A 68,790-nucleotide genomic window follows, 5' to 3' on the forward strand; every position below is an offset into this window, starting at 1 on the left:
AATCTATTATTCATAATTGAACATAGAAGGAAAAAAAAATGCCGGCTCTTAAAAAGTATTCTCTGTGCATTGTAGTGAGTTGAGTGGCATCCATCCTGAATTGCTTCTTCAAAGTTGTTGGTACAATGACCGCACACCGCACACCGCCCACTTGGGGGAAGAGATGCAAGAGAGAAAGGAGGTTAGAGATGTTCATGAATACAAGATTCACGGACAATTAAAGGATCCTTAGAAAGAATCACTACATTTTTGTCCCAGTTCACAGTGTTGCAACAGCTAATTTTGATGCATTCTTGTTGACCAATTCATATGACATACTCTTTCTGGTGCATTTCTTAAAGTAAAAAATGGAATGAGCAAAGGAATATGCAGAAGAATTATCAAAGTAACTGGAACCCAGAAAAACCAAAGCCTGAAAATATTTGTTAAACATATGTAATTACATGAAGGCCTAACTAATTTTATATTCTTCATAATGAATTTATGAACCAATCTGTCATTTATTAATTTCTATTTATACTCAAATATATATACCTAAGTATTCGGTATTATAAGTAAGAACCCTCATATGCCCACTGCAATTATATTATCCATTGAAAACACATGCACTTAAATATATGCTTAGTTTAAGTTCTGACGCTTTTATGTTGCCAAAGCTGCTCGTACCATATGTGACTTAACATTAGTAGGTCTTTTGTGTGTGTGGATACGTGTTTGGATGATTTTTTGGGGATGATATGACACTATTTTATAATTGAGTGATTATATGTTACAATCTCCTTCAGAAATAAAAATTCTTATCTGCATCTAATAATTGTCTCCTTGGTGAAATGCACAACTTGAGTATGACATGTAGCTGCTGTAATTGTGGCGAAAAAAGGAGACATGGCGCACAAGGGAAATTTGGAAACGGATGCACAATTTTCGAATTAGGATTTTAGCCATTTCAAATGAACTTGATAAAAGGATTAATGTAATCCCCACCCTCTTATAAGTTTGGTGTGTTTTCGACGGCGTGACCTGTCAGGTTTGAATGACAAGTCATAACGGATAGTTATAGTAGAGAAGTATTTTTGTCCATTCAAAAAGTGAAAAGACAAAAATACCCTCCATTATAGTTAGTTTCATGCTCTTACTGTTACTGGAATCCCGGGCACAAGTCCCATAACATCTCTTATTGTAGGGAGTGAAGAAGAAAAGGCCCTATAGACATACTGCAATTTTATATTTTAACCACTATTCTCGTTAAATTTTTCACCTTAAATACAAAACCAGCGACATGTAGTGCAAACAAATTGATCAGATATGAGAAATCAAATTCTAGATTTTCAAATATAGAAAACATCAAACTGTTGACGGCAAGGTTAACTTTTCTAGATGATTTATAAAGGAAATGAGAAATAGATGAAAAAAATGAACTACTTTCTTCCCGTACACCAAAAAACAGAAGGATCTCAAATTTTAGTTCCCAAGTAAACGATACTTAAAATCCAACAAAAACAACCCTTTAATTTCATCCGCAGCCACAATAAGAGAGAGATTTCCTCACTCGTATATATGATAAAATGTTAACCGCTATATCTTCAAAGCCATGGTTTTCATCTATATTGAAACCACCTTGATATAGTACAACTGACTCGAAAACACAAACCGGGTGCTATGTGAAACTAACATTGAATCTACATAAATCAAATCTTTCCATCCTTCTCTATGGGGCTATAGTGATAGATATTTTCCAACAAAAACCCATAAGATTAATTTTCGAGATTGCACAAAGAAGATTTAAAGTCTATCCGCACAACGCAAGCTAATATTAATATTAATAAGAGCTCAATGTTAGCCAAGCCATCATATGACAAGATGATTTCAAAATTAATCTACACTATTGAAGATATTCTACAGACCCAAGAACACACAGTGATGTAGCATGTTTTACGCGACTTTCCTACCACTTGTGTGTCAACCAAGTGAAACAAATGTGGATAGTAACAATACACTAAAATGAAAAACCCAAATGCGCATCTAAACCACCACCTAAAACCATCTACAACATCATCACCATTACAATAATACACTACAAGCCTTCATATGCCACCGCCACAAAAATACATCATGGAGGGAACACCCTTTATACACCACAAATGGGTTACAAGGTTAATGTACACCATTGCAAATATTAACCATACACATCTCTTACAAACCGAGTAAGCAAAATCTACGTACCCATAAACATCAAAGGAGTACTTATTCATTGCAGCAATCACACCCTTTATAAACACAAAATACATGACCTAAAGAACAAAACTTCGTAGAGCTAATGACAATGACTATCAATGGTATGTAAATATTGAATAGCCACCCACGGTCTTATTATCTCCTTACTCTTATAAATGGCCAAGGCTAAGAATCAAAACAGCCAGTCATCTAGGCCACTACAGCAAATCCCCTGAGAATATTAATAAGAGAGAGCTGCCCAAGGCACTCTATCAACCCACCATAAACCAAAACATAGAGGAAAACTCAATCCAACATAAACCCAATTAAAAATAAATAAATCTTGAACCAACACCCTTGTTCCATCTGAGCTAGAGATCGTTGCCAATAATAGCACCAATAGAAGTATCCATGGCCGGAAATTGTTGTATTATACTGATCAACTCCATTAACTAATCAACTAAAAAACAGCTCCATTCGTTCATCCTAAAATATTTTCAGCAAGCCACTAAGGAAGGAAACCATAACAAAATCCAGAACATCACAAACATTAAATATAAATAGCGAATAGCCAACTTCCACATCACTATAAGCTTCAAATTTAATAGTGCAATACGAAATCTCATTAAGCAGTAACATAAATGCGGTTTTCAGACCTTTAATCCAAACATAAGAAAAAAAAACAAAATACGCTACGACTCTCTAATCAGTAAGCGATTAGACAACAAAACAACGACGATTTATTGATAGTAGAAGAACTACTTGGATCTCTGCCTCATCTTTCGGCGCTTCCTCTTCAACCTCCTCATACGCTTCTTCTTCCACTGAAAAGACCCAAAAACAAATCAAACACCAAAAGTAAAAGTTAATTTTAGGAACGAGCAGATAGTAAGGTTCGAGGAAGATGGCATTCAATAGAACGAGATTACCTTCGCACGCATGGTGATTCGGCTCCTTTGTTCTCCTCGCTACCTCGCTTCTGAAACCCTAATCTGCTCAAAAGGCAAGTGGGCTAGACGCTAAAATCGTCTAAGGGTTTGAGAGTATTTATAATGATTCGAGAAGAAACCCTAATGTATAGTCGGCTTCATTCGGGCCTATGGAGATTAGTGGGCTTTTTATCTTTCAGATGAGCAGGCCGAAACGATCGCTATACTTGGGCTTCGGAGTATTTGAGCTTGGACCTTTGGGCACAGTAGTTAAGGTTGTGTTTGGGTATTTCTCTTTCTTGAAGAAAAGAGCTTGGAAATATAGAAACATGTGTTTGGTGTTTTTTTTTTTTTTTTTTTTTAATTATTATTATTTTTTATTCTTCTTCTTCATTATTATTATTTTTTTCATAATTGATTGTGGTTGACATAAAATGTTTTATGTGGCTTTTTTTTTTTTTTTTTTTTTTTAAGTGGTTAATATTGAAAACACTTAAAGCAAGCGAAGTTAACCAGTGCGAAATGAGTGATAAATAAGCATGAAAAATAACAATACTCTTGATTGTGTATTTGACACCCATAATATATCCCAATCTTATATGAAAAAAAAAGCTATGTGCTAACTTAAGCAATTACTAGCTTGTTAGACATCAATATATTGTGTTAAATTTATGCGTTAAGGTCATAATGCCATATCCAAGCCTTCTTATATGATTGAAATTAAACAAAGATAAGATAAAGGTTGCCTCATAAGCTACCACCAACTCCACAATGTCATTAAAAATTTTTTGAGCAACAGTTTTCACTTGAAAATTTTACACAAACCATCAATTTAAAACAATTTTTTAATGTGTCGGTCTGTGTCCAACTCCAATTGAAATTTGATGTGTAAAGATTGGATCACGGGTTCTATAACAAGGCACATGTTACTAACATGTGCCGCAATGCTAACTAAAAATGGATACAAAGTTTACATTGACTAACAGTTTTCATTTGAAAAATTTATACAAATCATCAATTTAAAACGAGTTTTAATATGAGTTTGGTTATGATTTGTTAAGATTGAAATGCATGTTCTATAACAAGACACATATTATTATTAAAACATGTGCACCAATTCGAACTAAAACTAGATCCAAACCGAATCCTTTTTTGGTATGCAGCTTCCGACCCACTCCAAGCATCAAGTTTCGTCAGTGGCTTGTATTCAATAGTAAGAAGAAGTAGGCGAGAATAAATCCAAATAAATTGACTTGCCCTAGCCCCACAAAGAAACGAACCTACCCACATGCTTCAGAATCAGAAGCCCATCACTCCAACTTAGGTATATAATTACTCAACGGCCCACCAATTCTCACCTAATTTGAGTAGGGACTTAGGAACATAGCATGAATGCTGCGAACGGGTTGTCCTCCTGCGAGGCTGCAACGCACCATTAAAAGGTTTAAAATTTATGCTTTGATAGTATATTAAATTGTTATTTATTTAAATGTTAAAATATATATATATATTATTATTATTTAATTAACATTTAAAGTCTATGTTTGTATTGAATCCGACATCTACTTTTGCATGTGGATGTACAGGTATCATCCTCACCGGATTACGTACGTTTATTGATTTCGCAAAAGAACCAATTGTTTCCTCGTTTCTGACTCATAAGTCGCAAATGACAACCTCATAGGTTACATACTTACATTCTAAGGATATGTTTGGGGGCTTAAAAATATATTTAACACTAAAAAAATTAATTTGAAAGAAAAAAAAAAATGATAGTTGAAAGTGCTTTTAAGGGTCTAAGAGTATAGAAATAACCAAAAACACACTTTTGACAACAGCTTAAAAATAAAACTTTTACCAAAAAATACTTTTTGAATTAAAATTTTATTTCTCAAATATAATCTCAAACATACTTAAATATTGTAATACAAGTTCTCCGAAAGCCAGAAGTGTCTAATTCCAGTCTTGCTGATTTGATTTTCTTTGGCTGACTACGTAGGCTTAAGGGCACAACCTATCTATTTCCTGATGTTTGTCTTCCAAGGTCACTTGGCTCAGTTGGCTGATTGGATATTAAATGGGAAAACTGACAGATTCTTGACATGATAAAGAACTCTTTTGAGACCCACTTGTTCTAGTCTGCCCACTTGTTGTGAGCCCCATATAAAGGCCGGGAATCCGGATCCTGCTTGCCATAGTGGTAAAAAACTCACAAAAGTACAACATATTGCTCCGATGATGTCCTCCTGTAACATCAAGCCTACCCCTGCATCCTCAGCTTCATGTTCAGGGATAATCCCGAGTGGTCTTAAGAGATTCATTAAACTCATTATGCTGACGCCAATCCCAAAGGTCACACCAATTCAAAGTCGTTGATCAATTTCAATTGGCTTGCTATCTTCTTGTCTTTCTGAGCAATTGGCTTGCTTTTCAATGGGATAACCAATGCTCCCGCTTATAATAATCGGATGAGGACCGCTCTTCAACTAGCATTACTGCTGGTAGTAGTGAATATATTCTCTAGCCACAGCTTAAAAATCAAGACTTCATTTTCCAAGTCTTAGACCGATAGACAAAATTCTTTAGGGAAATTTATCAAACAGGTGGCACTCAAAGTGACATGACCCTGCCAATTAACCGTAAGCAGCATTTCTCCGGAATCAATTTAACTCAAAATTCACGACCCATTGAACAGACTGTAACACATTGTACTAACACATAAGCATGACTTAGATCTTTACCGTTCTTTATGTTGATATAGAGGCCACCACGACAAGCTTATGATGTCGGAGCCATGCAAGAATGCTAAGCCAGAGTAGAGAGCAGAACCAGTTCCGATTCGTGAAGATGAAAAAGAGAAGAAAAATAGATAGAATATGAATATGATACAGTGATCTCGCACGTCAAGCCTCCGGTGCCAGAGACTTGCAAGAAAGCCAAAAATGCCATAGAGACGGTGAAACCATCTTTGATGGCTAAGGTAGCGAGGGTGAATTGGAGAAAAGCAGAGTTGATAGAATGTGCATATGAACAAGCTATTAGTAAAAGAGCCAACACAAATTGGGTGAAGGAAGAAGTTAATAGTGCCAAATATAATTAACAATAGCACACTAATGCTTGACAAACCTTTAATTGGCTTAAAATATATAATTACACAAAACAATTAACCCACCAAGAGAGCTAGTTTTGGAGGTTCATTCCACAACAATCTGCGGAATGGCCAAGCCAACCGGAGTGTCAACCAGGACAGAGGCTCTACACAACGGGCAACTCGAGTGACCACTCAGCCACCTATCAACGCACTCGGAATGGTAATAATGCCGACACAGCGGCAAAACCTTGACCTTGTCCCCATCTTCGAACACGCCGAGGCATATACAACACTCCGCCTGTCCCCCCGAGTTCGGAGCTTCCGATGGCCGGTGTAAGGTTATGGGCAACCTCTTGATTGTCGAGGGGTCGAGCCCACGAGACCGATGCGGCGGCGGAGGCGACGGCTGCGCGTGGGAGAAGTAGTGTCGGTAGCGGCAGACCCAGCGCGCGTAAAGAAAAAGGAGGGTGAGGAGGAGGATGACGGAAAAGAGGACCACGACGAGGAAGAGCGTGCGGCCTTGGATCTCGAAGTTGTGGTCATCTAAAGCGGTGAAGTGCCATTCGAATGCCTGAGGGTACTGCGGAGACGATGACATTGCGAGCGAGCAAATGAGTATGTGGGTTAAGGTTATCGGCGGTGGTCAGGGGCTGGCGGAGGTGGAAGACCACGGCTGATCTAACGGCGGCAGCGGTGACTGTCGCATTGTTGAGGGCAGCAGGAACAATAATAGCTGGCTGCTTTTGAGGGATGTTAGATTTTTAGTTGAGTGACAGTTCAGAGATTAAACAGTTGTGGGTATAGTTGTATAGATGGATGTATTCAAGCCGACAGGAATGGTTGAACAGCCTACTCCCACAATCAGCGCGTGACTGGACTACCCTTTTCTAACAATAGAAATGATGTGCTTTTTTGTTTTTATAGATTATCTGTCTTCTTCTTCTTCTTTTTTTTTTTTTTTTTTTGAAAGTTAAAGATTATCCATCTTAAAAAGAAAAGGGAGGTTAAAGAAACAATACTATTCCCCGATTGAATAGATACTTTTTTGAATATATATATTTTTTCTATTTTAAATGAAATTAATATCTATTTTATAACGATGTACATCAACATCTCCCTTTCTCATTCTTCGGCTCAAATATTTTAAAATTTTTGTCAAAAATTATTTTAATTAGAGAATAGAAATCCAAAGAGTAATCCGAATTGGTCCAATGTGTGAGCCCAATTTGCAAGCAACACATGTTATATCTCTTCTTCTTTTTTCCTAGAGGAAAAAAGGGGAAGAAAATGAGAATCGTTCTCACTTTATACCTGTTTTGAGGTAAGAACAAAGTAACACGTTTTCACTTATATACACCATATGATATATCTAACATAATAAATGAAATCTAAATCTAACGTTTTTCTATCTTTCATTGTAAATCAAGGTAAAAACAAGATGATTTGTTAGAGTTCTTCACATTAATAACTCTCCATTTTTTTTCGACTCCTTCAACTATCACTCATTTACATATTATTCACACGAACTATCACATCACACTTCACCTCTTTCAATTACCAATTGTGGGCAAAAAAAATCCCTTCCATTAATTAAAATCGTTAAATATGACAGAAAAAAAAAAATGATATACATGGGTTCTTTTTATGTGAAATCCCGAAAAAGACTTTTAAACTCAACCTACTTCTAAAAAAATCACTTAAAATAGGAGTGCCCAATAACTTACATATCATGAAGTGGTTGAAGATTCAAACACTTTGAATGGACGGTTCATTGTTACGATTGCATTTAAACTATATATATTAATACTTCTGAACGTGTTATGGAAACATTAAAGTCTTAAATTGAAAATGTTTCAATAGTGACTAATTGATATAATGTAGCTAACCCATATCTATACGTTCAAAATTTTGAATTGATTGATGTCTCAAACATACTATAGATTACTCCCTTTAACATGTTGTATTACATTTAACAAGTTGTATTAGAGTTGATGGTTCGTGTGCATTATGCTGGACGATAATGGTTCCTTTTGCAATTTGAACGAGATCAGAACTTGTGGCACAAACAAAAGGACCCTAGAAAAGATTGAAAGTAATGAATTAAGTTTCTTATCGAAGGGAAATTTAGCAATGTAGTGACGTATACACTTCTAGTATTGAAATGTTAAGTCATGCATTAAAAATTTATCATAGAACGAGCTGTGATTAATTAATTCTATCTAAAATACTCCCTAAAAGTGTCAATATCTATATATTAATAAATAAAAAATGTCTCTCTAATAGCCTATATGATAAAAACTAGGCAACGGTCCAAATCATTCAACTCCCTATGACTAATTAATAGCAAATCAATTCAGCAAATCACAGTTTTGATACCTCCAGAAAGAAAAAAACCCTAAACTAATTACAAGTTACACAGTTTATACAGTCCAACAAACAATATTATAGGTAGTGGGACATGGATAATTGGGATGTACACTATCAATTTGAGCAACAAATGGCTACAATTGTGAGAGAGATCATACGGGATCAACCATCTATTTGAGCAAGTAGATTTCATATGAATTCTCTCACAATTCTAGCTAGCCAAATTGCTGAAGAACCCAATCGGTGGCCAGACATATATATCATAATCAGCAAAATGACAATCTTACTTCACCATAAACAAGAAAAAAGATGAGAGAGTTTCAAATATGCATGGAACCAGACAAATCTAAATCAACCTGATTTTGATTACTAAGAAAGTCAACAAATTCTTAGTTGAAATACAACACACATGCTTCTTCATGTTTTAAAACATGAATTGAGACTATTGAGTGATAATCTAATGCAATATTACATTCGGCTAAGTATTTGTCAGTTTAGGTGATGTAATTATATGTTCAAAAGAAACTACCAAATACAAAGGACTTGCCTCATGAAAAAATTTCATTTTGGGTTTTCCCCTTAAAAGCAATTTTTACAAGACAAGAACAAACTCTAAGAATGGCCATTCTGGCCACCATTTTATCTAAAGGAATTAGTTATCATACTGGGCTAGCGCTTAGATAGAAGTCGTGCAGAAGAGACTTCAAATGGAATGCAACACAAGATAACTGAGATAAATATACGATCAATCATCATTAAAAACATTTTTATTTTATCAATGATCCAAAACAATATGTATATGTCATTGACACGACAATATTTAGAATAGATGACAAACATTATGAAGTACAAGGAAGATTAATTATGAAAAAAAATAACAATCCAAGAACCTCAACGTATCAGACCCGCGCAACAAAGCAATGTGTTTATTGGAAATCATGTTGTTTTAAAAATCCAATTATAGATATTATTCGCCATCTCTTCTCTTTTCTGAAAACTGCTTCATAAATTCGAATCATGTAGTATAGTAGGGAAAGATGTTTATTCGAAATCATGTTGTTTCTGAGAGCCAAAGATGTTTCTCTTTTCCACCCTTTTGAAAAATCATGTAGTATAGTAGGGAAAAAAAAAAATTAAATAAAATCAATAGTACTTGCGACAACATATACAAGTGTACAACAACAAATTGGCATATTTTTATCAATCCATCCATAAAATCTAATCTTTATCATAAAAAAGCTCATTTCCAATTCAGGTGAAGCAGTTTGGAAATATGAAGAATCCATTAGAAAGCCATCACCAAAGAATAGTTAATTTTTTTTTTTATAAGACTTCGTTACAAACTAATAATCATTTGTAGAACTCGTCGCACGTAGATGTATATCGAATTCCACATCCCACACCGAGGCCTGGATTTTAATTTCTTAGAAGTTCTTAGAAATTATGAAATTAAGTTAAACCGTGCCCTACCATAGAACAGAAAGAACATTTTGTTTTCCTATTCCCTCTCAAAATAAATGGCAAAAAAGACATTGATTTTGGGTGGGCCGTAGAATTGATTAATGTTATTTCAAAGCAAGCAATCAGAACAAAGAGCAACTACAAATCAAAAACCCAAATGCAAGCCAAAAAAATAAGAAGAAAAAAAGGATTATATATATATATTTTTCTAATATTAGATTGACTATTAATAAAAATAGAATTTTCCTTCAAAATATGCTTTCTTTAAATGCCAAAGTACATGCGCATGCCGATCGAGTAGAGCCCTGCAGTAACCTTGATCGATGATATGAAGAATTCCTATCGGGAACTCCATAAATGAAATATATATATACCTATATATCTTCACTGATACAAGCAACCGTACCTTTAGATCTCTTCTATCCTTATAGAGAACGTTGCAAGCAAGAAACACCATTGAGATGATTAATCGGCCCCTCACCTGCGATCAAAAACTCCTCCAGAACTTGCATGCAAGCCTGTGTATAAATAAACCTTGAAAGAAATTGAGCAATCCGAGCCTTTGTTTTCCTATCGATACGACATGCAAGCCTCAATCGATCAGTACTTAAAATCAAACAAGAAAGGATCGCCATACTCAGGATCGCAATAGTCTAGAAGGCTCGGTGTATAATCCACGTCACTCGTCAACGGCCACATAGATGGAGATACAGGTCCGAGTACTGCCCCAACCGGATCCGGAACCACCGGTGCAGCCAGGGGCGATGTAGACAGAGACAAGCTCGAACCCACTGAGCCCACAAGCGAGCTTATATCGTTGCACAAGTAACCCTGATGGTGATTAGGGTTTGAGTACGAGGTTGTTGCGGTTCGGTCAACTCCATCAGCAACAGTAGTCCAATCACACGGCTGATGATGATACTGATACTGTTGGACCGTTTGTTGGGGATTTTGGACCATGTTGTTAGGACACAGTACGGATGGACTAACGGTAGGGTAAATCCCGTAAGGCACAATACCCGAAGAAGGCATGGTTGGAAGGGTGGAAGACGTGGAGGAGAAGGTAAAGCTGAAGCCAGAGGGGCGAGGGAGAAGAGGGCGTAGGGTTTGAGTTGAAGACGAGGAGGAGGTGCCACGTGTGGAGGAGGAGGAGTGGGGCGAGGAACCTCCAGAGGGCTGGAGATTGAGCTGAGCCCTTGAGCCGTAGAGGATGATGGCGGCGCGGTCATAGGCGCGAGCGGCGTCCTCGGCGGTGGTGAAAGTGCCGAGCCACTTGCGTGTACGCTTGCGTGGCTCTCGGATCTCGGCAACCCATTTCCCCCAACTCCGCTGTCGGACTCCACGGTACCTGAACTTGCTGTTGTCGGGGCCTCCTTTGCCCTTGCATTTTCTACTGCTTGAGCAGTTATCGGCGGTGGCGGTGGTGGCGGCCGCGTCGGTGTCTGTGATCTTGTCTGTGATGGAAGAGAAGGAAGGGATGGGTGGGTGGGTCTCTTGGGGAGGGTGATGACTGTCGTCCATAGGGTGAGGGAGCTTTAAAGATGGAAACCGCCTCGTTCAGTGTTCTTGACTAGTCGGAATAGAGGACTCTGGAGCTTTGTTTTGAATGTCATCTCTATAAATGGTGGATGAGGGCGGTGCTGTCTTTTGCGTATTTATATTTTTGACACAGAGAGAGAGAGAGACGATTGCAGAGCAGCGAAGGAACGAAAGGACTCGTGCATCTGGTTTTTGGGAATTTGGAATCATTATAACTGGTTTACTTTTCTATTTTTTCCTTCCATCTTCAATCAGATATTTAATGTTTCGTTTTTGGAAAAACCCTAGCTAGTTATTACTGAAATTTTTACTTTTAGAGACCTAGCTAGATTTCTCTCTCGCTTTTGAACATTGGCCAACCTTTTGTGTATATATCCTAGATTCCCACTTCACAAAATTGCAGTTTTAATTAATTGGATGCTTGTCGCGGGATAGATTTGTGACCGTATGATTATTACCATATATGTAGTGTGATGACAGAGTGGGCTTACAATAATTATTTATATGTACACCAAGTTATCTACTATTTTTACTTTTTTAAAGAATATAATATTTTTACTCACGAGTATCATTGAAACTTTTTACCAAAAAACAAGATCAATAAAGGTTACAAGATTTGGTACACAAATTTGACAACTTAAGCTTTGGAATATATAGGGATAGTAATGTTAGTGACTATCTTTTTATCTTCTTAAAGTTAATGTAGTTTTTAAAATCACCATTAAATTTTAGATGAACCATACTTAAATTTTGATTCAATGGTGATTTTGAAAACCGCATCAGCTTTAGGAAGATAAAAATGGGATAAAAAGATAGTCCATATCATTACTCAATAAGGATAAACAAGAAGGTTCCATTTTTTTTTTTCTTCAAATTAATGACTACGAGGATTTATAAATTAGAATAAAACCACTAAATAGTAATTGGTGACAAAAGTTTCTTATTAATACGACTAAGCTAACTCAATCGGATGATTCGGATGTAAAGAAGTATTGCTATAAATTACATTTTTGTCTTATAACTATCTTACAATGTTTACATGACAATATTAACCAATTTTAAAGGTTAGTTGGAACTATCAAGCTATTGTTGTGGGATAAAAATATAGTTTTTAACATTACTCGATATAGAAATATTGGACATGATAGTTTTGAAAAAAAATCAATGTCTACGATATTTATGTAAAAATCTTACCATGTTTTTTGTTGTACGTTTAATAGTAGTAGTTTATTCCATATTAACATTTAAGTAAAGTGTAAGGTGGTTAGGACCATATGATTCCTTGTTACTAAAGTACTGCTCAAATTTTATAAAATTCGGACAGTTTAAGAAAAGAGAGTTACGCTATTCGTTCCAAACAGCTTACAACATAAGATTCACCTATCTGAGATAGATGGACCCTGCAAATTCTTATTTTAAATTGCTCGAATTTCTGTAAAATTCCAATAGTCTAATAGTAAGAAATTCCAACCTAAAGTGGTCATGCCCATATCATTCTACAAAAGTGTAATAACTAAAATTAGGACGTTTATCAAATATAAGCAGACGAAAAGACTGGTTCCCATGCGAAAATAAGATACTACGGGAAGCCTATATGCTCTATGTTAGCTATCAGTGTAATCAAAATTATTAGTGTTAAAATTAATAAATTACTTAATATATAGTTCAAGTGGTGAGATTATTAATTTGTTAAAATTAATTTATATATACCATATGTTCCATCTCAATTCTCGTCCCATAAATTACTTAATAGTTTAAACAATTAGATTCACACATAAATTAATTACCTCATAAATTATGATAAATAACTATAATGAACTTTTTATTTGAATACAAGTGTTAATGTCACAAAATTAAGTTCATTTTAAAGCTGGCCTTTGCCTTCCAAAATGCCTAGGATAGAACACGTTGGATATATACTATATAGCACATGTTGCCAGCACGTTGAAGCAACTGCCTGCCAACTTCATCTGAATTAAGTAATATGTTAAGGAGGGGATATGGATGTTTGCCATATTAGTTTTATTGTATTTTAAATTTAATTACCACTCTTTTTTTATTGGGTTGGTGATCGTTTTTGCCTCCACAGCCAATACCAAGATGCGTATGCAGGTCTGTTTCCCTTGCTAGCTAGTCGAATGGATTATGCAGGCAGAGAAGGGCCCAGCAAACCAAAAAGAAGAAGAAAAGTCTTCCTTCTCTCAATTGCAGCCGAGTACTGTCCATATAATGGCATCTTTTTTTCTTTTTTTTTTTCTCTTTCTTTCTTTTTTTCATTCATGACCATGGACTTAAAAAAGACCTCATCTCAGAAAATTATATATTTATTGTGTGAAAACGAGAAGCAAATCTCCTCGAACGTGCATAAAAGGATCCTAGAATTTGCCTCCAAAGAAAAGGAGGAAACATGGGGCTAGATTTTCTCTTCATTGTTTCAAGAATGTAATTATGGACTCCAATAAGTATTCTTGTCATTTTTTTTGTGTGTGTAGAAGGGCATTGCTAATAAGCTGGACGCTAATGAGACATATTCTTGTGGTAACATTTATAGTTTTGGAGATATTATAAATATAGTGTTATAGTTTGAGGCTTCACAAAGCGTGATCGTCTTTCCAACACACTAGTTTTGGACATGGGTGGTTTTTTTTCATGAGTATCGGGAAAGTTATTCAACATGATCCATAATTGTTGAGTGTCATACAAAGAGAATCTAGCTAGGAGGGTTATTGCGAGTGGGGTGTATGGTTGTGGCATAATGGTGGTCCAACATTTTTTGCCTCAGGCCATATGCATGCGGGCGCATCTGTTGGAGGTGGTTTATTACATGTCAAATGACTCAAATCCCATCGGCCTCTTGAGACCCAATGGAGAAGTTCCTCTCCATTTCATTTATTAAGATAGTATAAAATGATGGGTAATATTGGCTTAAGTTCTTAACATTAAAGTTTGAAGACAAAATATACAATATTACCAATCATTTTACACTAATTGAATTCTCTCTATTTTAAATGAAATTGAGATGATCTTATTCTTGAGATTTTGGGCTTTTATAGGGACTCATATAAGCTCATGGGCACCATTCCCTTGCAAACTGATTTTTAAGGGTGAGTTATATCTAAATTTTGTAACATTTGGTATCAGAGCTAACCACAAAGTCGAGGGTTTCGAGTCACGGAGTGGGCGACTTATGAACTAGATTAAAATACTGATAAGTAAGTGGAGCCGCTAAAAGAGAAAGAGCTATCATCAGGTCAGTGTCAATAGAGTGGGCCACCGTAGACATAAATCATAGAAGTGTGGTGGTATGTTACGATCCTAGTGTCTCACATGGGTTAAGTTTAATCTTGACTATGCGTATATAAGCTCTTAAACTTTATTTTCTTGCAAGCCAATTTTCAAGGGTGAGTTATACCCAAAGTTTATAACAGTCGATGGCTTGAATTAGCATGTGGTAACTAACTAACTAACTAACTATATATATATATATATATATATATATATATGATTGGTTTTTACTTGGGCCCAAAGGGCCTTTCAATATTCGGGTATTCAATATTAATTTTTTTGAATAAATAAATACTAAAATTTGAGAAAATATATATTTATATACTTAAGTGTAATTTGTAAAGGTTAACATTAAAATTTTAAATAATGTGGTATGTATGAAGCCACGTGGTATCATTTTAACCTTAATCATAAAATAAAATTGAGGGATCTTATTCCCATAGAAAGAAGCAGATAGTGATAAAATAAAAAAAAATAAAAAAAAAAAAAAAAAAGTAGGTAAAGACCTTTTCATCTTCAATGTTACGTGGCATTTGCATGCAGGCGCAAAACCTGCCACGTGCAAAAGCAACACAGCAAAGCAAGGTGCCAAGGACTGTGGGACAAGACTTCGCATGAAAGACCTGCTATACCTTCATTGTCGGAAAAAAAGCACTAGGGCCGCGTTATTTGCAATTTGCAAATAATTTTTTCCCCCCTATGAAGCTATGAAGAGACAAGTGTTTTTTGTTTTGTTTTTTTCTTTTACAACAAGAACGAAGAAACTTGATCAAAGTGTAACGCTATACTTTACTATGCTGAAGCTCTAAAAAAAAGGGAAGAATTAACATTAATATTGCTTTAACTGAACCAAATTTCCCTTCAAATTAAATTGAAGAAAATCTCTTAAAGCAATTGATTTTCGTACAGATTTTGACGTGCAAATCACATTGTAAAAGATAGATATCAAATTAATTGAACTTAATAAACAAAATAAAAAGAAATTTCTTCTAATCAAATGGAAATAAAAACTCTCCATGCCAGTTGCCACCTTCCTTTAATGGTGTACATTTCATAACACTACCAAACGGTCGTGGTGAGAGGAAAGCCTGTTCAGCGACTTGCATGAAGAGGGTGACGCACTGACGAGTCTTGGTAGCAGATGAAGCAGAGGAATTGTTTGGAGCCGCTGCTAGCAATAGCATGTGGTGCCACCCAGCCAGCTAGTGCCTCGGAACTCACAAAGGCACCCAGTAAAAGGCACAAGTTGGAGTATGACCCACCCCACACCCAGAGTCTCTCAGAGAGAGAGAGAGAGAGTTTCTGCGATGATGCTACCTCATGCACGCAGTATTCGGCGACTTTCTGCTCTTCTTTGTCTTCCATTTTATATAATTAATAAAAGTGTTGGTTGGAATTGTGAGGTTGGAGTGGAGCTGTTCCAATCAGAGCCGCAACTTTTTCAAAGAAAAAAGTGTGCGTAGCCTCCAAAGATGGTGACTAGTGTACACCTCCAATCCCTTCCCCTCCGCTTTCTTCTCAATATCTTATTTAGCAACGATTTTCGGGATGCATTTTAATATTAAGATACAGTATACTTTTATCCTATTTTGATGACTGTTGCTTTCAATCAAAAGCATATTAATAAAAACACAGAGATAAAAGTTTAATAAAAATATGATGTTTAACATTATTTTATTATTATCCGGTTCAAAAGTTTTTAAAAATCTGTTTGAAATTGCGTTTGAAAAATAGAGTTTTTAAATTAAAAAAAACTTTTGGGCAAAAGCTTCGTTTTTAGGCTTTTGTCAAAAATGCGTTTTGGTCATTTTTAGGCTTTTTGGACCTTTAAAAGCATTTTTAATTTTTTTATCAAACGAGTACTTTTTTCTTCAAACGAATTTTTTGAGTGTTAAAAGCACTTTTAAGACCCTCAAACACAATCTTAAACAGACTCTAGATCAGCTTCGGGATGAGGGTTAGCGAGTGAGACAATTACATGTGTAGAGTTTTACTATAATTATTATAATTTTTATAACAAATTTCTTACAAATTAAGGTGATAATCTACATTACACTTACCACTTAAAGCATTCCTAATGGAAGAGCCAAATGTTACTTTTATCTAAAATGGCTCTTCAAATGTTTAAAAACCCCCTACATTGAATTAGCCAAAAGAAAATGTAAAATAGATATTTGATTGAAAGAGCTAAATGTAACATCATTTTTTAAGGGAGCCATTTTATTTTTTATTGTTTCTTTTACCTGTTTTTTCTTTTTCTCAAATCTTTTCCTACTTTTTCTCTGTATGTTCCAATTTTTCTCAAAACTTTTCCCATTTTTCCTCACATGTTCTTTTTTTCTCAAAACTTTTCTCACTTTTAATAATATTTAATGATATAGATAAAAATATAGCTAATCGGATGTGGATGCATTTAAAAAATCATTAGCTAAACTAGATAAAAGTGAGTTTTGAGGAGCCATTTTGCATAAAAATTTGGCTCCTTAATTGGGAATGCTCTTAATTCACTAAACCACTAAATTTATTTATTAGATTTTATTGCTTAATTTTTATATATATAAAAAGTGTAATCCAAACATTTTTCTTTTATACTATTTCAAATCCGCTTCAGCACGAACATTAGTGGCTTCCCAAAGGGATATGCGGGCTTCTTGTTCAATCCATGTAAACTGGCCTGTCGAGTTCTCATGGGCCGTTAAATAGGTAAGCCTATACAAAATATGCAAATTTAACCAGCTAGATGTGGTGTGTTTCGACCAAAGGGCCGAAACCTAAAATGGAGGGGCTGGCTCCCAGTTTGTTCCGTATCCTGTCACTTTATTGGGGATGTTAAGCATATATGAGCCCAAATTTCCTAAAGATTTGTAACTTAAATTGCCTTCAGTTTTGTTTCCGGCTAGCAATTATAATAATGCTAAAAATTATAATTTTTATTTTACAATTATCCAACTTTGTTAACAAGATAGTGCTCACGGTGCCTATTAGCAATAATTGGCATTACCACGTGATTAATTAAAAGTATAATTGTCCCCAATGGGTAGTTCAATCAGTTGTGGATCACGCTTAATAAAACAGAGGTCATTAGTTCAAATTCCTATTTTTCTTTCTTTGTGTGAACATGTCAAAAAAAAAAAAAAAAAATTAAAAGTTTAATTTTTAACATTACTAAATAAATAATAAAAATAAATAAATAAAAAGGCTTAGTGAAAGCATAATGTTAAAAGCTGTACTTTTATTTTACAATGTGTTGATGAAACAGTGCTGGTGCCTAGTTGAGGTGGCTTTTATAGGGCTTCTCCTTGGCCAAAGGGGCCTAAACCTTAGTGCCTAGGGGCATTATGTATGTTTTAGTATATCATAATGTAACTTTTTTATTGCAATGATGTCATCGGGTTTTTAAAAACCCATAAATCAAATGTATATTCTTGACCATGTCTGTGTAGTTGGCTAGTTGCTAATCAAACAGAGCATTTGGCAAGTAATCAACTTTTCCTACTCATGAAACACATGAATTGATCATTTTGCCACTGCTTGATGTCTAGGCAATGCACCAACGATGCTTTTGGCATCAATTAAAAAAAGACAAGATGCTCTTGAACATTGTACTTAGCCATGGCCAAACCTAATCAAATAAACAAGTTGTTGGAAGAAAACAATAAACAAAGATAGATAATAAGCTAAACTAAGCCTAGGCCCCAGGGAGGTATTCACGATATTGAAGGGTCACGTTACGTACTAAAAGGCGCAAAATTTGGGGGGCGACAACCACGTTCCTTCGAAAAGCAGATAAAAAAGCTCATGGAAATAATGGAATCGAACTACTGCTTCCCTTGGACTAGACTTGGGGAATCAATTTACATTAAAGAAAAAAGAAAAAAAAAAAGTCAAACGAATCGATGAAGTCAACGGGGAAGTTACAATCCAGTGCTCCTCACGAGTATGGACTCCTTGCCAAATAATTGTACTTGTCAACGGCACTTGTGGGAACCGCAACCATCACCTTCACCGCGTCCCTCTGATCAGAGACTGGCAAAAGCAAGCAGTATCTATCACAGCAAATGGGTCCCACGTGATTCGGACTTCCCATGCCGAAGTCAACCTTTTCTAACCCCAGCCTTGACCATTGCGACACAATGAGAGCACCTACCGAGTCCGGACTCGCTGATGAATGACTCACCGATTCCACCACCCTGTTTACGTATTCGGTGTCCACTCTCTCTTTGGAGCTTCTAACCAACGCGGAGGCATATCCTAACCCCTTTTCAACGAGATCTTTAACGCTCGTTTGCGCGCACCCTAGTACAAACGCGTTGCCGTAGTACCCACTGGGTAGACTCGGCTTGACTCGGTCACGAAAGTTGACGCTGAAAAGGAGCTTCAAAACTTGGTTTGAAGGCAAGTTTAGTGCTCTTGCCCAGCTCCTCCACACGTGTGCTGAAAGAACCTCGAATGACGTGTACGATGACTCAGTATTACTCGGCGGATTCGTGGAAGTAGCTAGATTCTTGAGCTGGTTGAGATGCCTTTGTTCGAAGGTGATTGAGGTAGGGGCGAGTCTCTCGTTGGAGAAGCGAGTCAAGAAGCCGCAGAGGTCAGGGACTCGGTTGAACTCGGGGTGAGTCGTCACTGAGTTACTGCATGGAAGCCTTACGGGTAATGGGTCGAGAAGTTGACGTTCCCAGACTGGTCTCGGCTCGGGGAGTAGTACTCCGCGTCTCCCAGAGGCCAACTCAGCGAACGAGTTGAGAAACTCGGCGCTACCAATTCCATCACAGAGACAGTGGTTGATTCCAACACCCACCGCCGCTGCTCCGTCCTTCAGCCACGTCAGCTGCACCACAAGAGGTGGGGCCCCTTTGAGAACGTCCGCCACGTGGAGGGAAAGTAGCTTCCTCCACTGGGTCACATATTTTGGAGCCCTCTCGAAGTCGGTAATTGAGAATCTATCAGAAGCGGCTTCAATGAACAGCGCACCCTGGGCTCGACACACCACTTCGAGGCTCGAACCATCAGGCTTAGCCCTGACTCTTCCAGCAAAAGGGTAGTATGGCACCAAGGCTTTGGCGAGCGCGGCCTTCACACAAGCCGTGGTGGCACCATGGTCCAAACCAGGGCGAGCCCTGTAGACGAAGAGATACTCGATGGTGAAGCGAAGGAAGAGCTGGGAGTCGATAGCTGAGAGAGTGAGAACACGCGCTGGAGTTGGCTCACAGGGAGAGACCATAACAGCCTCTTTGACACGCACAGAGGTTGCCATTTTTTTTCTGGTTTGTGTTTGAGGATGAAAGTGAAAGTCTCGGTGTTTTTTTTGGAGTTGTGTGGTGGGCGGGTATATGTGTATGGAGAGGGATTTGGCCCATTTGGGGACCCTTATAATTAAGGCACACATTATTTTTTCCCAACCAAGGACAAAGGAAAAAAAAAATTAGAGGAGGCACACACAATCAACAACTATTATTGTAAACGACCCCATGTGTATCTTTTCTCTTTCTAACTGTGAAAGATTTGTGCCAAGATTCTCCGGGCATTGCTTTATGGAAAAAATGAATATCAAAACAAGATATTAACAGCTTGGCATAGCTTTCTGTCTGTTCGGCGGAGTGATAGACATCACTTTCTCTCTCTAAAACTTTTATTTCGTTTTCTTTTCAACAGGTGTGTGCCCCTCTCTGATATCAATTTGCGTGGTGTTTATTGATCATGTGTGATTTTTCTTGTTCTTTCTTTTTTCTTTTTTCTTTTTAAGCAAGGACTTGATGGACGTGCACGCTGATACCTGTCTAGCTAGTCCATTGTCTGCGGTATCTTTTACAAAAAGCACGTACTGTATAAGTTTTATTATATATGAAACCTGGTTGTGTGCATCAAGATGATGAGAACCTTTTCGGGTGGGGTTTCAATTTCGTTGATTTTCTTTTTGGACATTTTTTTGGGTATCGTGACAATAAAGCAAAAAACCAATTAAAAAGAATAATTGTTAGGTGGCCGAAGCACCCAAAACCATTTAACCATCTACGTACGAACCATTGTACAACACATTTTTTTATTTGTACCGTTCATTTATCATCGGATGCAATAATCTCAATGGATATATGAAAGCAGGTGGGGTGCATCAAGATGATGAGAGCCTTTTGGGGTGGGGTCTAGAGACTTGGAAGCAATTTGGGAAATCATTTTTCGTTGATTTTCTTTGGGACATTTGATGGACCCAAACGCGAAAATTATTGATTTGGAATAGTCTTTTAGGAAAATGCTCAGATGATACCATGTGCAAATGAGCCAAGATGTCAACAGGTCTCTCGGATGGACCCTGAACATCTGCCTAGCTAGCTAGTTTAATTAACAAATTAATAGTTTATTTAAAATTTTCATAATTGAAAGTAATTAAATAAGAAAAGAACAGGTCATAAGAAAACTGGTTCATAGACCAAATAGTTTATTGTAATAATCATTAGAATTATTGTTGGTTTCAACGGCCACGAGATTTGGATAATCTTATGGCCCAACTTCTTCCTTAAAGTTCTCTACACGTCTCCACGATTGACTAAAGGAGTATAATTGCCACTCCGTTCATGGGAATATTAAAGGCCTAATGAAAATTAATTAGTTTCATAACCAATGCTATAAGCTAGCATGTGATGTCCTGATCATAATTATGAAGGTCCCTTTGAGAATGATAATGGATAGATAATTCTCGAGAGAATGGAAATCTAAGGAGGATAATTAGGTCCTGATAATTATGTGAGTAATCAATGCCTCTTACCGCCTAATTATAAGCTTTGATACACCTGTTTTATAAATGAACAAATTCTTGTGAAGGGTTATTTCCCTGCTCTTCAAATAGATAACTTCTATGGGGTTATTATCTTATATGAATTCAATATGAAATTAGCAGGGATCTAAACCATATAATTCAATGGTCAGAATAAGATTAACTTATGTAGTCTTTATACGTCTTAACATAATCCGAATTCAACACGCGATATTTATGATTAACAATTTTTGACACAATCAGTGAACCAGATACGAACCCAAAACAAAATTAAATGGGTTTGAACCATTTTATTAATTGTGTCGAGTTTGGATTGACCTATATAATCTTATATCCATGTCGTGGCATAACCCAAACACAACTTATCACCCCTCGATTATAGTCTTAAGGTGTCTACTACTGTTATGGAATGATCACCCCACATTCCATAGATAAAGCCCCCATAATTGGTAAAGATCCAATGAAAGTGTTATAGTTTTAATAAAGTAGATCTATTACTAATTTGGGTTTTTGTATTTATTTCATCTCTCACAAATCATAGGTATGATTGTTAATATGTTCTAGGGGTATTTTTTTTGTTTTTTTGGGAAAAGTACATTTTACCATCCCAAAGTTTAAGGCGATTTTCAATTTGACCTCCAATGTTTCAATTTTTACAATGCACCCTCCCAAACTTGCAATTTTTTTTTTTCAATTCGACCAATGTCATCCCAAAATTCTCATATTGCCCATAATTTATTATTTTTTATTTTTTATAAAAAAAAAAATTAAAAAAAAAAAATACTCGTGGTGGCCGTAGCCACCCCTTTGGCCATCTGGCCATTTTTGTACCCCACAATTTTTTTTTTTTTTAAAAATAAAAAAAAAAAATTATGGGCAATATGAGAATTTTGGGATGACATTGGTCGAATTGAAAAAAATTTGCAAGTTTGGGGGGCGCATTGCAAAAATTGAAACATTGGTGGTCGAATTGAAAATCGCCCCAAACTTTGGGGGCTAAAGTGTAATTTTTTTTTATTTTTTTTTTAAAAAATGTTTTGACGTGACATAAAATTAAAAACTGTTTTTGAGTTTTTAAGAGTATTTTGTATTTGAGTGTTAGTGGTACCATAAGTATGCATAATGTCCAAGACTTTGAGGCGCCCAATTAACATCTAAACACCTATGCTTTAGAAAGGCTAAAAAACCTTGGAGCCTCTACAATCACAAGCCTACTAGGTGGCAATTAAGCAAGGAGTCTAAAATAAAAGAGGGGTAACTTTACTTAAACTCCTAAATTACCATGCGATTTGATAAGACTCCCCAAATTTCAAAATCTCTCAATTTGAACCCATGTTCAATTGCAGTCAATCTGAACACCTCTATCAGATTTAACCATTAACTTCTAACGGAAATACCTAAAAAGACCAAAATATCCATAATTTTTGTTTTTATTTATTTATTATTATTTTTTTAATTTAGAATTTTATAAAAAAGTCAGGGTATAAAAGTCATTGTTTCACTTTCAACATTTAAAATTTGACAGAGAGGTTCAAATTGATTGCAATTAAAAGTTAAGGAATTCAAATTAAGAGGTTTTAAAGTTTAGGACGACTTGTCAAATCGCACGGTAATTCACGGGTGTAAAGTGAAATTACCCCAATAAAAGAGGAGACCATCTCCAGTGAAGATAAGAGTTATTTAATTTCTTCCTAAAAACTCTATAAATGCTTTAGTGTATGACTTAGGCATCGTAGGCTCATGCCGGCCTTTGGTTGGCACCACTTCGATGGTTCTTTCTTGTTTTACAGGTGGCCTGTTATTTAATTTGACCATGCAAATTTTTTCTTTTTATTTGCTGTTTCGAGAAAAAATAAAAATTGAAACAAGAACAAACATATATATATATATATATATATAGAAGTCTTAATACAAGACAACATTAACACATAGAGGGGATACTATCAAAAAAGTCCAATTATATATTCCTGAATAAGTATCAAGGTTTGGACTTTGGATTGCATGGTATACTTAATATTTGAGGAGGGGAATCAACTACCAAGTGGTGCTGACGTCGCACGCCGGTGTCTGTCGGGGGGACCCAACTGTATCAAATTAACGGTGACCATTGTCGCATTAAAGCTTTCCCACCACAAACTTTGCCCCTTGGTTTACGCTTTTGGAGATTCGGTACTCTAACTCACCATTGGCTTTCAAGAATTAGTCTCCAAGAATATCATTTCGTCCTTTTCTTTCTTTTTCTATTTTTTATAAAACAATATTCATGTAAGATGAAAAGAACACTAAGAAGAACGGTAACATTTTTTATTCTTAAAGTAATAAGACTCTTCATATCCACTTCACACATACTGATGTTTTAAGTAGCTTAGTAGAAACAAAAGTATTAATTACTTATCACACATTAATAAATGAGAAAAATAGCAATACTCATTATTTGATAAGAATATGCATACAGTTTGATAAATATTTATAAATAAAGCAAATCTAACTATACTATAATTCTTTTGTTTGGTTGAGGTGACGTATATGGTGCTACATAAAGGGTTTTTTTTTTTTTTTTTTTTAAGAAAAAAAAAATTAAAACAAACTTGTCTTCTTCTTCCCCAACCGTGGATCTACCTTTTTAATCAAATACATGCATTGCCTTGTAAGTCAGACTATTAATTAAGTTTTTGTGTTGCAATTCTTGGAGAAAAGTTAATTTAAAGCAAGCAGCCTTAGACCCGTAGGTGGATGCTCCTAAATGAATCTAGGTAGCTAGGCTTTTACATATATATACATATATAAAAGACTGTTGCTTTGTCGGTTTTTGACGGACGTATTGTTGTGAAGATTTGTGGCAGGAGAAAACAGAGCAGCATATATATACTTATATGATATATCCTAGTTTTTATATGTATTGGCGTAGGGCTCTATACCCTATGTGTAGAGGGCAGTCCTCGAATACTAACCTTAAAGAGGGCACTGTCCGGCCCCAAAGCTTCCCTTTATTCCTCCTGCAGATATGGACTACATCCCAAATGGATGGGTTTGTGAAGATCGTATGATTGGAACCATTTTGTAGTACTACTGATGTGACTGCCTGCGGAATATGCTTGAATTTAAGCCTTCTTTTCCGATCCCTTTGTCACCTTTATACCAATCGGACCTTAGAGATGGTTGGAAGGGCTTCAAACCAAATAAACAACACCCAATTTTTATCCAGTATTTCTTTCTGTATGTGCGTGGATCTAGTTAATTTAAAAACTCTAGCTAGCTTACAAACTCAGTGAGAAGCATTTACATCTTACTTGTCAAAGGTTATCTTTTGATGTATTATAATCTAAATCAAATAATTTAGGTACGTAGGTAATATTACAGAATATATATCAAATCTACATGTCCATTTAAATTTGAAGTTATCCAACCACCTAGTTCAAGCTCTTCAAAATTTTGGGTATCATATATATTTCAACCATTATTTCTTTTCAAATGTCGATGTTTAGTGAATACATGGTCTACTCATACAATATATGAGATGGAAATTAGTAAAAGTTATTTATGTTATCGTGTCGAATTTGAATTGTGTTGATAAGATTATATAAGTTAACTATAACCGGATCAGTTTAATTAAATGAATCAGGCCCCTCAACTTTAATTACTTAATTTCATGTTGAATTTTCATCAAGTTCGCTAATTGTATTAAAAATTATCAATTCTTATTTTGCGTATTGGGTTCAAGTCGAGACATAATTATAAGAACATATAACTCAATTATTGACTGGTCATCAATTTAATTAAACGGGTAAAAACACTAAACTTTAATTCATTAATTTTATATCAATTCATACAAAATCCATAAATTGTGTGAAAAATTGTCCACCAACCACTTAATGACACAATTTGCCAAAGAAACAATACATAGTTTTTGGGATAACGAATGAATATCTAAGGCATCTATGGCAAGACAACGACTATAATTACAAAAAAAAAAACGACTATGACACTCAACTCTCTCTCATCAAATCCGAGGAATTGGATCCAAATTCTGACCTACCCACCGCCCTATTAAAATTCTTCTTGAGAAATATTACTGTGTGGCCTGTGCACTCTAGAGGCTTCTTCCGTGAAAAATGTCCTGTGCACACACGGAGGAGAGGGTGGAAGATAGAGAGAGAGAGAGAGTTACATTCCTTGAGGTAAAAATATATAAAAAAAAATAAAAACTATACAAGAATGGATTGAATTGGATTGAAACCCCCTAATAAAATTGTTTGAATTTCACAAAAATTTAAATATTTTTAAGAGTCGTTAGGTCCACCTATCACAAGTTTCTTAAACGATCCAAAACACAGTAAGTCTCACAGCCTCTCTTAAACTGTTCGAATTTCGACATATTTATGAAGATTATCATCCCCAAAGAATAATTATGCCTAAATGATATATTAATTGGTGTCTAGGTGTTGGCGATTAAAGGTCAAAGTAGGTTTCAAAACAGCTAAAGATGAAGCGATTGAAGAGACATATTTTCAACTGTTCTTAGGGCGGCGCTGTCTCTTGATCACATTGAATAAAAAAAAGAAAGAAAGAAAAAGAAAAGAAAGATGAAGCATATCTTTGAAGAAGGGTGTAAAAGGGTTAAACACGGGATGAGATAAGAAGAGAGAGCATATCAAAATCTTGCCTTTTGTCTTAGATGGATATGTATGGACCTGCATGCAAGCTTACGCTTCCTTTCTTATTCCTTCCTTTATGTGTCACCTTTTGCTCAGGTTACTGGGGTTGGGTTGAGACTGGTTGTGATTAAACCCATCACGTCTTTTCACAAAAGCAAAATCTCAGACTAGATATATGTGTATAAACAAGGACAAAGATTTTGAGTATCTTATCATGAAAATTTATGCAATTTGTGATACCGAATATTACTTCTGATTAACTTGCGGGTAAGGGCACCCTACACTACTCCAATATCTCTATAAAATAAGACGAAAAAAGAGGCTTTCATAGCTTGGATTTGAGATCAAATGGGACATTTAAATGGGGTCAGCCTTTTAAAACAAGGAATAAAGACTACATTTCCAATACCCGGCTAGGTTGGCAGATCGGTCATAGCCCGACTATTTTGGTGAGGTTGCTAAAAATGCTCTTAAACCCACTCAAAACAAGTAATTTGGCCAACAAATCACATAATTACCTTCACAAGGAAGCATAATGAAAATGACTTTCAAATTTTTTTTTTTTTTTTTTTTTTTTTTCACCTGAAAATTGTGCGCCTTCATCAACCCCCAAATGGCCATTAATACTATCAATATGGTAAGTCACGCTCTACAAGTTAAATTACGCACCGTTGGCACTGATAGTACTGAGTTGGATTAGAAACTTTAACATTAAAAGGGGTACACCCCATATACGACAATATAGATAATTCCTCCTAAACACTGATAGTACTGTGTTGGATTAGAAACTTGAACATTAAAAGGGGTACACCTCATATACGACAATATAGACAATTCCTCCTAAACCTATTGGAGGTCCCCCGTCGGCCCCTCACTTATGTCATCCCGGTAGCTTTTTTTTTTTTTTTTTTTTTTGTTAATTTTAATTTTTTTTTATTTTTTATTATTTTATAGATAACCCATCACCACTCTAGCGATCCCAAAAATCTGTAGCTAACATAAGACATAAAAGAGGCTTTCATAGGGTGGACTCGAGACCAAATGGGACAGTGAAAAATGGGGTTTTATGTACACTAATTTCATCAAACACGTGTTAATGGCCCCCCGATTATTTTGTTCCCTGTGATAGAGTCAATCCAATGGGCACAATATTGTACTCTTGGTAGATGGAAACAAATTATGTCCTCACTTCTTCTCACATGCTCAATCTTGCTTCATGAGCTCCAATCCACTTCGAGTCTGTAGATATTTTATTTATTTAATGAAAAATTAGAGAAAGAAAGAAAACAATGGGTGCTGATGGGAGTATGTTGGGTCCTTTTTGAGTTAATTTATATTATAATTTACTATATAAAAATAAAAAATAAAAAAAAAATAAAGTAAAAATTGTAATAGGCTACAAACTTTCCTTTCTGGCATGCATCACACACGTCATATACAGTATGAAGCGGTGGGGCTGAGTGGCCAAATATTTTGGTCATAGAGTCCTCATCCCGTCACATCTTTTTTACAACTTTGAATGAGTTTCAAAAGCACCATCTTTATGATGAAAGAAAGAAACTAATCTTTTAAACTTAAAAAAAAAAACTACTTTTGCAGGCTTTTCATAGTGGAATATCCAAACTCCTTATCAGTAATATGAATACTATTTTGACGTTTTTTAGTTGGTGGCTCCAGTCATCTCCATCCATGGGCCCCCAACAAACTCATTTGGTCATTAATGGCGGCTCTTAGTCTTTGCCATGAACGAACTCCTACACCAATTTGGCTAGCTTTCATCCTCGGCAGGGACGGAGGGAGTCAAAAAGTCTTAATGGTAAGGCAAGAAATAATTTTTTTTTTGCAAAAGAAGTTTCAAGTGCTATGCACTTGTCTTGATGAGCTTTTTATGGTTTTAATTTCTACCTATCAGTCGTCTGCATGAAACTATATATCAAATTCCTCTAAAAAGACAACACTTGTACAACACAAGAAAACAGCAAATCAAGAACCATATATATATATAATGAAATTAAGTATCTCTTCGAACCATTTACTGTGCACCATATAATTCTCTAATTTTGGGAGGAAAAAGTGAAATCAACTATAAGATAATTATGTGGTTAACGATATAGTGCGAGAATAAAAGACATTTTAAGGGTGTGATTGAGATCTAGTGCAATTGTTTGTCTATATTTCTTGTAATTTGGACATGCAAATTGTGAGTAAGCTTTTAGAGGCCCACTTGTTTGGACAGGTGTTCTCACAACTCTGAGACTTGCTTGGGCTCCTAGGCTCTAAAAAGAGCCATCTTTGGCTCTTTCAATGCTTGCTCAAAGGTGTAGGAGAACGGTTAAAAATCCAGCAGTCCAAGATTTGCTTGAACAAGTAAGTTCTAAAAATGTCCTCTTTCAATTGCTTACTCAAAGGTGTAGGAGAGAGATGAAAAATAACTTACCTAAACCATTTTGAGCTTTGTAACTATTATTTTTCTTGGGCAACGAACACATTTACAAGTTAACCACTATTTTACCGTACACCACACTCAAAACTAAGAAAAACCTTTCCTAAAAATTATTTTAGGCAGAAACAGACGAACCTAAATATTCTTAATACAGAGACTATGCACTCTGTAATACTCGTTGTACTCTACCTACTTCCATTTCACAGCCAGCTCTCATTGATGGGCTGTTAAAGAAATTTTGGACCCAATTGTACCACTGTGGGCTGTTAACTATGATTTGGTTAACAAAGTTGAATGGATCTTTAACAACTGAAAAGGTTGGGCTGATACCTGGGCCCATAGTTATTTTTCTATTTCCAGTCAATGGGCTTGATCAAATATATCCCATTTCTCGTTAATCGTTCGAGCTTTTTCAGTTTTAGCTGAAAACCCCTTCGTTCTCAGTCCCCACATCGGTTGTAAAACCCTAAGAAGTGTCGCTTCTCCGAAAGCTTCCACATAAACCCCATAATTCCCTTTCTATCCCTACCGTCATCACCCGTTGCTTCACAACCCTAACCCATTCCCTGTTGTGCCCACCTCCGCCTACTATGACGACCCGGTCCACACCGCAGGCCGGTGCGAAACTGTCTGCCACCTCCTCAACAAGAGCGTGAGGGGCGGTTGCTTCAACACCTACAAGACATTCAACTTCATCACCAACACGGAGGCCTCCTTGTCCGTACTCGACGACCTTTCCCAAACCCTAGCTCGCCTCGACAAAGGGTTACCACGAAAGAGCGCATACAATTCATTGGTATCGCGTCTGAGCAAGTTAGGTCAAATCGACGAGTCCGTGCGCGTGGTGCACGAGATGGAGCGCAGGGAGATCGGTATGAATGCATGTAGCTTTCACCCCATACTGAACGCGCTCACGAGGAAGAAGGAAATGAATCATGCGCAGGGCGTGATGAAGCTGATGAGGCAGTATCATACCTGACGGCTTACAATTACTTTTTGTCGGCGTACGTACTGTTTCATCGGAGATTTGGCTTCCGCAACCAAGGTGTTGACCATGATGGTAGAGGAGGGGGTGAAAGCAGACACGCGTACATACGACGTGCTGGTGCTGGGCGCATGTAGTGCGGGGAAGGTGGAGGCTGCACTGGTGGTGTGGAGGAGTATGGTTGATGATGGGGTCCCAATGCTATTGTCCGCACACATGTATGTTGTAAAAGCGCTGTTGAGGTCGGGCTATTATGCGTAGGCCATTGAGTTTGTGAGGATTTTTGCTGGAAGAGACAAGTGGCTGGATACTAACAACTTCGGGTGTTTGGCTAGCAAGCTCATCCGGTTGAAGAGGTTTGGCGAGGCAGAGTTGGTCTTGGAGGAGATGAAAGAAAGAAAGAGGATTGGCGATTGGAGATAAAATTAAAGGACTTTTACAGCCTGAATATTGCAGAAAAAAAAAAAGAACTAATTTTAGAAGATCCATAGCGATTTGGTTATAATATTTTTACTTTGTTCAAAGCATTCCTCAATCATACCCGTCTCAAATCTTTGCCACCCGATTTTCTTCTGATTTTGAAAATGTTAAGCTTTTACACAACGCAAATTAATCACTCTTCGGGCTTGTCATTCTAAAGAAGGGAACTTTCTGGGTGAGCAAATAGAGAAATCTTAAAGCGAGAAGAATATTAGAAATGTGTTATTTCTCTTATGGATTTGGATTCTCGGGAATTTTTTCTACTGCTCTCGAGGTGTTTGAGGAAGTGATCCCTGTATCTTGAATGGTTTAAAAATATGCATGTACACTTCAGGATATATGGATGACAATTTTTTACATTGCTTTTAGAGCAGTGAAATTAACTTGATTGATTATATGGATATGTTGGAATTGACCTATAGTATTATTTTCATATCTTAATGATTCAATACGATCTGAACTCAATACATGACCGACATTTATAATTTTTTTTCTCTTGACTTATAAATTCAATATAAACTAAATACAAAATAAATAAATTAAAGTTGAAGAGTCAGATCAATTTAATTAATTAAATAAGTCATCTATAATTAATAATCTCATATTCTCTCTCATTATTTGCCCCTCTCATCCTTTGCCTGAATAAATTTTATGGAGGAATTAGGAATAGGATAAATACTTTGAAATGTTAATTTGATCAAGTACGATTCAACTGATGGGAGAGATCCTTGTAAAAACAGGCGTGGAAGCTTTTAACGGCGAGATCCATGTACAAATGTGGAAACCAAACACAGAAAGAGACGTGGTGTGTTTTGGTCGCACATGTGCACGGGACTAGCTTAAACTAAAGTTCGCTCCGTCCAAACCCAATACGGGAGCTGACGTCACCGCCGGTCACAATGCACGGCCAATTTCCCTTTGGGTCCAAATCCGATGCTTTTCACTCCCTCCCACTCAATCCCAACCCACAATACCTCCGGCGTATCCCCTTCATAGTCCAAATACTCACCCAACCCGATTTCACACATGGACCGCCCGAGCCCGAAACCGACCACCCGGCCCCACCACGGTTCCGTCGGAGGCGGCGGCAGCGGGGGGCGCGAGGACTGTTGGAGCGAGGGCGCCACGGAGATACTGATCGAGGCCTGGGGCGACCGTTATGTCCAGCTCAACCGTGGTAACCTCCGTCAAAAGGACTGGAAGGAGGTTGCCGACACCGTCAACGGACGTCAAAACGGCGTTAAGCCCCGCAAGACGGACATCCAGTGCAAGAACCGGATCGATACGTTGAAGAAGAAGTACAAGCTCGAGAAGGCCAAATCACCTCCGTCCCAATGGCCTTTCTTCTACCGCCTCGACTCGCTCATCGGCACTAACGCCGTTTCCAAGAAGCCCACCACCGTTACTTTCACCGTCAAGCCTTCCTCCAAGCCCAAACCCAGCCCTAACCCTAACCCTAACTCTAATCTCGTAGTTTACTCCGGTGCGGGGTCCACGGACAGTTCGCTTGGGGATGATGATGATGATGTCGACAACGACGACGACGATGATGGTGGAGGTGTAGGGTTTGATGGGAGGGTGTCGAGAAAGCATCGGATGGAGAGCGTAGATTTGTCGGATGGGGCAGCGTGTAGGGAATTGGCGAGGGCGATACTGAAGTTTGGAGAGATCTACGAGAGGATCGAGAGCTCGAAGCAGCAACAGATGATGGAGCTGGAGAGGCAGAGGATGGAGTTTACTAAGGACCTTGAGTTTCAGAGGATGAATATGTTCATGGACGCTCATTTGGAGATTGAGAAAATGAAGCGCCCCAAGTATGCTCCGAGTTCAGGTGAAAATGATATCAAAGATTCAACTTTTATTGTTTGTTGGAGTTAGTTTGTTACATTACAGTTACTTGACCTGCAAATGGATGTGCTTTTTTGGGATTTGTTTACCTTTTGTGGGCGATCTTGGATTTTCAGTGTTTAGTGTGGGAAAATTGTAACTTTTAGAAATTCTAAGTTTAAAATTTTTGGGTGTTGGATGTTATCAAATATTGTTTGTGGGAATTTTGAAGGAAATGTATTGAGAAGGGAGTGGTATGAGGAGGAATGGTTTGGATTTTCCCTTTTCACGCTATTGTGATGTTGAGGCGTTAACCTCGTCGATTTGATTAGGTTTGGTGTAATGCTCAAAAGGTATAAGTAGTTAGTTGCATGATTTAACTATCGTAAAATGGTTGGATGGGAATTTTGAAGCAAATGTATGAGAAGGGAGTGGTATGAGATCGGCAATCTCGACAATTTGATTGGGTTACTCAAAAGGTGTATGGAATTAGTTGCAAGATTTAGTTATCTTAAAATGGTTGGATGGGAATTTTGAAGCAAATGCATGAGAAGGGAGTGGCATGAGGAGGAATGGTTTGGATTTTCTCTTTTCACACTATTGTGATGGGGAATCGTTAACCTCGACGATTTGATGTGGGTTTGGTGTTATGCTCAAAAGGGCATAAGTAGTTAGTTGCAAGATTTAATTATCGCAAAATGGTTGGATGGTTTTGTGCCAGCGGTAATGAGAAGCTTTTGGTTAATTCTTCAACATGCAGGTGGATATATTTTAGTTCATTAGGCCAGGAAATTATGTAGATTTCAATTTTCAGTTAACTGGTTTAGTTTGTCAGGAAAGTGGTGATTTGGATATACATGAGTTCGGAGGGGCTGCTGTTCTTAGGAGTGGTAACTGCTAATTTCTGCTAATTTATTCCCTTTATCATTGCTTATAGTTAATTCTTTCTTGTTTAAATCTGCAATTGCACCTTAAGGCCATGTCTTCTCTGTCTTCTGAAGTTCATGATGCTGATAAACTTGGCATTGCCTTCCAATTAGTCTAATGAGGTTCTTTTGTGAATGTTGCATACCTTGAACAGGCAAGAAGCAATAAGCTGAGATTGCAGGAATGCTTCTCATTTTCAAAAAGGAAGTGCAGCATGGTGATCTCTTTTGAAACCCGCTTTGGGACTGCCCTGTTTACAGCACACGTTAGCCATGATATATTGCTCGCAGTTTCAAATTCAAAGCTTTTGAAGATGGTTTGCCATTGTTGTAATGTTCAGTGTATATTATTAGTTATTTTGCTCCAAATTTCTTGTACTTATGATGTGTTTTGTAATCACTGTATGATTATGAGTCTAAGACCCTGTTCTACTCATAGATCTGAGAGTTATTTTTGGCGAACCAATCAGTTTGTGATTCGTGTTTTTCACATGAAGGAAAGTTATGTTGCTTCAACTTGTCTGTCTTAATTTTATGTTTATGGGTCACCCCGCGCATTATAGTAAAAATAAGACAATGGTTTACAAATTACTGGGCCTTTGGATTTCCTTGGAGTTCTAGGCACTTGAGACATATAGATATATTAGTGAAGAAAAAAAAATCAAAAATCAAAATCAAAATGAGTCTCAACGGTTATTATGATCAGGTATATCGCATTTATTTCATATAATGTTTTAAATGTCTTTTCATGTTTGTTACTTAAAACAAAACAAATTGAAAGTCACTTAAAATATGTCATGTCGATAACATTACTCAATGAAGAGTAACAACGCTGTAATTTGGTGAAGAAACTATCAACTGGTCGACACTTGATATGGTCTATTGCATCAATCTCTATGTTGCGTATCAATTTCCTGTTTGAAAGTTTTACCAACTAATTCAGAGAATCTTTTGCAGGGCTTTGAGCTTTTTAGTCCCACCAAGGATGAAGACTTCAGAGAAAGTATGTTGCATGAAGACTTTTCAGCAAGATGGGGTAGTAGTGGGAAAAAAAAGTGTGGTTTCTGGCATTACTCTTATGCAATTTATCCCTAATGCATTACTTTCTCTCTCTCTGGAATTTGAATGAGAGGATTGGATTCTCACCCTACCTGATGGCAATGAAGTTGATTAATAGCCGAAACACTACAGAGAAACTTTGGATTCGCATTGTTGACGGCAAGTTGTGGGGTTAGTGAAATCATAATCCATTATGTGCATGGAAACAGTGGGCATTGACTCTCACAAACTCTTTTACTTTTTGGTGTGCCACCGTCCAAGGCTAAAATATTCTTGCCTGTTATTGGGATATGTTTGTTATAGCAAGCGACAATCTGCTCTGCCTTCCATTACACTCTGGTCAGAGAATCAGATGGTGATTCAGATTGCCTAATTGGAAAAAAAATTACACTGATAATATAGTGGAAAAAGTAAAGATAATACTGATAACAATTCATATTAAAGAAACCAGGCAATGTTTTGCAGTAGCTGCTGTATGAAGAAAGAGAGATCATAGTCATATTATGTATGGGCCGTGGCCAAAATCATTCACCGGTCCATATCTGCTCAAATCAGATGAATTCTGGCCGAAACTGTAAGTCAGTACTCCATCGCAAGCAGGGACATTAGGGAAGGGAGCCATGCTAACGTGATCATCCAATATAATAGAAGAAGAAGAAGAAGAAGATGATGATGATGATGTAGTAGCAGCGTAGAGGGCAAGACGAGCTCTAGCAATGGTCAGGTCATGTTGGAGCTCAACCATCTTTCTCTGCAACAAAGCTATGGCACCAATGCAGCCATAAACAGGGTCCCTAAGCCTCGCCTCTGCCTCGAACGCGAGCGAATTCACCGTGTCTTCACGTTGCTCCTCTGGCACTTCGGCCAGGATTTTGCTTACATTGCTTGCTCCAAACACCTTGTGGACTTTGGCGAATTTGGTCGGCTCGTCGGAGGAAAAATACGGTGCAAATATACAATTGGGAGTGCATCTTCTTTTCAGCAACTTGCAGGCTGCACAAGAAGAAGTTGAACGGGGCTCATGGCTCTTCATGGTTTCAATACATCCACTTTTTGTTAAGTGTTCAAACCTTCAACACCTCTTGTCGTAACCCACAGAGTGCCTATTTTTCTCAGTGGGTTCTTAGTATTTGTGCTAATAGAATGAAGGTCGCAGGTTCAAGAGCTGCATGGGCCATTTTCTATTGGTCTACCACCGTTTTGTATTGGAAGTGGAAAGCTCTCAAATAATTGAACGTGGGACAACATAAAATGTATTGGGAAGGTTGTGTGAGACATGATAGTTCATCAACAAGGATGAGGGGATGCGTCATTGGATTGAAGAAAAAGAAATTTCACAAGAAAAGTAAGCCACTGATCCTCAGGAAAGTTGGACTTATCCGCACGAAGGCAACGGGAAGTGCAAGCTAGGAATCTGCCCTTGATAGTGGAGCCAAAGATAAAGCTATAGGCTTATGCTGGGTTGTGCTTTTCCAAAACAGACCTTTCCCCTGTCCACCCCCGTGAACTATTTGAAACATCAAAGTGAGTCTCGTGTTTAAATATCTTTGCCCATTGCTAAAAAGTTGCACTATATCTTTTCAAGTCTAATTATATATATATTTTTTCATTAGTTTGGTGCACCATATATACTTACACACAAATTTGATCCCAATGGATTACCACTTTATAACGACACTCCTTATGGTGACCAATTTGGTTCTCGTGCTTTTCACCATTATCAAAATGGTCATTCCATCTAAAAGCTAATGGAATTCTTGACACGTGTATAAAAAGTCACGTAAAACCTGCAAAATATTGCCGTGTCTCCATTCTTGTCACATCTTCATATTGCTTAAAAAGAAAGAAAAAAAGGGGTGCTTATTAAGTCTACACACCCATGTACATAGTGGTAGGGTTCTTAGCGCCCAACCCACCCTTGTAGGGGTAGTTCATGGGAGACCCTCACTTCAAGGAGATGGTTGTGGGAGTGAAAAAGTCACATCCGTTCCACCCCACCTCTTTTCGTCATGTGGAGGTGGGAATACCCTCGTTAACAGGCTTTGTCGCGAGGCTTTTTCACCCTACGAGTGAGTAACAATGAGATAACTCTATCTCTATGGGATAATTTCTTTTATTTCCTTAATTTATATTTAAATTTTAGTATGGAACTGAAAATTTCCCAGCGAACATTTTTGTGGGTTTAAGGAGCTGAATCAATGAAAATATCTTTGGAAATATAGATTTATGGAAAAGGTTATATAACAAGGGTTCAGTGGCAAAGCAACATATTATTGCTTATCTTTCTTCTCCAAAAAGTCTGCTTTACAAGCCTAAGAATATTCCACTTTAGCCACTGCTGCTGCCAAAGAAATAGTAAAAGAGAATGAAGTGGAAAACTTGAATCAGATAATTCAGATCCAACCTCATCGTGTCGTTCATATTGGTAAAATACTGAATAGATTGGTAAGCTTCTCTAGGCAAATGTGAAAAAAACACACACATATATATATATATATATATATATATTATGCACAAAAAAATCACATAATGGAAGAACAAATATAACCTATACATGAAAAATATATAGTCTAAACTCTTTAAAAAAAAAAGACAAGTTGATTTATAAATTTATTCCGACCAAATCTAGAAGAAAACGTGACAAGTTGGTCATAGGTAAACCTTTTACCTTTGTGAGTCGTACTGGGCAAAGAAGAAAGAAAATTGTCACCTCAAACATTTGGTGGTAGAGAGGAAAAATGGGACAAACATGATAAGGGGCTAGTCCACTTGGGTTAATGCACGTCGTTTTCCCAAAAGACACTAGCTGGAAAATGGAAGGCTGGATGTGTTTCTCACGCGATCTTGCATGGCTTGGACCACACTTTCTGAATCCGATGAGAGATGAACGGTGCAGTGATTTACACGCTTTTGAAATGAGAGCGGGGGCTATGTCTCATAGAGTGTGGAATATGGGCCGGCCCATTCGAGACGATGGAGTTCCACCATGGTTGATTTTGTTTTGGGTTAAAATGCGGTGGGATCGACTGTAGCTTGACTTTGGTGTGCTTGTGTGTGTTTGTTGCTTCCCACCTCCACCATTTTTTTTGCCCACTTGATGATAAAGCTATATAAGTGCATGTTTCTGGAGAGAGAAAGAGAGAGAGAGAAAGAGAGGAGATGGCAGGCCAATGAAATGGGCTTCATCATGGGTTTGAACTTTAAACCATTGTGATTTAGTTTGAGCCACTTGAGAGATCCATATATAAATGAAATTCATGTTCGATAAAAACTTCAAACGCCCAAACATGCATAACTGCATGAATTTTTGAAAGCTAGAATCTTGATTTGAGTTGGGTCTACTTCCCAACAAGGCCGAAGTAGAAGGCATTCTATGGAGAAATAACATGCCAAACGACATAGATTTTAGAATTAGTTTCACTAAACAAAGGAAAATAGATAGATAAGTAAATTCAGTTGGTTGCGTGTACGTAATAACCCAAGGAAAACAGTAGCTATATTTGCATTATTATTTCATAAAGACTAGTTAAGTTACAATTGAAGCTAATCTTAAATCACCTATAAGCCGAGTTTTGCTAAATAAAAAACTAATGTGAAACTTAGTACTTACAAATATACTTTTATAAGCAAACCACTTAATCAGGGGCAGACCTACATACACTATTTGGGGGATGAGTGTCCCCCAAACTTTTTTAAAACTCCACTATTACCCTTTATATTTCATTTGTTGTCCCTCCAAATTACTATTGCGTACCCTCAAAGTTTTTTTTTTTTTGCTTATTATATTAGGGACAACCAGACAAGACTGCACTTCTTTGCTTATTATATTATATTTATCCACTAGGGATAAGGCTGCACTTCTTGTGCAATGTGAAAAACAGTTGTCTTTTGCTTATTATATTTGAATAAGACGTGCAATGTGAAAAGACTATGAAAAATTGTAACTTAAAGGCTTCTTCAGCCTTCTTGTTTATTTTATTTTTCTACCAATAATAGTAAAATGGTTAGTTAAGAGGAAAAAAACTTATTTTTCATGCCTTAAAAGTTTTATAATAATAATAAAAAAAACCTTTATATTTTATCTTTTTGTTATAAACCAAATTTATTTCAAAGGCAAATTTAGCACAAAATTGGGGGCTTAAAAATTTAAACGTTTATCTAAAATTATATATATATATATATATATATATATTTTACGAGGTAGACCCTTAAAAATTAGTTTTTTTTTTTTTTTTTTTTCATCTCACCTCACGCAAATTTATGTTTCCACCATTGCACTTAATATAAGATAATTGCCCCACCAAGTTTGAGACTAACTTTATGGAGGCGTCACAATCTTTCCACTCATATCTTTAACGTCCTCGTCAAGGCCCAAGCCATGTAGTGCCCACATGGTGTTACTAGATTGCATGCTCTCATACCATTTATAACAACCCCAAAAAAAATGTTAATTACATATGGGTTATTACGTCAAAAAGACTAATCAAATTACAATTAGACCTTCCTAAAATCATTTACAAACTCAGTATCATCTAATAAGAAATTAATATAAAACTTAGCACTTATTAGTATTTTTTTCTTCTTTACATTTGGTGAGCTACACATCTCACCAGATTTTAAGGTAAAATAACTTGTCTATGATATTATGCTACGGCTATTGAATGGCCTTGATGGATCAAGCTATAAAAAAAAGGTGGCCTATGTCCAGACTGTCCAATCAATAGTTGGGGTGCCCCCATGTCTTCTGTTTTTCTTTTTAATGATGTTAACTAATATCATTATGTACTTATCAATCTGTATTATATATATATCATCGAGATGTTGACTGATTCCTCAGTGAGATCTCTAGAAGAGTAAAATAATGACAAGGAAAATGGTATAATGAAAGAAATATGAACTGACTGCAAAATTGTTGTGTAGCTGCAAGAATCAAACAGCCAATTCCATAGCAGTAGGTGACCAGTCAAATACGTTGCTTCTATTAAGATGGGGAAACTCAAGAGAAAACTATAGTAACGTTTTGGTCGTGTTTAGCACTCAAAAATACGTATGATTTTTGTTTTCTTATACGTATTTTTTTATTATTATCTTTTCTGTCATATAATTCTAGAATTAAAATATCGATCGAGCTATATATGGAGCATCAAGACCCGTGCTTTTGTGTTTATTTCTGAAATACAAATTTGACCCTTCGAACCCCTCCGCCAGCCAATGTAAAATGGTCTATTGAGGAATCAAGTTAAGGGTTAAGAAGGTAAGCTCTACCCTTCTTAATCCCCAGAAATTATGTCCATGAATTTCAGCTTACTGCTCTTATCACCATGGACCACATTTGGATGGCTAAGGCAGTGATTAATCCCTCTACCCTTTTTGGCATCCCCATAAATTATGTCCATGAATTTCAGCTTATTGCTCTTATCACCATGGACCATATTTGGATGGCTAGAAATTGTCTTGTTCATGGTGGTATTGGTTTTATGATATGAGTTAGGTCCTCAAATTTCTTTAATCCAGACCCACAGGTTTGTCATAAAGCCATTCTTAGCTCTATTCAAAAGCATTTAAAGGCATTGGCTGATTCTCAGAGCACTCTTCTCCAGTGGTTCCCTCCTCCTCATGGGTCTTTTAAAGTGAACTTTGACGTTGCTTTTCTACAGTTCTAAGTAGTCATAATGGTTAGATTTACCCCCCCTCTGAAGCTTCTTTTGGTGAGGCCTTTGCCGCCTTGCTTGCTGTCCGCTTGGCAGCTTCTTATAGCTGCCCCTCTATTCTCGTGGAAGGCAACTCCCTCCTTACTATCCTGGCCATCAACCAAGGTTACCTCTTCTCAAATTGGCCTTATGCTCTTGTGATTGACGACTGTCATTAGCTGCTCTCCTTTTTCAGTTCTTGGACCGCTTCAAAGGTCTCTAGATGTGCCAATTCCCGGGCACACTTGGTTGCAAAATGGGCCGCTTCCCACTTAATGTTTGAAAGCATTCCTGATAACTCTCATTTTCTTTCAGCTTTAAGAATTAGGAGTGGCAAAGACCCTCCCTTATAATTTGTTTTTGTGTTTTTTGTTTGTTTCCCTTTCCTTTTCCAGAAATTGAATAGGAAAAAAAAAAAATTAAGCTAACTCTATATTTCAAAAAGCTTAGGCAAATGGGAAATGTTGAATTTTATTAGTTAGTTAATATTTTAGCATTCTACGTCATGCATGTGTCACGTGTGAGCTCACCCAACAGGCCAACACATGGAATATTTAACTGACATAAGCGGTGAATTGTGAAGTCAAATTTGAACTAATAATCTTTGAATATGATATTATGTTAAATTACAATTTATTTAAAAAAAAAAAAAAAAAACTTAGGTTAATAGGAAATGATTGATTTAATCATTTAATTAATATTTTAGTACAACCCAATTTTAGATGCATCTCTTAACATATGAGAAACACATTTTTTTTTTAAAAAAAAAAAAACTTTTTAAATAGAATTTTTTTAAACTCTTATAATGCTATTAAAAAAGCATATGCTTCTCACTTACTTAAGAAACATATGACCATTTTATAAGTAGGGTTTGAAAAATTTTCTTCAATCCAATTTAGAAGAAATCTTCCTCCTTAGAATATCAGAGCATTTAACATGACAAAACCACGGACTAAGCCAATCAACCTTACCATCGAAGCATCACTTGCAAATAGGCAGTAGCTGGGCAAAACCATGACAAAGCAAATCATCCTTTTTTTATTAAATTATTATTATAATTTTTTTGTTTATTTGGTAAGTAATGAAAGAAAGTATTAAGGGCCTAGCCATCGATCCAAAAACCCTAATATTATGGCTGGAGCCAAAGGGTCAGAGGGGGCAAACAACCCCTGGAGTTGCCTCCTAAACCTTATGTTTTGATGTACTACTTTTACACTAATTTAAAAAGGTTTTGATGTGGAGAAGGCCACTGATCAGTTGGGGCCTATTTTTTAATCTTGCCTCTGTAAATCAAAATTTTAACTCCACCATTGCATAGGGCTGGTGCAGGACGGATTTAGGGGGAGACTAGTAGGGCCCTGGTCCCCCCTCAAATTACAAGGAAAAAAAAAAATTTTAAGTAAAAAAGATTTTTTCAAGGTAAAAAAAAAAAAAAAAATTTAAGTATTTTTTGCTAATTGATCCTTCCTCAAAAAATGTTTGGCCCTTAGTCCCCCAAACTCAAAGCTGGCTCCATCCCTGGGTTGGTGGATGCTGATATGGTTAAACTCTTAACTCTTTGTAATCCTAACCTGGCTAACCAAATGACAAAAAAAAAAAATTAATAAATAAAAGGAAAAACAAATAAAAATATTCTCATAATTCTGTAACATCCAGCTGGGATCAATGAAACAATCGTAAAGCCATCTCCTTGTGTTTCTACACTAATTTAATGGAGCAAATGTTCGAGTTGCAGTGTTCTATTAAAACTCTCTCTCTCTCTCTCTAGATTATATATATATTAATTAATTAATTTATTTATTTGAGGTTCCATTGCCCAATTCTTGTCACTCCCTAATAAGACAAACCAAATATATCAATAAATAATAGGAAGAAACTGGAAAGCACCGCATATATTAGTTTGACAAACTCCATATTACAGGTAAGATTCTGAATATAAATTCGGCGGGGAATAAAACTAAAAACAAACGAGGCCTGAAAGTCCTCCAAGTGGCAGCCACCCAGAAGCCCCCCAGAAGCCCCCCTTTCCCACTGTTTCTAAGGTTAAGCGGTATTGCGGTAACATACAAATAGAAAAGGTCAAGAGTGCATGCAACTAAATATAATATTAATTTTATAGTAATTAAATGTAAAATCTTTCTCACGAGGGTTTCCTAAGGTTAAGCTAAATACAAACACAAGGTAATGTTGATGATGATAACAATGAAGAGAAATTACCCACCATCATCAGAGTGATCAGAACACCATGGATGAAGTTCATGCTCCAATTATGGCCTCCACAGGCCTCTTGCCAACTGGGGCTTTGCTAGAGTCGTTGGTTCATGTTGCCCTTGAGCTTGCTTCCATGGAAAAGCTTCCTTCTGTGCAGGTTAGAAACATATCGACCATGATAAGAAGGATCAAGCTTCTTTCTTCTCTGTTCGAGGAGATTCAAGAAACAAACAGACAGCTTCCACCCTCTTCAGTCCTGTGTCTTACAGAGCTTTTCTCTGTGATTCGGAGAGTGAAGGCTTTGATTCAAGGGTGTAAGGATGGCAGCTGTCTGTGGGGGCTTATTCAGACGGAAATCCTTTCAAATCAGTTTTATGTTCTGGTCAAGGAGATGGGGAGGGCTCTTGACATTCTACCGCTAAGCGTGCTCAATATAACAACTGATACAAGAGAGCAAGTTGAGCTTCTTCACAAGCAGGCTAAGAGGGTTGATTTGTTTATTGACCCTCGAGAGCTTCAAAGAAGACAAGAGCTTCTACAAGTAATGGCAAACGAGAAATATAGCAAGAGCAAGGGCGGCTTCAATATTGATTCTGGAGAAGTGAAAGAGATTTTGACTTGTCTAGGTTTGAGAAGCCCTTTTGAATTCGAAGAAGAAATTTCAAAGCTAGAGATTGAAAGACAGAAGCAGGCAGGAACAGGTGGACTAATTGCGGTATCCAATATAGACAATCTCATATCCCTCGTTTCATATTCAAAATCCATTATTTTCAATCACGTAGAAAGCTGTGAGAGAACAAAAAAAGACCACTTTAAGCAGCGGTCTTTATCCATAAGCAGGAATATTCATGATACTTCTTCTTCTTCTCAAACTGTTGTTCCCAATATTCCTGATGAATTTCGTTGCCCGGTTTCTCTAGACTTGATGAGAGACCCTGTGATTGTAGCATCCGGGCACACATACGATCGAAATTCGATTGCCCGGTGGATCAATTCAGGGCATTATACCTGCCCAAAAAGTGGGCAAAAGCTACTGCACATGGCCCTTGTGCCTAATTATGCACTGAAGAGCCTAATGCAGCAATGGTCCGAGGAGAACCATATCCCTTTAGTTGAAGATAAGGCATCATCTTTCTCAAACAACAGCAAAGGAAAACTATCCGAGAATCCTATCGACCACATTTCTGCCGCCAAAGCGAGTGTCGATGCCGTCAAATTGACTGCGGAGTTTCTCGTGGGGAAACTCGCAACCGGTTCGGTGGAAATCCAACGGCAGGCAGCGTATGAGCTTCGGTTGCTTGCTAAAACTAGCATGGATAACCGGGGGGTGATTGCCGAGGCAGGAGCAATTCCATTTCTAGTGACATTACTAAGTTCCCACGATCCAAGAATTCAAGAGAATGCTGTCACTTCTTTGCTAAACCTTTCCATCTACGACAACAACAAGATACTGATAATGGCAGCCGGAGCAGTCGACAGCATAATAGGCGTTTTAGAGTCGGGGAAAACCATGGAGGCAAGAGAAAACGCGGCTGCCGCCATCTTCAGCCTGTCAATGAAACACGACAGCAAGGTTGCCATTGGCGGCCGGCCGAGAGCCATTCCGGCTTTAGTTGGGCTTCTCAGAGAAGGCACTCCGGCGGGGAAAAGAGATGCTGCAACAGCACTCTTTAATCTTGCAGTGTATAATGCTAACAAAGCCATTGTTGTGGTTGCTGGGGCGGTTCCCGTGCTTGTTGAGTTGCTGATGGATGACAAGGCAAGCATAACAGATGATGCCTTGTCGGTTCTTGCTCTGCTTTTGGGCTGCTCTGAAGGGTTGGAGGAGATAAGGAAGAGTATAGTTCTGGTGCCGCTTCTTATTGATCTTCTGAGATTTGGGTCTCCAAAAGGTAAGGAGAATTCTATAGCTCTCCTACTGGGGCTGTGCAAAGATGGAGGAGAGGAGGTGGCAAGACGTCTGCTGTTAAACCCACGAAGCATTCCTTCTCTTCAGAGTTTGGCTGCTGATGGATCTCTGAGAGCTGGAAGAAAGGCCGATGCACTGCTTAGAATACTCGATAGGTGTTGCTCGGAGTCTCACAATCCTGTTGGATAAACTGTCAGCATACGTGTACATTTGTGGGAATCATATAAATGGGTGTCATTTTTTCTTCAATTTGATATAGCAATTGTGTATCTCAATGATGTTTTGTTTGTTTTAAAAAAGATCTCAGGCTATAGCCAAGGGGTACTGGTATCTTTGCCTCTTTAATAGGGGAGAGTTTTAGTTCATCACATGGTAAGAGAGATCTTGGAAAATAAGATTACCCAGATGTGTCCATCTGTTTCTTTATTTTTTTTAATAAATAATCGAGATATTATTAAAAGCATAATGCACCCCTCAAGTTCATAAGAAGTATTCAAGAGAAAATATTTAGCTAAAAGGAGAAGAAAAAAAAATCATAATATCTATTTACTAAATGAAAACTAAAAACAGCTGTTCAAAGATGCAGAATGTTAAAGTCCTTCAATATCCTCTCACCATTCTCAAAACTTCTTACGTTCATTTACCTTCATAGACATCACAAAAGGCATAAAAGTCCATCTTCCACACATAAGCACTCCAAATGGTGCCGACAATCCATCAACAAGCATACAAGTAGTCAACTACACGTCTAGGTATAACCCCTTAATTGATGTAGATAGCACAAAAATAACCTCATTGCAATTGGTTAAATTTTTCCCTATTACAAGTTATAATTCATGATTTGAATCAAAAGGGAAATTTCAGACTACATTTTACAGAGGGCTATGTCGATGAAAAAAAAAAAAAAAAATTCATTGCTTGAACTTCTGTTTTCTACAGTACAGTGACATAAAAGCATCCCGAACCCAAAAAAAAAAAAAATTACATGAACAGCAGCCGGAACCCTTACAAGACTCCAATGCAACAAATCTACTACGAGAAATATCGTTGTGGGAAGGTTCAACTTCTGTTCAACCAATCAGATTCGAAGTGGTCCATGTTATTAGCTCCAACACCATTTGTGAACCAAGATTCACATCGAGGTGTTAAAAGTATCCGGTTAGTAGTCTATGACTCAACCAATTCCAGCTGAATGTGCACGCCTTTTATCTTATAGTTCCAGTACCAGCTTCCGCTATCCATCAATTTCTGTTCAATAGGATGCAGCTGGACTGATAAACCTGTGAGAGAGAAAGAAAGAGTTAAATCACTCCTTATCTCAAAAGTTTAAGCTGATAGAAAATAATTGATTTAAATTTAATTAATATTCTAATATTTTCTTTCACGTATGTGCTCAAATTTCTTAATAAATGAGACTCAATATGTGAAATATTTAATTAAAATGAGCGATGAACTATGGATACAAGATTCAAACTTAAGACCTTAGGCTCTGATACCATGTTAAATTACTTCTTATCCTAAAAGTTTTAAGTTGATAGAAAATGAAAAAGATTGTTGAAAAAGGAAACTAAAATTTCACTAGATCTTGTATTGTTGAAATATTTACATTCCCTATGAGTGGTTGGTACAGAGTCTACAGACAAAGGAAAGGCATGCTTTAATAAATTTCTGATTGAGCACTAAAATGCTGAAACTAACAGAGAAAGGAAATACGCTAAAGAAGTTTTTGAACTCTGAGACCTGATCTTCCTGGTGTGATCTTCAGTTTGTAGCCATTTGGAACTTCATATACATGATTTCCCTGCATCATAAGAAGCAAGTATAATTAATTTTTGTAAGATATATGAAGAACCAGCTATCAAGAAAATGGTTCTATGAAAATATGGCGGTGCAATAAGAAAATTCCATTGAACAGAACTCATCTATGAAAATAATTAGCATTTGATTGGACGATGAAATTGCACTGATCCATTGTTCAGATATTTCAAAAGTCCTTTACTCATTTAACTTCACAAAAGAATGTATTAAACCGGAATGCTATTTTTCTCACCACAGAATATTATGTGTGTAGGACCTGGTCCCTAGCATGTAAGAAACACTGATATTTTGTATGAATATCTATACCAATCTCACTAAAATCTAACCTGTAAGATGACATCAGTTGCCTCCAATTCAGCATTTCCATGCAGTATGACCTTAAATGCCTCAAACCGCTGCACATCATGCTTCCAGTATGTGTTGTTTCCAGAATTCCAGTCGATTCCCTTATTCAGTACCTTGACATTCTGCAACTTACATCTTCCACACCTAGCCGGATGAAAAAGCTTAGAATTTGATCATTATTATTCTTTAGAACAGATGAATAAATAAAAACATGCGGGGACCAAGCTACCTCTTCCCATACTGTAGGATAGGTTCATCATTTTCGTTAAACTTCATTGAGCCCATAACATTTTCAGCCACAATGATGAGGCTTCCATCAAGCTGGAGTAGAGAAGCTAGATCAGCTTAGGAAATGATAATCCAGATTTCTTTCAATTTATTATCTGTTTGAATATATAAACCTGAACATTCCTCCACAAAAACTCTGCAACCTCTATTTGTAGCTCGGAGCCCTCAGATATAGAACCTCCATGAAACTGAAAAAATCAAGAGATAAATATCATATTTAATAATCTTTGTTGCTCTAGTGGTTGAGTGCTTCATTCAACTAATAATGGCAAACAATATAGCCTTAGTTAGCAATAGATTTTAAAATAATAGATCAAGCATTACAGCATAAAAGACAAATAAGCATGTTTCAATATAGATGAAATTGATATTTAGCACAACAAATGCATGAATGCCACACTGTAAATAAGCAACCAGCCATCAAGTTTCTAGTTAGTTCAGGTTGGCATATCCAACGTAGTTAACAATATTTACACATTATTTTCAGCTGTGAGAGAGAGAGAGAGAGAGAGAGAGAGGATTCATTAAAGAGATAATGGCCAATATCATAAGCTTACTTTTTGTCTTGTGACCTCCCAAAGTGGCCCAAGAGCAGGGTGCAGAAGGAGGAGAAATGGTGGTCCAGAATCAACATATTCATCATTACCTTTAATCTGCAACATGGTAAAAAGGAAGCACCAAACGTGAATGTAGCTACAAAATGAAATTTACCAACAACATTATGGGTCGTAAACAAGACAATGTATATGCAGTGAATAATTTGCAGTGGCAAAGCATAATATGCAATGACATCCCCACTCGAACCCACTGGGAAAAATTGTGAGGATTTACCTCAGGAAGTTTAATATCACAGTCGGAAAGAAGATCATGGGCATTTCGTAATATATCCAAAAGTGAACCATCTGGAGTCTGCATGCAAATCCAAACTAAAGTGTGTTAACAATGGGGGAACTTATCAGGTTCAATTACTAGTCTGTCATATGAATTGCAAGAACTAAGCTTCGGTTTTGGTGCAAACTCCACCCCAGGAATTCAATACATTTCCTAAAACCTTAAATCTAAAGTTACTTCAGATCACCATGTTTCTAAACTTCAGTTCCGTCAGGACAATCAGGGCCCAACACGTAAAACATGTAATAGAACTTCTAAACTATGAATGGAAGTCTCCCATACACTGAGAACATGGAAATTTGGCATAATCAGAAAAGCTTGACCTGGTGTAAAGACTTGTCTGCATGTATTCTTTTCCTCTTAGCAGATGATGTAACCCTTCTTCGTTCATTATACACAATAAACGTATCCAGCTTATCTGCTAATAATGTTGCCAAGATGGCAATTTATAAGCACTTAGGATATTAAACATGGAAAGGAAATGATGTTACAAACTTCAAACAGAAAAATTAACAAAGATGACCTTCCACTCTGTTATAACAACGGGAAGAACTTGTATCAAAAAAGTTGTCTGCAATATTCTGCATCGTGCATTCCAGCCTGCCACCAGGGACACTATCACATCAAAAGTAAAATGTGGTTAGCTCTCCCCATAATATCTTTGCTTTTGATAAGTGCACTCAGCATAATATCAGTGATAACAAATCCAGTGACCTGCACTATATGATATTCCAGTAAGACGTTATGAAAACGATATATATAATAAAATATAGATAACTGAAATTTTATCCTCAACAATAGACAATTAAAGCAGAGGAATCATAATATAACGCTCAAAACAGCATTTTAATCAATTGATATCCTCCAATTATAGAACTTGAACAAAGGAATTTTAAAACCAAGTCTCATGAAAATGTTAGAATTGGTAGAACCAAGAATTGACTTCTCCCTTCCTAACCAGCCCTCAGTTTTGCATGCCCATTTTATGCGAGCAATCTTGAACATGTTTCGAAATTAAATATCCATCCATCCTTCAAATCTGAGAATGTGCTTTATATTCCAATACATGCTTCTTTTGTATGCTTAGGTAAGTTGAGTATTCCTAGCCGACCACAATTTAATTGGGATTAAGGCTTACTTGAATTGCATATGCCTCTCTTTATTGGTCAGATGGGGTGCCATCATTTAAGCAATAAAATAAATTATGGTGATTTCCTCATTCCCATAATCATACTTTTGATACCATTAAGCAATTTTATAAATCACAGCAAGTGTCAGTGACTATGGATACTTGACAGATGTTTAACTGTATATCGGTGCCACCAGCTTGGATTTAAATATGCAGCAGAAGATATAGACATATGTAAAGGCATTTACACTGTCGCTATAGATGTATATATGTTAGACGTTATCTGCATCTACACATAATTGTACCTTATGATGGTTATCCTATCATAGAGTGTATAACAGTAATTGCAAGTGGTTTACTTCAAACATAGTTTGAACACTTTCCATTTGGGTTGATATATTGCAGGATGCATATCTAAGTAATGTTCATGCAGAACACAGCCATCAGCAAATATATTAACAATAAGAAAGTAAACTTTAGAACAGAAGCTACAAGTTTGGGATGAAATACGTACCTATGCCGTTTTCCAAAATCATCAACATATACAACTGGCTTTTTAGTATTTAGCACCATGCCTGGTAAACTGTTTTCATTTTTACTTGATCCAACCAACTCCGCAGAAGCTAAATCCACATATAAGATGTTTGTATTGGCAGGGAACTTTGCCTGCAAACTTGAATCCAGAAAATATGGTTTGATATTGGAAGAATTGAATGACCAAAGAAATATATATTCACATGCAAAGAAAAAATACAAAGATATCATGGCTCAAACTGATAAACCAAATTCAAGAACAAATTTAACTCAATCAATACCAAATAAGATAACAACTCCTACAAGATACTGGACAAGTCCCAATCAGCATCAACAGGCTACTGAAGATGCACTTTAGAGAAAGGCAGCTGATTTCCCACAACTGATTCCACATAAGCTCCACTCGTCCAAATGTGTCCACATTGAAAAAGAGAAGTACAATCTCAAATTGCTTTTTTGAATAAGCTAAGATATGATCAAGCATATTATTGATAATTTGGGATTTAAATCAGAAGAACACATGTTCTGAGTAAATAATTGCAAAGTTCAAAAAATATACTTTTTTTTCCATATTGTTTTTTTAATTAGCAGGATCCTGGACTCTTAAGATCAATTAATCATTATGATACTGAGCATAATTTGTTTCAGCTGCAAGGAGAATAATTTATTTTGTGTTCACTTTTTTAGGCAGGAATAGACAGTATCATCTCGAGGATCTGATATAGCAAATGTGACATATACAATATACAGAACATATAAGTCATTACGTTCATTTAGAGCAAGAACTACATTAAATAACATCATATAAATTGAATTGAAAATCCAGATCAATAAATAAATGTTTACCTTTTGGGAGAAAGAGGTCCGTTTGTGATTCCATATTTGTCAAACTCTGTGTACTCAATGCATGACAACCCATAGGCCCAACTCCCATCAAGATTTTTCTTCTCAATTAGAACATTAATTCCTTCTGTAGCTCCCACGCGCCGCTCACATGATGCAAACCCCAGTTTCTGCGACATTGTGCAATTAGTAATGAGAGCACAAGGACAAGAAGGCTTAAAACTGCATTCCGTTAACCAAAGTGCCGTTCTCCACCAAATCACTAAATCATGTCATTGTAAGAGGACACAAACACCGTCTTAGTTTATTATTACATTCTAAAAGGATGATTTCTGAACATAAAAATTTTGTATTGTTTAGTTATTTTCCTTTCTGCTTAAAGTCCCTTATGCAATGCAACACTATGCAATATTGCAATCATATGCAGCCATGTCAGACACACTTGCAGAATATTATTCAAAAAATTGTTACATACACAAAAATGAAAATGCATAACCAAGACGTGAAGTATTTGGATTAACTATTGGCATACAGATGAAAACAGATACATACATGTGTGTGTGAATGTGCGTGAGTGCAAAATTTGGTTCATATCTGGGTCTATGACTGTAATTGAGTTAATATTTGTCCCTAAAATTTGGTTCATATTTGGTTAATTGAGTTAATATCAGCATGTGTCCAACTGTTTCTACTGGAGTCAAAATTCATAATATCTTAAGTGGTCTTCTCACATAAACGAAGTGAATTTAGCATAGCAGATAAGCCCACAGACACATGCTTTTTAGATGACAAATTGCACTTAGCTATCAGTAACTTAGGGCCACAAAAGAGAACGATATGGTGACTTTCAAACAGAAGGATACCTTTCCATGGTGTAAACCGATTCCCGCCAATGCCAGGAGTGTCAAATCTGTCGCCGCGACAACATTACTGCAAAGTCACCAGTGTCTATGTAATTCCGGAGTCTGGCTTCCCAATTATAAAATTGTGCAACTCATGGATAATAGTGGACTGAAGATATTAAATATATTATTTATGGCTAACCTAACTTGACGGACAGTTGCACCTTTTCTTCCATGATCATAAAACCATTTGAAGATGCCTTTGTCGTAAGCAAGCTTCCATATCACACCATGGCCACCTGGTTTGCATACAGGTGTGAATGGTTTAGCAACCACCCATTGCCCATCTTCCGCACTAACAGCTGGAACGAGAGGCTGGCAAATCACATTATATATTTGAATGATCAATAGTGTTCATAGCTCAAATAGCATAAAATGTTAGAGAAGCAAATGGGGTAGAAGATATTCCATAGTTTTAAAAATAAAACCTGTTCAAAAAGTTGGAAACTTGATTGACCTCTTCCAAACCATCCGAGTCTCTCACAAAGAGAAGTTATGCGTTCGTGGTTGTTCTTTGCAGAACTTGTCATGATTGCAACAGGGGTGATGCAATGTTTTCCATACATCTTGAAGTGCAAAAACTCTCTAGCCTTGCAATTGAAACAGACAAAAATAAGATACACATAATCTCATTGTCCAATATCAAACATTTCAGTAATAGTTCATTCTCCTTCTTTCCAGACAAAAACAATGTTTCAGGCTAGACAAACAAAGGTCTTATACCTGAAGATCTCTAATAAGACCTTCCAATAAAGTCCGTCCACAATAAGGAAGCATTGCAGCAGGAAGACATTCACCTGTGTCAGGATCAACCAAACCAAGCCTGTCCGCAGAGCCTCCCAGAGGATAAATTTCACCTAGGTCTGACAAACCCTAAAAAGGATAAGATATGTTCAAGACAATCTGTGACACATCTCTTAAGTTAAGTACACAATATGCTCTTATTAGAAAGTACTAACCTCAATTCCCCAAATAGCTGCTTGAGATGCATATTCCGTATTCTGAGAGAGGTCAAGTCCACTAGGAACTTGAATTTCCAAATTATTAGACCAGTTTGTAGTCTGCCTTTCACGTGTTGCTCGGGCAAGAAGCTCCAGCACCATAATCTGATATCTGCAGCAAGTGCACAATTGAAAATATAAACTAATTAATTTCCAGAGAAGCACAGTTATAGTGGCAAAGACAGCAAATGCATCTTTCTTTCTTTCTTTTGTTTTCATTCCACTCTTCTATGAATAAGACATTCAGATTATTTTCTTTATTATTTGCCACTCCAATTATTACACAAGAAACTAAAAAGTCATTGATTCGCTCTTAATATGATCATTTCAGAAAGCTTAAAGTTCCCAAATACACACATTTCCAATTGTACATTCGTCATAAGCAGTATAGCCAATCCAAGACACAACAAATTCACTTGAACCAACAAAGTATCATCAACAACTGTCATTGCTTTCAATTGCTCCTATCCAATTTACCAATCACATATAAGCTAAGCACATTATCTCACAATCTAAGTTCCGAAACTCAAAACAATAGAACGAGACATTATTAGATTAACGAATTTAGAAATTAATATATAAATAACAAATGAAATAATAAAACGAAAGCTCACCCTATAATCCCTCCAATGCAGTTATAGAACTGTTCAATCTCCCCCAGAGTCTTCAAGAGCTTCTTAAACTCTCCAATTTCTTCATCTTCCAAACCAAAACCACTCTTCTTCCCCAAGCGCCCATTGCCATTGCCGCCACCACCGTCCACGTCCAGCTTCTCAATCATCTCTACCAGCGCATAGAACGTGCTCTTCAGCGAGCTCCGAGCCGACTCCAACTCGCTCTCTAGCGGCTCGAACTCGAACCCGAACCCGAGCACGTGCTCCTGCCCCGCCGCGACCAAACACTTCACCAGAAACAACTCGTACGAGTCTAAATTCAGCGACGCCAACAGAACCCTAGAGAACCCACCCTTCTTGATAGAATCGAAGAACCGCTTCACTCTCGCGTCTCGGTCAACCACCGCTTGCTTCTCCCTGAGGCTCGTCGAGTCGGAGAGCTTGGACCGGAGGCTCTTCAGGCGAGCGATTTCTCGGTGAAAATCGAACTCTGGCGCTGGTGGCGCGTACTCTACCGGCGCGATGGAGACACTCGTGACATGACTATGCGATGGTGAAGACGACGACGACAACGACGGAGAGGACGAGAAAGGGAGAGGGAGAGGTAGAAGTGATTTCTTGAGGTCGAAGCAAAGGTGAGAATTATTAGAAGCTTTGGAGCTGAAGGAGAAGAAGAAGCGCTGGTTGTTGCGCACAATAGGAGCCAAGTTCAGCGCCATTCTTCATTCACAAGAGAGAAAGAGAGCGAAAGAGAGCAAAAGACAGAGAGACAGAGAGCAGGAGAGAGAGAGGAAGAGATTTTGAAAAAAATGGAAGGTGGGATAAGACGGAGATGCCCGAAGCATATCCTTCATATCAGAGAGAGAGAGAGAATGAGCGGTTGGGTACGGTTTATATACGTGCCGACTGCCATAGCGTGTCTGGCTGTGGAGGGGTGTGTCCTAAATCCTGATCATCTCGGCCTCTCCTGAGCGGGGATTGGTTAGTTTTTTGCTTCACAGTAGTTGGTGGTTTTGATTTTTTGGTTCTTTCCTAGCGTATGGTGCTTGTGGTTATGGGCTTCGGCCCTGTAGGAAACATGTGGTTAAGAGGTTTGAGAAATTAGCAAATAATGGGCTGGGCTGGGCTGGCCTCTTTCAATCTTCAGCGTTTAATTTTGCCTATCAGGACCATTGTGGTACGATCTGATTAGATCTAATGGAATATATAAATGCCAACTAATAAATGTGTTACAAGATTGTCGCATAAAATAATTTCGTGAAATGAAAAAGAATATATCTCATTACAAGGTTGTAAAATAGGCCGTTCTACCCGGCGATTCCTTTGGAAGCATTCCCACAAATTCTACGCTGGTTCCTCTCCATCAAAATTAAAAGTGAATTGTTAATTTATGGTATTCCATAGCCTTACCACACATTTCTATTACTATAATGCGACACCTTCATCGAGATGCAAGCATTACCATTTACGAGTAATGCAGGAAATCGAAATTCATGTTTGGTTGTCATTCTTTGCTGAAGATTTTGGAAATCATACGTTTTGCATCATCGACAGTTAATTGATTTTCGGTTCCAAAAGGAAAGAAAACCATTTGCTCTCTCTCTCTCTCTCTCTCTCTCTCTCTCATTCATACTAAAGCTGCACCTGCACCAATGAATATTGCCACGAACAATCTCCTCTTTAAGCAACCTTCTAAATCAACCTAAACCCATTAGCTTAAAGATTGCTCACTATGAAGACTACGTTAAAGATATAATTCATTTGCATTGCATGTTATATATATACCTTTATCAAAGCAATTTAATCAACTCAAGTCAAACTCGATGAAGATTCACAAATTTTTTTGGGGTAATTACTTTTTCTCTAATATTTAACCACAACGTATTGTCACTTTGCTCCCATAAACTAACAACCTACTGCCCGACCCCATCAAACTGCCATTTTGTGCCCAAAATGCCCATTCCGTCAGTCAAACGATCAAAGTGACAATACGTTGTAGTTCATGAGAGGAAAGTAATAATGTGTTGTAGTTCAAGAGAGCAAAGTAACAATGTGTTGTAGTTCATGGGGTCAAAGTGACGAGTAGACCGTCTGAGTTAACACATTTGACTGACGAAATGAGAGTTTTTGGCACAAAATGATAGTTTGATAAAGTCGAGCAGTAGAGTTGTCAGTTCATAGGAACAAAGTGACAATGCATTATAGTTAATGGGAGAAAAAAGTAATTACCCCCAATTTATTTTTTATGGTACTGTTATAAGAAATCAAGTTTTTTTCTTCCATAAAAGCAGTTTTAACTGTACCCTAGAATTAAAGAATGCTGCAAATTCACAAACCCGTCATGCATATATATATATATTGGATGGTAAAACACGAATAATTTTGGAAATCAAACGTTTTGCATCATCAACAGTTAATTGATTTTCGGTTCCAAAAGGAAAGAAAACCATTTGCTCTCTCTCTCTTTCTCATTCATACTAAAGCTGCATCTCCACCAATGATTGCCAAGATCAATCTCCTCTTTAAGCAACCTTCTAAATCAACCTAAACCCATTAGCTTAAAGATTGCTCACTATGAAGGCTACGTCAAAGATATAATTCATTTGCATTGCATGTTCTCTCTCTCTCTCTCTCTCTCTCTCTCTCTCTCTCTATATATATATATATATATATATATATATATATATATAATGCATCTCTTACCTTCGGTTTGAAAAAAGTGAAATTTTTTTCACGTTTTTACACCATTTTTTTTTTCCTCTCAAATGTGCTCCCAAATTGAACACCTTTTGAGATTTTGTTTAATTTAAAAACGTGAATTTAGCTTGTGTAATCATGGGCCAAACTCATAATTAATTAGTGGATCACATGTATTGTTACCAGTAACGCATGTCACTTAGTTTATCATGTTTTTCTCCCCAAATCATTTACAATTTTGCATTTCATTTGAACCTAATTAACTCTTGATATATATGCACGTCCTGTCAATTACCAATGCATGTAATAAGAGTATTATAGAATGATAATCCTGATAACGAGTAATCTCTAACGGATTAATATGCAAAAGATTATAGAATTATATACCAATGTACATATCTTGGCCTATATTTTATGCAAAAAAAAAAAAAAAACGTTTTTATTAAATTGATAGGAATTGGCTCCTTGATGAATACATACTGATCACTACTGTCTACAAACAATTTCATATCTCATATTTAAAGTGATATAAATAGAAGAAAAAAAATTTGTCCTTTTCACTTACAAAATGTAAAAGGGATAACATAAAATAAAATGATCTCTTGGCTAGCCTGCCAATTGAGGACTTCAAGACTTGTTTTCAGCCAAGTATTAGCTTCAATTTTTTTATTTTTTATTTCTAAGTTTTTCCTCGTTTGGTGTGGTGGGAGCCGGGGTGCTAGGATGTTTTACTTGGGGGGGCCAAACCAATTAAGTTCAAAGATTAAGTTGATTAACTCATTAAACCTTTTAACTCCAGACCATTATTTGATTAATTATTTTGTCAAAATTTGCAATATAGACCTAATTTTATAACTCAATTTAAAAAATAAAAAATCATGAGTATAATTAAGCAGTAACCTCCTCATTATCATATGTTCATCCCTGCACATTATATTAAGTGGAACTATATTAATATACCTTAATTACATAATGCAAATTAATAAACATACTCTCATGACTACATAATGAAAATTGAAGAGAATCTTTCTTCCTCTACAAAATTTCTTATTCTAACTTGAAAAAGAAATACAAAATAAGAATTAACAAATTTCAAAAAACTGAAGATTATAAGCTCATTGAAGAAAATGGATTATATCATGTAGCTGTAATACTAATATATAGAAGCTCAAAAATAAAAATTGTAGTACTAATAAAGACTCACCTAAATAATAAAATAATAATAATAATAATAAAAGTGCAAATGAATACAAATAAACCTTGTAATAATAGAGATGAGCTTCAAACCTCCCAGCTAATTTTGCCAGTATATATACTTCATCTTTTTGTGTGTACATGTGTGTAAGAGAGAGAGAGAGAGAGAGGTGGAGAGAGTACTTGGGTTGCATCAAAGATAATTATTTTCATGGAATATATATATTGTTTTTCTTTTTTACTTCTAAAATTCAAAGCCCTTTCCATAATTAAAACCACTAGTTTTGGAAGCTTTCCTGAAATTAATTAAGCATGATTTGCACCAAAACTAAATCTATATCTCTAACTTTCTAAAGCAGATTAAGACCCTGACCCATACACCATATATATTTTCCTTTCAAGATAGAAGGCCATGATTTTTTTATTTTTTATTTTTTTTTCTAATTGAGAGGTCATATTTTTTTGTTTGTGTTGAGGATATATATATATATATATATATATATATATATATATATCTAATTAGGGAACTGTGCCTTGGTTTTCTCATAGTTTTTGCTCTCATATATTTTTGTTCTTCCTCCAGCATATGGGAGCCTCTCTTTTATTCTCAAAAAAGAGCATTACCCGATGTGCATATTTAGCTATGCTAAAAATATTCATCTTATTAATTCCTCGATATTCACCAACTGAAGCTTATTTAGCTATATATCATGCATATAAAGACAATATTGAAAACAGCAAAACAAGAACAAGTGATGACCATTACCTTGTTGTATGTATGCTGTTATACATGAAAAATGATATAATACGTACGGGGTTAATTGCTCTCTCTATAGCCTCGACGACAATCAATTAAGTAGGCTCAAGATCTCACTCAGAATTGTCTCTTTCATAAAGTCAGATCCAGAGTTCTCTTCGTATCATGACCATCTTCTTCCTTGAACCTGCCAAGCTTTGAGGTTGGAGATGAAGACAATGAAAGAGACAAACTACTAACAACGTTAACCCCATCACCACCATTATCCGAACCCTTTTCAAATTCATCCAATTTGTTTGGTGCTTTAAGAGATAAATTCAAATCTATGCCGCCATCTGAATCCGAATCCCAAGCCTTCCTTTTCACTTCTTTGTTTTGCGCTTCTTCATCAACTATTCTCCCATTTTTATCAATCGGACAGCCAGCATCATTGTTCAATAAACTTTGATGCCTTGTCCACCAAGTAGCTTGTCCTTTGAAAAATGAATCACTCATCTCTGGATTTAACTTTTCTGAAATATTGTTTTTGTAATTGCTTCCGATTATTCTCTGTGTCACTGAACCATATACTCCACTCCTATAAATCTGGCTCTCTTGACCTCTCCGGAAACCATCATCAATATATCTTCAATATTGAAATACACAGCTGGTTATATATATATATACTATTTTCTTAGAGCTCAAAAAAGCAGAAAGGAATAGGGAGATGGTACCTTAAACCAGAAGAAGGTCTTTGACGGAAACTTTGTAACATGGGAAGTTGGCTAAGGTTGTAGATATTGTGATCTCCGCCTTCCATAAAAAGCCCTTGTTCTGTCGTAACTGTCATAATCCAATATCCATGAAATCAGAGATCAGAGGAATAAAGACAGTAGCAAAAGAAACCAAACCCTAAATTTTGTATGCCCAAAAAGCTACCTCGATTGTGGTCATCCATCTTCTTGCTCCTATACATCTAATAATTAAAGACAAACCCAAACACAAAATTATTAAGATTAATTATTGAATTAATTGCAAATAATTATGATTAGCATATATATTAATTGTAGATCAAACTAGTGTATATACCTGGAGATGGCTCTTCACATGAGCGATGCTAAGACCCTTGATGTTCATTAGTTGAAGTACCAACTTGGGTGTTGCTCCTGCACCAATATTGAAATTCACATTGATTATATATATATATATATATATATATATTCTGCAGGTAATTAATTAATTTTCCCTTTAATAATTATGATGGGTTGAATTAACTAAAGAGAGACAAGATCTAAATACTTACTTTCTTGACCTCCTAGTCTTTCAACTGCGTGAACAAAGCAAAGATGGAGATCAGGAGTCCACCGGAGTCTTGGCATCTTAGAACGCACATATTGTCGTACAGGTCCTGATGATTTAGCTTCCTTCTTTTCACTCTCTTCCACTGTGCTATTGCTTGAGCTTCCACTCCCCTTGTTTAGCTTGCAAGTTTCATCACTCTCACCCTCACTCTCATCATGGCTTGTTTTGCAGACTTCAGTGCTGTGATCACAGCTTATTTCTTTCATCTCCATCGGGATGTTTCGATTGAGTAGATAGCAACGATAAGAATTCGATTATTGTGTGTTTAAGGAATGAGGTTTGATATGTCGTAATCTGGATCTCTTGCCTCAGGCCAAAGGAGATGGAAATGAATTCTTTAGAATAAGGCAGCTGAGCTCTTGCAGAAATAGGAAGTAACCCAGCTTGGAAATAGAAACCCATTTTCCTTTGACATTGAAATGCCACTCTCTCTCTCTCTCTCTCTCTCTCTCTCCACGTTTGCCTAGCTACTTACTTTTTTATGCTTTGCGTAAATTACATCTGCATGATGTCATGCGTTGATGCCTTCATGTATTATTCATACATCAATACAGCAACATTTCCTCTCCATCCCACCCCCTAAAAAAATAAAAGTACTTAAATGGAAAATAAAAATAAAAATTTCTAAAATGCATATTTTTTTCTGAAAAAAAAAATAAAATCAATTGTTGGTTGCCTATTCCCCAACCCAAGCAAAAAAAAAAAAAAAAAAAAAAAGGAAAGGCATAGCACGACTTTTAAATATATATTTTTTATCTCTGTTTTTATTTTTATTTTTTATGGTTGGGAAGCTAAGATGACTTGAAAGCTTGAAAATCTCTACGCATAGAACTACACGTGAGTTGACATAAAATGCTATTCTTCACAAAAAGTTTCCTGGAACCCGGAGAAAATTAAAGGTTTGTAAAGAGTACCAGTATAGCGGTATATCGTATATACATATCCCGTTCCAACATTACGAAACTGTATGGTACTTAGGCATATTGGATTGGGATTTTATTGAAATTAATTAGGTTGTTTCAATTTTATTGAAATTTGGACAGCTTAAAAGTAGGGTTGCAAGTAGGGTGGTAATTTGTGTTTGTGTGTTTGACTTTGATTATATATATATATATATATATATATATATATATTGACTATAATCCAATTTATTTAATTAAATAGGTAAGATCTCTTAACTATAATTCGCTAATTTTGTATTGATCGTGTCGGGTTCACGAATTATTAAAAATTGTCAACCCTAAATATCGCATGTAGGGTTTACGTCATATTAAGACATAATATATATATATATATATATATATATATATATATATATAAACTATAACCCAACTTATTTATAATTTACTATAACTCACTAATTTTATCATAGATTTGTATCTAATTTACTCATCATGAAAAAAGTTGTCAAACCCTAATTATAAGGCCTATCTATCCCTACTAGATTAGGACCCTAACCTTAAGTTACTCATAATAAGTCAATTTTACGTAATTAGTGATTATAGAAGTATTTTTGTCCACGGAACTGAAAAACTATCTAGGGCCAAAATCGGTTCGGTTTGATTAACCGACAAAATAAAAATTCTACCGCTTCATTTTATTCCGACTTTCGACGACAATCGGTAGTGCACTCCGGTGACGAGAAGTAAAAGGGCAATCGGATATTGTAGCTACCTCTAATCCTGCGCTCCATTCTAGGGTCCTGATGCGAGCTAGGCGTACTTGGCCTGATTGATTAAAAAAATAGCGTTTCCACGCGCACGAAAAACAGGAATCCTGTGGCTCTAGAAAAAAGAAAGGGCTTGTCAGCTCGTGACATGTAAATTGGAAGACGACGCAATGCCATGCATAAAATATAGAGAGAGAGAATATTTAAGCCAAAGCTAGTTTTCTTTCCGTCGAGAATCACGGATTTGTCCCTACTTTGGGAGACTCTTGCCCTACTCCGTCAACCATCCCGAGAAAAATCTCTAGGGTTTGACTCCGGTGATTTTCCCACTTTCTCTCTGGACTTGCCGATCAGATACAGATAACGCTGACTCTCTCTCTTGTGCAGACAGTTTGAAAACCCTCACCTGGGTGCTCTGCATTAAATTAGCATTTAATTAGAAAAGATCGATGATGGTAACAAGTCCTGGCTAGCGGCTCTTATCTGTTGAGACAGTTTGATAAAGCTTAGACATGGGTCAGAGTCAGATTATATGCCTTGGTATTGCTTCAAGAAAAATTTAACTATTCTAAAATGATTATGAAATGAGTAGATAACTTCAGCTTCACAATGCAAATCTAATTCAAAAATAGAGATATTTGGCTCCTCATGGGCAACCTAAGATACAATTTAGGCTTCATCTGATTATTTAATTTAAAATATTTTTTTGGTGTTTTGTTCGTATGAAAAATAAGTGACAATAAAGCTATGTTTGGCAAAGGAAAGCCCCGCACTGCAGCTGGAACGGCACTGTTCCAGCTACAGTGCAAGGCTGACATTTGGCCAGCTTTTTTTTTTTTTTTTTTTTTAAGCAAAATATTTAAAAAAAAAAAAAAAAAAAAAAAAAAAAACTGAGGGGAAAGATGGGGTGGTTCCAGCCACCCCTTGGCCAAAATGGGGTGGCCGGACCACCCCATTTTTGGCCAAGGGGGTGGCTGGAGCCACCCCCTGGCCGATCTGGGGGTGGTCGAACCACCCCCATGGCCAAGGGGTTGGTCCAGCCATCCCCTTGGCCCAAAAAAAAAAAAAGGATCGGTGCATTTGGGGGTGGTCGGACCACCCCCAAGGGGCTGGGGGTGGTTTCGGCCACCCCATACGGCCGGTATGGGGTGGCCGAAACCACCCCCAGTCCCTTGGGGGTGGTCCGGCCACCCCCAAATGCACCAATCCTTTTTTTTTTTTTTTTTTTTTTGGGCCAAGGGGGTGGCCGAACCACCCCCTGGCCACGGGGTGGTTCGACCACCCCCAGATCGGCCAGGGGGTGGCTTGGTCAAAAATGGGGTGGTCCGGCCACCCCATTTTGGCCAAGGGGTGGCTGGAACCACCCCATCTTTCCCCTCTGTTTTCTTTTTTTAAAAAAAAAATATATATTTTGCTTAAAAAAATTTTTTAAAAAAAAAAAAATGAAAAAGCTGTCCAAATGTCAGCCCCGCACTGTAGCTGGAACAGTGCCGTTCCAGCTACAGTGCGGGGCTTTCCTTTGCCAAACATAGCTTAAAAAGCGTCTACTTCTACTAGTGGTCTGGCAGAGTCTTTGGGAGAGGTTCGGTGAACTCTAGTCTCTGGATACTTGAGAAGGAGAGATCAAATTTTAAAAATAGTTTACGGTTTTAAAAAAGAAAAATTATTTATATGAAAATTAAGGGTAAATATATCTAAAGTTTTTGGGTCAACACATCAAAATTTTTATTTTTTTAAATTTTTTTTTCAACAATTTACTCATTGGATCAATCGAAATGATGATAAAATTTATGTCGTCAACATTTTTTAACAGTCGTTAGTCTGGGTCAAAACGCACCGTTTCACCTCATTAAAATATTAATTTTTTAATTTAATTTTAAAATTTAAATCTAAAAAAAAAAAAAAAAATTTTAAAAAATGACAAGGATGGAATCACCCCATAGGGTTTGGCCGGACCACCCCATTTTGCCTGGGGGGTGGTCAGACCGGCCATCTAGGGGTGGTTCCACCCCTAGGGCCTAAGGGGGTGGTTCGGCCACCCCCAGACCGGCCATATAGGGGTGGCTGAACCACTTCCAGGGCCCAAGGGGGGTGATTCGGCCACAATTGTCCTTTTATTTTTATTTTTAAAAAAAAAAATTAAATTTAAAAAATAATATTTTAATGAAGTGAAACTGTGCGTTTTGACCCAGACTAATAGCTGTTAAAAAATTTTGACAGCGTGAATTTTATTGTCATTTCAATTGACCCATGGAGTAAATTTTCAGAAAAAAAAAAAAAAAAAAAAAAAAAAAAAAAAAAAAAAAAAACAAACAAACAAACAAACAAACAAACAAAAACAAAAACAAAAACTTAGGGAGATAACAATTTTGCTGTGTTAACCCAATGACTTTAGATATATTTACCTGAAAATTAAAAGTTTTTTAGTCAACCAAAATTTTTTTCAATTTTTGACAACAATTTTTCGTCATACCAAACATCATAAAATAGAGAAGACATTTTAGGGTAAAACAAATTGATTATTTTGGGATTAATTATTCTTCTTACTTTTTATCTAAATATTGTCCCTTTTTTTTTTTTTTTAGGGTGGGAGTGGCGGGAGGGCTTCCTAAACTATAAGATTTTCTTGTAATCATGATGTGTGCTTATATCACGTTTTGTTTGTTCGAAAGATTTTTTTTTTTTTTTTTTAAATCACACCGAATTTGTTGTTCTATTTGTTATAGAGAGTTCGAACATCCCGATGGCCTCTTGAGTTTTCACAGTAGCATGTTTAACGATTATTATTATTATTATTATTATTATTAATAATGCAAAGTAGCTTAGGATTGGCCATCCTTAAAAGGTAGCTCAATCGGCTAGAACCACACATCATGAAGCGGAGATTACTAGTTCGAATCCCCTTCTTCTCTTTTATGTAAATATGTCAAAAATAAATAAATAAATAAATTGGGATGACCACTTGTAGCATATATATATATATATATATACTAAAAAGTATATTATATATATATATATATAGAGAGAGAGAGAGAGAGAGAGAGAAAAGTAAACAATTTGTATCCTGAGAATTTGATGAGATAAAAAAAACACAAAAAAAGGACAGTACTGTGCTCTGAAATCAGTAAAATAAGCAATGCGAGCACGTGTTGCAGTCGGTTGAAATGTCTGTCATGGACCACACAAAAAATACCTAGTCCTAAATAAAATAGATGCTACTGTTCGTTTGTTTCAAGTTGGTGCAGGCAATTGCAAGGGAAGGTATGTTACGAATTCCCCACTTGTTTTTGTTCAAGTTTAGCGTCGTTAGGGGCTTTGGCTTGTCTCTTAGTCTTATTTATGCACGAATAATGCACCCCTAATACAAGACGCAGGGGTGGAACCACATTGAGGTGTAGGAGGCTTCAACCCTCTCCTAAAATTTCAAAACTCTTTTAATATATATATATATATAACCTTCTCAAAATTAATTTTTTTAGCCACTTCAAAAAGAAAAAAAATCCTTCTAACCTAAAATTTTAATTTTTCCCATGACAAGATACCAAGCCTTACTCAAGTTAGGGGTAGGACTAGCAATTTTTTATATGGCCACAAACCTGATAAAAAAATTAGCAGTTTAAGGTTAAGGAATCTAATTAACTTGTTTAATTAAAGGGTTAAGTTAAGGTCGACCTATATAGTCTTATATATATACTCATGCATCAACACGACCGGAACTTGACACATGATATTTAGGGTTAGTAATTTTGTATACGACTTGCGAACCCGACAAAATTCAATACAAAATTAACGGCTTACAGTTGATGGATCTGACTCGTTAATTAAATGGGTTGTATTAGATTTGACCTATATAATCTTATACTTATGCCTGATACGACCTGAACCTGACACGTCACATTTAAGGCTAACAATTTTTGATACGGTATGCGAACCCGACATGAACTCAATACAATACAAAATTAGTGGGTCAAGGTTGAGGAGTCTGTCCCATTTAATTAAATAAGTCTTATATATTCATATCTTAATACGACTCAAATACAATATACAAACATGAATTATCACCCCATAGGTACTTTAATTTGGAGACATGGCCAACAAAGTGAATGCAAAAAAATCATTTTCAGAATTCCTAATCACGTCTTTAATTAATCAAATTACCTTGTGGGTCATTGTCAAATAGTTCTAAACACAGCATGAAGAGAACCACGTAGTCTAGGCACGAGAGTTTGAAATTTGACGGGCTTTAATTTAATAAAAACATTTCCTGCATGAGCCCGAATATTCTATCAACGTACGTGTACTTCAAATGCATTTACCTAGATTGATCATTCACAACCACTCCCCTACATATCACGGGCATCTTGAGAGTAATCACAGCCGTCCAAGAAATGCTATCTTTGGAAATGGTCAACAGTTCTGATGGATACCCCTCGAACGGAGCATGGGGAAGAAGCAATAAATTTATTTATGCTTAGAATGTATCTCAAAGACAAGCATATATATTTATAGATATATATATATATATATATATACACTATAATTCATATTTAACTTAATTTAATTACTTCAATTGGTTCACCCTGACCCAGAAAAGGCCAAAACAAAGTAGGAAAGATTGAAGAAAGTACTCACAACTATATTAAATTGTTTCTTTGTTCTCCCTTAATATTTTTTTAAAGGAAGCTAATTGGAACATCAGTCTAACAAATTATTAATATCATAGATTGATATAATTAATAGTGGTTTGTAGACTCTAATCAAAGCACTTTCCGATTGATATTAAGGTCGTCGCATATTAAAAAGGTGTAACAAAATGTGAGTAGTTAATATAGCATAATTAAATAGCTTAAACCTAAAAAATTAAGTTTTTTTAGGTCAAGTTGTGTTTAAACATGCCTATATGATGATTTCACTGAAATACTTCTACAATTGTCAATTTTTCGAATGAGTAGTATCATAACTGATGGTGACATGCAGTGTCGTAAACTGGCACAGGCACATACAAGGGTCGTTGATATTTTTGGGTCTAAACTCGTAGACTTAAACTTTAGAGTAAATGATATCTCGACGGGTTATGTATATAGTCTTAAAAATTAAAATTTTAAATTTTAATTTTTTTTTATAAAAAAAGTCAGAATTTCGTTAAGAAAATGATGTGAAGAAGGAAGCATTTGTGAACAATGGCGGGCTGGCTTTTGCTTGTGAAGACTATTAAAATACAGGTTGGTATGAAAGATTCGGCATCAAGCACCCAAGCTGTAAAGTCAACCCCCAACAGCAGCCTGTGTTTTTTCTATTTCTTTATGTTTTTGTATTAATTTTAAATGTGTATGAGAATACGTGAGCCTATTTATGCGGATCTACATCCTTTCAGAATGAAGATGTCTGTCTTTTTCTTCTGCATACCGAACTCCTACTACTTTATTCGTGCGCTTATGATCATTTATGCATGCCACCATGATATCATGCCATGCCATGCTTGACGCCATCATGGCATCATGTAACTCTCACCCTTAATTTGAAGACAACCAATATTTCTTTTCCGAGTATAAATGAGACCAAAATTAATTTTTAAGCTTAAAAAAGTGTGTATATATATATATATATATATATTTTAAAAGAAAATTTTAAAAACTGGGGCAGTCCATGCTTAATTCAATGCTTTGCTTTGGTCTAACGTTTTTATTTTGTTTTTATACTGAATGTATGTTTGTTTCAATGAATATGACTGTCGACCCCCCCACTTCCAGCTTTTTTTCTTTTTTTTTTTTTTAATTTTTAGTATTTAGTTTTTATATATATTTATCGTGGGTAACAGTGTCATATATAATTAAATACGTGATACACAAACGAAATTCGTTAAAAATTTGGATGAAATTTGATTGTAAAGATCTATTGATTTTTTTTTGCATACGACAAGGAGCTCTTTGTACATTTTTTTACAACATAAAGCTTATTGCAAATCATTTTAACCACGTAAATAAATTCTGCATTTTTTCCAAAATATTATTTAAAGAAAAAAATAATGCTTTATACCACATTTCTATCTCGCAATGCCAAAATGATAATCCCGACCAACCATTGAATCTTATTATAAAAAATAAAAAAATCTAAAAAAAATTTAAGAGCTAATCAACACTACTAATATAGTGGAAAGAGCATCCTGAAGATCGTCTTATGAAATGTAAAGCCTCGAGTCTTCCAAGGATGGTTTTAAAAATTCTATATTGAATAGGGCTCTATTTCCTATGAGGAATTCGCCTTGTTCTGTTCTTATAAATGAGACAATTGCTGTTTCTTCTTTCTGTTGTATCCTATAGTTAGGAGTGTCTACCTACTGATAGGTTACTTGAATCCGTGTAGCTGTATTGCCGTGTTTTGAACTTCAATGCTTTAATGAAATGACTAGTTCGTCCAAAAAGACAAAGAAACGACAGAGATGTTAGTAAGACAAAAAATTCAGTCATGTTTTCTCCTGTCTTCTCAAGACAAATACATTAACACAGAACACTCGTGCAAACACAAAAACAATTTTTACAACATTTTTTTTAAAAAAAGTAATAATACCAAAACACATTAACAAACATATACCCTAACTCCCATTACGCAATTTCAGCACCAAGAATTTACATTGGGTTTTTAAGCACAAAGCCCAAGATCGACCTAGACTTTTTATGGAGCCTAATTTTAAGGCGGCTTTAGTCTATCATTTGTCAAGCTCGAATGCGACGCCCAGATCACCCTTCATTGGGCGGGACACCCAACATATGAACAGTTCTAAAGTTCAAACTACGCAGGGGAGAGCGAGCAGATCAAGTAGCCAACTGAAAATATTGTTCAATCCATGTAAATAAAAGGTTTTATAATTAATTATGCTTGATTATTGTTTAAGATGGTGATGAGACAAGGGATCGGAGAGATCCAATTCATTGTCCGGATTAAATTTAACATATTTAATTATGTATATACTGCTGCATATTGAATACGTTGTTAGCTCATTTAAAATTTTTAAATATTGACATCATGTACACCGTTAAATACAACAAAACAAATCCTGAACCATAAAATATATTAACAAACAACTCAAAATACAAAATAGCCCCCTCCAAAAAAAAAAAAAAAAAAAGTAGATTACATTAAATATTGGGCAACGAACACAAGGCCTTCTAAAACAATCTGAACTGGAGTTGCACAAAAGTATATTTCAAAATACTCGCCGTGATATTGACAAACATACAGGTAACAGTGAGATTAAATGTTTGAATATTAGACCATTCCACAGTTTGACATATATGCCAACATCTGAAGCTTATTTTCCTCAATATGAGAAAGCAATCATGCTTTCTGAAATTCCAGTCTAGATTTCAGATTACAAAACCACGTCAACATATGCCGTTCAAATTGAGCTGTCAAAACAATTAAAAAAAATTTCTAAAAAAAACTTTTGAGTACCTGAAGTTGTGTGCTTCATGTGTCACCTCAAGGTTGCCGAACATCAAGTATCATTAAAAAAAATCTAGATTCTATGTTGGAGCAGAGAAGCTAAACCGAAAGCCAGTCTTCCCACGGTCATGGACATCTTGCTTGAGCATGTAGTAGAAATTACCCTGACAACAACATCAAGCCTCATTAGTTTAGAAACCTAGGTACGAGTCTTGCTAAAACAAGTAGAAATATAGAAAGCATGAATCAGAGGAGCAGGGGAAGGCATTATTTTCAGGGAACATTGAGGAACTCATGCAAGAATATGCCAATCTATCAGATCACATGGGATCACATCCCAGTTACAATTAAAAAGGAAGCAATACCTGCTTCATAACCCATTAAATAATATCACAGCAGAGTGCAGAGTGCAGAGTGCAGAGTTGAGAGATATTTTAGGGAACTTTCAAGGAAGAATGTATAGAAGTTTTCTCTCCACTCACCCCCATTTATCTTTATTTCAATAAATAAATACAGAATACATAGTTGAGAAGCGTAGGGGAAAATTTCAAGGAGCATGACCGCAGGCACGCACATGAATAAATTAGGACTTTCAGATAATGTTAGCATCTATCACATGCTAGTAACCGTCCTAACTAAAACAGCTTTTAAGAAATTCCCAATAGGAGATAGTCACTTCAGATTTTGGAAGATAAGTATTCTATTAAATTTGTGGCAAAAGCACCACATTTTGCAACTTAATTTCTTTCCTCAATAGAGATGACAATATCAATTAATTATGAAATTACTTCCAGCACGACCCCCGATCTTGTGTGAACATTGCATTCAGGCAGTACCATGGGTGAAAACCAGAAATCTGAGACAAGTGTCCAGAACACCAAGCACAACATATGAGGATTTCCTTCCTCAATCATATAACACTGACCATATTACACTTGATTGCTTGCTTTAAAATAAAGAAAATCAAAATAGATAACTCACCTCTAGGCGGAAAATTTTGGTGGGGACAACAACCCCGACTCCTACAGAGCTTCGGAATGACTCCAAGAACTTACGAAAAGAGAAATTTCGGAACTCATTCTCTGTTAATTGAGCGAGGTTTCCAGCACCAGCAAAAATGTGTCCATGGACTCCATGTTCTCTTAACCACTTAATTGGAAGATCAAAAGAAAGGTCTGCAAAAGCAGTAACAGCAAGGTCTCCACCAATAAAATCCCTTCCAGGAAAATCAGAACTCTCATCATTAGATTTATCTCTAATTTGCCTTCGTGGCTCTGTGGGTCCCAGTCCTCTTGTCTTAAATCCCCACACAGTTGTTGGGCCTCCAATAGTGCAAACTGGAGAGAAATCACCACCTAAGAAGAACCTTTCCGGCAGGGGCGAGGGCTTGTCCAAGAAACCACGGCCCCATGGAAATAAAACACCACCAGAGATCCCAAAGTTGAGTGCAGCGTGATAAAACCCAAAAGGGATAGCATATC

The 68,790-nt window shown here is 36.5% G+C and overlaps 9 protein-coding genes, 1 long non-coding RNA gene and 1 pseudogene across 11 annotated transcripts in view; 3 read left to right on the forward strand and 8 right to left on the reverse strand.

Annotated features, from left to right (window-relative positions):
- Positions 1 to 2,743: 2,743 nt before the first annotated feature.
- LOC132188287 (uncharacterized) lies at positions 2,744 to 3,271 on the reverse strand. The gene is made up of 2 exons (XR_009440871.2): positions 3,144 to 3,271; positions 2,744 to 3,038 (listed from the first exon to the last, which is right to left on the reverse strand). It is a non-coding gene; the product is annotated as an uncharacterized LOC132188287 (long non-coding RNA).
- Positions 3,272 to 6,215: 2,944 nt separating this feature from the next.
- On the reverse strand, positions 6,216 to 7,090 carry LOC132188302 (RING/U-box superfamily protein). The gene has a single exon (XM_059602726.2). The coding sequence runs from the start codon at positions 6,830 to 6,832 to the stop codon at positions 6,338 to 6,340; it is 495 nt and encodes a 164-aa protein (XP_059458709.2). The 5' UTR covers positions 6,833 to 7,090; the 3' UTR covers positions 6,216 to 6,337.
- Positions 7,091 to 10,391: 3,301 nt separating this feature from the next.
- Positions 10,392 to 11,757, reverse strand: ABI4 (Integrase-type DNA-binding superfamily protein). The gene has a single exon (XM_059599943.2). The coding sequence runs from the start codon at positions 11,581 to 11,583 to the stop codon at positions 10,663 to 10,665; it is 921 nt and encodes a 306-aa protein (XP_059455926.2). The 5' UTR covers positions 11,584 to 11,757; the 3' UTR covers positions 10,392 to 10,662.
- Positions 11,758 to 18,540: 6,783 nt separating this feature from the next.
- Positions 18,541 to 20,263, reverse strand: LOC132186119 (HXXXD-type acyl-transferase family protein). The gene has a single exon (XM_059599942.2). It carries the CDS (start codon positions 20,141 to 20,143, stop codon positions 18,818 to 18,820), a length of 1,326 nt encoding a protein of 441 aa, XP_059455925.1. The 5' UTR covers positions 20,144 to 20,263; the 3' UTR covers positions 18,541 to 18,817.
- Positions 20,264 to 27,602: 7,339 nt separating this feature from the next.
- Positions 27,603 to 30,232, forward strand: LOC132188138 (pentatricopeptide repeat-containing protein At3g56030, mitochondrial pseudogene; annotated as a pseudogene).
- Positions 30,233 to 31,020: 788 nt separating this feature from the next.
- LOC132186301 (sequence-specific DNA binding transcription factor) lies at positions 31,021 to 33,490 on the forward strand. The gene is made up of 2 exons (XM_059600198.2): positions 31,021 to 32,052; positions 33,130 to 33,490. Exons 1-2 carry the CDS (start codon positions 31,248 to 31,250, stop codon positions 33,141 to 33,143), a joined length of 819 nt encoding a protein of 272 aa, XP_059456181.1. The 5' UTR covers positions 31,021 to 31,247; the 3' UTR covers positions 33,144 to 33,490.
- An 88-nt stretch (positions 33,491 to 33,578) lies between these two features.
- On the reverse strand, positions 33,579 to 35,647 carry LBD21 (LOB domain-containing protein 21). The gene has a single exon (XM_059600199.2). The coding sequence runs from the start codon at positions 35,064 to 35,066 to the stop codon at positions 34,530 to 34,532; it is 537 nt and encodes a 178-aa protein (XP_059456182.1). The 5' UTR covers positions 35,067 to 35,647; the 3' UTR covers positions 33,579 to 34,529.
- Positions 35,648 to 41,895: 6,248 nt separating this feature from the next.
- LOC132186300 (U-box domain-containing protein 1-like) lies at positions 41,896 to 44,263 on the forward strand. Its single transcript, XM_059600197.2, has one exon. The coding sequence runs from the start codon at positions 41,969 to 41,971 to the stop codon at positions 44,030 to 44,032; it is 2,064 nt and encodes a 687-aa protein (XP_059456180.2). The 5' UTR covers positions 41,896 to 41,968; the 3' UTR covers positions 44,033 to 44,263.
- Positions 44,264 to 44,594: 331 nt separating this feature from the next.
- Positions 44,595 to 53,114, reverse strand: UGP3 (UDP-glucose pyrophosphorylase 3). Of its 2 annotated transcripts, none has more exons than XM_059601103.2 (17): positions 52,209 to 53,114; positions 51,553 to 51,706; positions 51,317 to 51,466; positions 51,022 to 51,183; positions 50,736 to 50,908; positions 50,555 to 50,621; positions 49,695 to 49,861; positions 48,829 to 48,987; positions 47,709 to 47,800; positions 47,509 to 47,603; positions 47,126 to 47,203; positions 46,852 to 46,947; positions 46,438 to 46,482; positions 46,236 to 46,327; positions 45,988 to 46,150; positions 45,584 to 45,644; positions 44,595 to 45,123 (listed from the first exon to the last, which is right to left on the reverse strand). In XM_059601103.2, exons 1-17 carry the CDS (start codon positions 52,925 to 52,927, stop codon positions 45,011 to 45,013), a joined length of 2,586 nt encoding a protein of 861 aa, XP_059457086.2. In that variant the 5' UTR covers positions 52,928 to 53,114; the 3' UTR covers positions 44,595 to 45,010. The 2 variants fall into 2 exon arrangements, with proteins under 2 accessions (XP_059457086.2, XP_059457084.2); XM_059601101.2 differs by having other exon boundaries at positions 46,408 to 46,482; positions 52,209 to 53,111.
- A 3,874-nt stretch (positions 53,115 to 56,988) lies between these two features.
- LOC132188139 (Homeodomain-like superfamily protein) lies at positions 56,989 to 58,403 on the reverse strand. Its single transcript, XM_059602541.2, has 5 exons — positions 58,139 to 58,403; positions 57,925 to 58,001; positions 57,775 to 57,811; positions 57,570 to 57,678; positions 56,989 to 57,481 (listed from the first exon to the last, which is right to left on the reverse strand). The coding sequence occupies exons 1-5, from the start codon at positions 58,401 to 58,403 to the stop codon at positions 56,989 to 56,991; spliced, it is 981 nt and encodes a 326-aa protein (XP_059458524.2).
- An 8,685-nt stretch (positions 58,404 to 67,088) lies between these two features.
- The window catches only part of LOC132188433 (Outer membrane OMP85 family protein), a 6,321-nt gene continuing 4,619 nt past the window's right edge, over positions 67,089 to 68,790 (reverse strand). Inside the window, exons 3-4 of the mRNA XM_059602879.2 lie at positions 68,291 to 68,790; positions 67,089 to 67,473 (exon numbers count right to left, since the gene is read on the reverse strand). The exon at positions 68,291 to 68,790 is cut by the window's right edge and continues 13 nt beyond it. Coding sequence (XP_059458862.2) covers positions 67,390 to 67,473; positions 68,291 to 68,790 — 584 coding nt within the window. The 3' untranslated portion in view covers positions 67,089 to 67,389. The remainder of the gene's footprint in view (positions 67,474 to 68,290) is intronic.

The sequence above is a fragment of the Corylus avellana genome, chromosome 6, assembly GCF_965113065.1.
Source record: "Corylus avellana chromosome 6, dhCorAvel1.hap1.2, whole genome shotgun sequence".
NCBI lineage: Eukaryota > Viridiplantae > Streptophyta > Magnoliopsida > Fagales > Betulaceae > Corylus > Corylus avellana.

Coding starts and splice junctions, on each gene's coding strand:
- LOC132188302 (XM_059602726.2), bottom strand. CDS start 6,832: ATGTCATCGTCTCCGCAGTACCCTCAGGCATTCGAATGGCACTTCACC.
- ABI4 (XM_059599943.2), bottom strand. CDS start 11,583: ATGGACGACAGTCATCACCCTCCCCAAGAGACCCACCCACCCATCCCT.
- LOC132186119 (XM_059599942.2), bottom strand. CDS start 20,143: ATGGCAACCTCTGTGCGTGTCAAAGAGGCTGTTATGGTCTCTCCCTGT.
- LOC132186301 (XM_059600198.2), top strand. CDS start 31,248: ATGGACCGCCCGAGCCCGAAACCGACCACCCGGCCCCACCACGGTTCC.
- LBD21 (XM_059600199.2), bottom strand. CDS start 35,066: ATGAAGAGCCATGAGCCCCGTTCAACTTCTTCTTGTGCAGCCTGCAAG.
- LOC132186300 (XM_059600197.2), top strand. CDS start 41,969: ATGGATGAAGTTCATGCTCCAATTATGGCCTCCACAGGCCTCTTGCCA.
- UGP3 (XM_059601101.2), bottom strand. CDS start 52,927: ATGGCGCTGAACTTGGCTCCTATTGTGCGCAACAACCAGCGCTTCTTC. Junction 50,909..51,021: donor GTTTCCAACTTTTTGAACAG/GTTTTATTTTTA, acceptor GTGATTTGCCAG/CCTCTCGTTCCAGCTGTTAG. Junction 45,645..45,987: donor CAACTGATGTCATCTTACAG/GTTAGATTTTAG, acceptor CTTATGATGCAG/GGAAATCATGTATATGAAGT.
- LOC132188139 (XM_059602541.2), bottom strand. CDS start 58,403: ATGAAAGAAATAAGCTGTGATCACAGCACTGAAGTCTGCAAAACAAGC. Junction 58,002..58,138: donor AAGACTAGGAGGTCAAGAAA/GTAAGTATTTAG, acceptor ATATTGGTGCAG/GAGCAACACCCAAGTTGGTA. Junction 57,812..57,924: donor ATGTGAAGAGCCATCTCCAG/GTATATACACTA, acceptor TTTAATTATTAG/ATGTATAGGAGCAAGAAGAT.